Source organism: Pogona vitticeps, chromosome 2, assembly GCF_051106095.1.
Source record: "Pogona vitticeps strain Pit_001003342236 chromosome 2, PviZW2.1, whole genome shotgun sequence".
Lineage (NCBI taxonomy): Eukaryota > Metazoa > Chordata > Lepidosauria > Squamata > Agamidae > Pogona > Pogona vitticeps.
In genome coordinates, this window is record NC_135784.1 from 30,093,098 (window position 1) to 30,159,577 (window position 66,480).

At 42.0% G+C, this 66,480-nt stretch overlaps 2 protein-coding genes and 1 long non-coding RNA gene across 6 annotated transcripts; 1 reads left to right on the forward strand and 2 right to left on the reverse strand.

The window, feature by feature from the left end:
• Positions 1 to 7,452: 7,452 nt before the first annotated feature.
• On the reverse strand, positions 7,453 to 19,000 carry LOC110091634 (uncharacterized). 3 transcript variants are annotated; one of them, XR_013542733.1, is made up of 3 exons: positions 18,912 to 19,000; positions 14,425 to 17,114; positions 7,453 to 9,352 (listed from the first exon to the last, which is right to left on the reverse strand). It is a non-coding gene; the product is annotated as an uncharacterized LOC110091634 (long non-coding RNA). The 3 variants fall into 3 exon arrangements; XR_013542734.1 differs by lacking the exon at positions 18,912 to 19,000 and having other exon boundaries at positions 14,425 to 14,736; positions 16,208 to 18,905; XR_013542732.1 differs by lacking the exon at positions 18,912 to 19,000 and having other exon boundaries at positions 14,425 to 18,905.
• Positions 19,001 to 22,961: 3,961 nt separating this feature from the next.
• On the forward strand, positions 22,962 to 34,983 carry LOC110091632 (C-type lectin domain family 2 member B-like). Its single transcript, XM_078384044.1, has 3 exons — positions 22,962 to 28,010; positions 29,484 to 29,719; positions 32,387 to 34,983. Exons 1-3 carry the CDS (start codon positions 27,897 to 27,899, stop codon positions 32,583 to 32,585), a joined length of 549 nt encoding a protein of 182 aa, XP_078240170.1. The 5' UTR covers positions 22,962 to 27,896; the 3' UTR covers positions 32,586 to 34,983.
• A 2,599-nt stretch (positions 34,984 to 37,582) lies between these two features.
• Positions 37,583 to 58,890, reverse strand: LOC110091628 (killer cell lectin-like receptor subfamily B member 1B allele C). Of its 2 annotated transcripts, none has more exons than XM_072989133.2 (6): positions 57,294 to 58,890; positions 49,927 to 50,028; positions 48,659 to 48,835; positions 47,903 to 48,057; positions 46,473 to 46,585; positions 37,583 to 38,978 (listed from the first exon to the last, which is right to left on the reverse strand). In XM_072989133.2, exons 1-6 carry the CDS (start codon positions 57,409 to 57,411, stop codon positions 38,855 to 38,857), a joined length of 789 nt encoding a protein of 262 aa, XP_072845234.2. In that variant the 5' UTR covers positions 57,412 to 58,890; the 3' UTR covers positions 37,583 to 38,854. The 2 variants fall into 2 exon arrangements, with proteins under 2 accessions (XP_072845234.2, XP_072845233.2); XM_072989132.2 differs by having other exon boundaries at positions 49,927 to 50,037.
• Between the last annotated feature and the right edge of the window lie 7,590 nt (positions 58,891 to 66,480).

A 66,480-nucleotide genomic window follows, 5' to 3' on the forward strand; every position in this document is an offset into this window, starting at 1 on the left:
GCCTAGGGCAGAATTACAGGACCCGGTTTTGCTAGCATTAGGGACTAATCATTCTGAATCCCTCTCTGGCTCGTGTAAAGGCAGTTCTAAGGAACGCTTTTACCACATGGTGGCAGCGGTGGGATTTGAGCCTTACGTGCCGTGTTTACAGTATAGTGGCAGATGGGATTTGATTTACAAGCCATGGTGGCTGTGTTTGGATACAAATCCATGTGCTGTGTTTATGCCATGCTGACAGCTTAAATAGTTGCAGCTTGGATTGCGCTTTGCTCAAGGGCTGAATTAGCGCTTGTAATTGTTTTATGAAGGCAGATGTGTGAGTAAGCAGATACACACTGCTAAATAAAGGACAAGAGAAACTTCTCTGGCGTGAGCTTCAGAGCAAAGCAGGGAAGGTTGTAAATTATTGTGACTGGAGAAGACTCCTATGCAGAAAGCTCAGGCTAAAGTGATGCAAGGAGAGATTCTGCCAGTGGCTTAAGAGTTCTAAGGAACAAGCATTGTGCTGTTTAAAAAGTGCCAGCTCGTTTCACTCAGGTGACAGAGTGGCAAAATTGTTTTGAGTGTAGCAGGAGTCTATAAGGAGCAGCCAGGATAATAAAAGTAATTTAAAAGTAATTAAATAAAGTTTAAAAAGGAAAATTTCCTACCCCAAGCCAGAGCCAAAAGGATTTCCTGGAGGGAAAGTAGGATCAGTCAAAGTTGACAGTTTAATTGTTTTATTGCTCCTCCCGTGCTTCAGCCAAGGCTGCAGGGAGAGAAAAAAAAAAGAGGAAAAATGGCTTTTAGCAGTCGGTTTTCACTGCCTGAACTATCAGTGGATAAGGAGATTTTGTCAGCAATGGAGCATAGTTCCTTACTGCAGAGTGGAGCAAGATCAACAACTATTAGTAGATCGCTACAGATACCCAAAGAATTTCATATGAGGAGTGCTGTCACAAGATTTACTGAAGAAGATGCCCAAAGGTTAATGGAAGCAAATCTAGAAGTTGTTAAACCAAAAGTGAAGCCAAGAAGGACACAGCAGTACACTGGGGCGGAACAAGTTCCAACTCAGCAGGATCTGCTAACAGAGAAAATTCTTGCTAATGACCAGAGGTCGTCAGGAGCAGCAATGGCAGAGGCCAGCAGCAGTCCAGTAGATGCAAAGGAGCTAAGTTTCAGGTTGCAAGAACAGCTTACCCTGATGATGGCAGACTTCATGGAGAGCCAGAAACAATGGGTGAAAGCACTCACAACCAGTGAGCTCCAAGCAAAAAAATACCATGAATTAAAACTACAGATTTTACAGAGCAAAACTGCTGAGAGAGAGCAGGCCAGAGGTTCCTTAGGGAACATGGATAGTGGAAACCTGACTTGTGAACAGGAAGATGATGGATTTATTTCCTTCAAGCAAAGTGAACCTACCACTAGAGTAAGGCCTATTCCAGAAGTGCCTAGAAGGCAGAACCAATATGAAGCCAAGAAAACAGTGGTTCCAGAACCAGGACAGTCAATAGCTGGAGAGCGAAGAAGCATGGGCCCTATCCAGACTAGGTCACCCTTGACTGGTTTTCAATGCGGAGGAGCCCATTTAAAAAGGGATTGTCCACGACTGGCGGGATCAGATAGTCAAGAGGTGAAGCCAGTTGGCAAAACCCCGTTACCTGCCCCACGGAGATTTCAGCAGACACCCTTACCAGCACCAAGGAGATTCGAGAAGGCGCCCATACCGGCTCAACGGAAATACAAATCAACAACCCCGAAGGTCAACTATCTCAGTGCCACACCACTAGAAATACCAGAAGAAATACCAACAGAACCACATGTAATTAATCAACTATGTAATGTGCCACCCCAGCGACAAGGAGGAGTCAAGCCAAATTTTTCTGAAAGCAGTGAAATGCAAGCAACGGAGCCAAGGATCGTGCCAAGAATAATGGGCTTACAAATAGCTCAAGTTTCAACGACAGTAAACCAACAGACATCCTCAGGGGAGAAATTTTCAGTCATAGATCCCAGTAGCATCCTACTGGAAGAACAGTTATATTGGTCACTGAAAAGTTTTTTGGAACCAGTAACCCTACATTTTTCTACGGGAGATTTGACCATAAATGCCTCTAGGGATACCGCTGCAGATATCTCATCAATTAACAAACAGTTTGTGGATCCAGAACTAATCTTGAATAACCTGAGATGTCCAGTGAAAACATATGGATCAGGAGAAGTAATCGAGCGATTCGTACCACTCGTGTATGTGCAAATTAGCTACAAGAATTGGAAAGGTGCAAAATATTTATTAGTGCATGAAGGTAAACCTGATTTTTTATTGGGAAACGATCTAGCATTTCTTAACCACCAAAACACTTTAAAATCAGCTTCCATACAAGCAGTGACACGTGCGCGAAGCAAAGCAATAGAGCAAGTCCCAACTGAAGATAACTCTGAGGAGCAATCAGATGGACATGTAACGCAACATCAACCCCTTTCAGATGAAACGGATAGTACAACTGAGATAAAAACTGAACCAGAGGATTTACTAGTACCAATGGGATCAGAGGAATTCAAACGAAAACAGATGGAAGACCCTACATTGGATTCTTTGAGGTCTCAAGCCGACAGTTACGCGGTACAACCGGTACAACAAAAAGTAACCTTTTTGTGGGGACAAAATGGACTATTGTACCGAGAATATTTTCCCAAATCAAATGATCAGGCGGAACCAGTACAACAACTAGTCATTCCAAGAGAGTACAGAGAAAGAATTCTGCAACTTGCCCATGATAGTCCAAGTAGCGGACATCTTGGAATTCAAAAAACTTTAAGCAGGATTTCGCAGCATTTTTATTGGCCCGGCATTTCCAAAAACGTCAAGGACTATGTTAATTCCTGCAATTATTGTCAGAGAACGGGGAAACAGACCGACAGTACAAAAGCTAATATGCAACTAACTGAAATTCCCGATCAAGTGTTCCAATTTCTTCAAATGGACGTACTCGGACCTTTTGTACCCACGAAGTCAAAGAAAAAATACATCATATCGTTCATCTGTCAAGCCAGCAGATGGATCGAGGCATACGCCATCAGCAATCTTTCGGCCCAAACTATTGCTAGAGTGGTAGTGGATTTATGCTCTAGAATAGGGATACCAACTCAAATTATTTGCGATCAAGCCGGTGCTTTTAAAAGCGAATTGATGAGCCGAATTTGTGAGATCAGCGGAATTAAATTAAACTTTAGCATTCCTTATCATCCAGAATCTCACGGAATGGTGGAAAGAGGACAACAAACCTTGTTGAGGATGATTAAAACCCTAGTCCAAGAATATGGGAACATTTGGGACGAACTATTACCTTTTGTTTTGTTTGCGTACAGAAGTGCACCTCATGTTTCTCTGGGAGGTTTTTCGCCGAGTGAGGTAGTGTTTGGGAAAAACCTACAAGGACCATTAGATCTACTACGATCAGACTGGGAAGGTGTGGTCAGAAGTAGCACGGTTCCAGTCGCGGATTTCGTCCGGAAACTACAAGAAAAACTTCTAGCAGTGCAAGAATTGGCAAGAGACAATTTGTTGAAATCCCAAATAAAACAAAAATACTATCATGACAAGAAGGCCCGTCACCGAGAGTTTGCAGTGGGTGATATGGTACTTGTACTAAACCCGCTCAGACCTTCAAAATTGGAAGTAGTTTGGGAAGGTCCAGGGGAAATCATACAAAAAGTGGGAAATGTGAATTATCTTGTGAAAATGTTAAATTCGTCCAAGAAACCAGTTATGTATCATGTAAATAGTTTAAAAATGTATAGAGACAGATCGGCGATGGTGTATCAGTGTCATGTGGCGTGTTTTCAACCAGAAAGCGAACCTGTTGATATGCTAACTGAATTAGAAAATGCGGGTACTTGGTCTGATAATATTGTTCTATCTGGTACCACAGACCAAAAAGAGAAACTTTATCAAGTTTTAGAAAAATACCAAACGGTTTTTTCAGACCAACCTGGTTATATAAATATGATTAGTCATGAAATTAATACTGAAGCCAGCCCTCCAATTCGGTCAAGTCCATACCGAGCAATTGGAAATCATGCCACTCAAATTGAAGAGGAGATTAAAAAAATGTTATCTTTGGGGGTGATTGAAGAATCATTTTCCCCATGGGCATCGCCAGTGGTTCTGGTCCCTAAAAAGAACGCACTAGGCGAGATCCTCGATGAGGTGAGATTTTGCGTAGATTACCGGAAATTAAATAGTGTCACAGTTACTGATCCATACCCATTACCTAGAATGGATGACTTAATAGAACGCCTTTCACAGGCCAAGTTCATCAGCATAATCGATCTCAAAAATGCATATTGGCAACTCGATCTGGCAGAGGAGTCTCGTGATAAGACCGCATTTATCACTCACGTGGGAACTTATAGATTCCGACGTTTACCATTTGGGTTAAAGAATGCAGGAGCTTCTTTTCAAAGAATGATTGATAAACTGTTACAGGGGTTACCATTCGCTAGTGCTTATCTCGATGACGTTGCAATTTTCAGTTCGGATTTTGACTCACACTTGGTTCATATTGAAACTGTTTTGGCAAGAATCCATCGAGCAGGGCTAACAGTCAAAGCGAGTAAATGTCAGTGGATGAAAGGAAAAGTTATGTATTTAGGTCACTTAATTGGGCAGGGAGAAATTCAACCCCTGCAAATGAAAATACAAGCTATAAATGATTGGCCTATACCTAAAACAAAGAAACAAGTGCGATCATTCTTAGGTTTAATTGGTTATTACCGAAAATTCATACCCAATTTTAGTCATTTGGCTACACCTTTGACGGAGCTAACTAAGAAAAGGCAGCCTGTCAAGGTAAAATGGACCCCTGAATGTCAAAATGCTTTTGATGCATTAAAGACCAAAGCCATCAATTCCCCTATTCTAAAATCACCTGATTTTAACAAGTCTTTTGTTTTACAAACAGACGCCTCAGAATTGGGTCTCGGAGCAGTATTATTACAACAAGGAGAAGATGGGAACCTGTATCCTATTTCCTACTTCTCCAGAAAACTCTTAGAACGAGAAAAACATTATGCCGTACCGGAAAAGGAGGCACTTTCTGTGGTCTGGGCATTAAATCTATTAAGACCTTATTTATGGGGGCGCAAATTCACTCTGCAAACTGATCACCGAGCTTTGGTTTGGTTACAAAAAATCAAATCTCACAACCAGAGATTGCTAAGATGGAGTCTATCCCTGCAAGATTTTGATTTTGAAATACAACATATTCCGGGAAAATTAAATATTGTTGCAGATAGTCTTTCACGAATGTACGCTGATAATGAAACTGAGTAATTAAGATAACTGTATATACACATGTGATATTGTAAATAGTCACTTGCATAATCAAATGTTAAGTTAGTAACAAAATAAGAACTCTAATAGTTCTGTATTTTGTATCTTTAAGGGGGGGCGTGTCATGAATTTGATTATGAAAATAGAATAGTGTTGTATTTCATAGGATTTAGTTCAGAGCTGCAACGAAAAAACTAGAAATCTGCTTATGCCCAGGTGCTAATTAGAGACAAAATGTACAAGGTCAGTTCTTCTCCAGCTAAAGAAAAAAAAAGAGTTAAGAAGAGCAAGTTGACCCTTATCTTATCTCAGCTCCGATGGACAAGGACATAACTGCTTAATTTAAGGAAGATGGGCAAAGGAAAAAAAAGAGGAAGGAGGAGGACGGAGAAGAGATGGAAGGGAGAGAGACGACACCGAGTGAAATGCAGCCGACAGAACTTTAATCAAAAGGATTGCGTAAGAATGCTTATTTAAGATATAGTTAGACATTTTATTGTTTTCATTTTATAGAGGAAATAACTGGTGGCTAAGGCTGGGGGTTATGACGTTAACTTAGCTTGTTGAAATGTTATCTTTTGTAATAAAATATAAAAAGACACATTGTCTGTAAGCTGTCTCCTTGTTTAGACCATGCTACAGTAGTAAATTGGATATTTTTGACTAAGATTGTTTGGATCTGGCCACATTACCATATTACCAAAAGAGGGTCCTATAGTAAAAAAAAGAGGAAGAGCAGATCTTCCAGATTGTTTATTTAAAATCGAGACAGACTTGGGTGAAGGAGTGAGAAGTCGCCTAGGGCAGAATTACAGGACCCGGTTTTGCTAGCATTAGGGACTAATCATTCTGAATCCCTCTCTGGCTCGTGTAAAGGCAGTTCTAAGGAACGCTTTTACCACAGAAGGGACCCTATGGATCATTGAGTCTAGACCCTGTCAAGGAGGCACAAGTAGGGAATCAGGCTCCCAACCTCTGGCTGTGTAGCCAGGTGTTTAAACCATCAGCTATAATAATAATAATAATAATAATAATAATAATAATAATAATAATAATAATAATAATAATAATAATAATAATAATAATAATAATAATAAACAAACAACTAACTAACGAACTAACTCAAAGGTTCCTTCTATCCAGGCCACAATTAAGTTGCCAATCAGAAATTCGTCAGGCCCTTTGTCAAAATCTTTGCCGAAGATACATTATGTCCACAGCATGATGGGGGCAGGGGCAGAAAGTGGCCCACTGAGAATTGCACTGATCTCATGCATGGACTGGTTTTCTGCCCCAGGAGATGCATGTTTGTATAAAAAGAGAAACATTGGTAAAGGCAGATTGTACTCAGGGAAGCTACCTCTTTTCAATTTGATCCAACCCAGGACAAGTAAAAAAGAATTAAATGCTGAACCTGTTGTGCCCATTCTTTTACATGTTTGAAGTTTTATTTGTACATAACTGAATATGTTCAGTGCACTTTACTTACCTTTATTTGCTTGGGTGACTGAACAGGTGGTGAAGTTTTTCAGTATAGCCATTCCCACAAAGAATATCATTTGACTTCTAATATAGATTTAATGGCTCATAGACATGCACTTTTAGTATACCTTAGTGTCCTGCAGGGTCAGAAGACCAGCAGTCATAAGATAGAATCCATGTGACGGAGTGAGCTCCTGTCGCTTGTCCAAGCTCCTGCCAACCTAGCGGTTCGAAAGCATGTAAAAATGCAAGTAAATAGGCACTACCTCAGTTGGAAGGTAACAGTGTTCCGCGTCTAATCGCGCTGGCCACGTGACCACGGAAACTGTCTTCGGACAAACGCTGGCTCTATGGCTTGGAAACGGGGATGAGCACCGCGCCCTAGAGTCAAACATGACTGGACTAAATGTCAAGGGGAAGCTTTACCTAGTGTGTACTTTATTAAATATAAAGATGATAAGGTCACTACAGTATGCCTATATTGTGAGAATTTTTTATTTCCCCTTTTTTAGTTAGCAGAGCTAAAAGCTAAAAACAAAAGCAACAGTAGCAATGGCAGCAGAAAAATGTGTGTGAGAAGTAGCCCAAGTTCTCAGCCGCCCTCCACAGTGACTAGTACTTTGCATATTAAAAATCACTCTAAAAGCATCTTAAGTAGAAAGCGAAACTTTATTTACAATTGCAATTGTCAGTTACATTCAGAAGTATAAAAGAAAGGAAAAATAAATTGCAGTGTCCACTGTATGTGGGAGACGGAGTTCACCATGCTCAGAGAGGTCAGAAGCAGAGAAATATGTTTGCTTTGGTCAGAAAAGATGCATCAACAATAAAAGCAAACAAACAGAAAGAGAGGGGCCAGCCCATACGTTATAAATATATTTTAAAATATTTAAGAAAGTGCTATAATATTAAAACATTGCTTTTAAAAAATATATATACCTTATTGCTTTAAATGTGTTTCGGTGCTGCTAATTGGGATTTTTGTATGTTATTTGTTTGATTCTTTTGTACTTGCACATTCATTGTTGTTGGTGTTAAATACTGTCTTCTAATAAAGTAAGCTGCATGAGGTCCTTTCAATGGAGGCAGACAATTGCCGTGCTGGCTGGCTGGATGTGTCTTTTCCTGTTCCACAGGCCTTTCTTTAAACTGGCAGGTTGCTCAAAGAATATGAAGGGCAGAAAAAGCTTATACCAATTTGGGGTTCCAGGATTTAGTGTTAGGTAACAATGGGTGAGATCCAATTGCAAAACTTTGTGTGGTTAAATCTGAATTGGGTGCCTGAAATAATTGACTTAAATTAATTTAAAGCTTCCAGGTCTCCCTCTGGCTCCCTTTTGCCCTGTAAGAGGCTTTGAGAGCTTCAGAACTCTTTTTGTGTGCGTTTGTGTTAAAAATCAAAAATTGGTGCCAGATCGCTGTCAGCAATCACGATCGCAACCTGAACTTCTCGGGGTGTGTGTATGTGTCTTCATATATAACCAAGTTTTTAAAAACAGCTTTTGGTGAATCTATTGCACTAGTCCATCAAGTTAATACTTCTAGGATTTTTTTAAATAGCTCTTCGATCAGGACCACTTCATTTAATGGCAAACTCACATGTACAGTGGTGCCCCGCATAATGAGTGATTCGTTTAACTATGAATCCGCATTGCGATGTGTTTTTTGTGTGATTGTTTTTGTGATCGCATAGCAATGTTTTTAGAACAGCTGATCGGCAGTTCCAAAATGGCCACCGGGTAAATAAAATGGCCGCCCGCTGTGTTTTCGCTCCCATTCCTCCTTTACCAGGCAGCGAAAATGGCAGCCGCATGGAGGATTTTCGCATAACGGTGAGTTTTTTGCTCATAGGAACGCATTAAACGTGTTTTAATGCATGCCTATGGGCTTTGTTCCGCATAGCGATGAATCCATATAGCGACGATTTTTCCGGAATGGATTATCGTCGCTATGCGGGGCACCACTGTATAACAAAACCAGGATCAAAAACAAACAAACAAACAAAAAAGCCACAGAGAAACAAGGAGGAAATAGCAGCACAAGAGGAAACCCAAGATTTGGACAAGTGAAGCCAAGCCCAACCCACAGCAGCCTAATGAAGTCAAGAGCGTCCAGACATGGAACACATAGTTTTTGTTGGAAAAATAAGAAAGGGAGATAGGCACAAGAAAGGAAATACTATGTTTGACATTCTTATTATAGCTTATCAATGGAAATGATGGCTGAGTACCAGGGCAAGCTAACACACCTGAAGGGCCACAGGTTGGAGGAAGCCAGCTTACAGTGTTCTGTGACAAGCTGTCACTCTTCAGTGAGATCTCTCTGTTGTTTCTACTACGTGGGCAAGGTTGTCCATTTGAATTCCATTGAGCATGCATGCAGGAGATCCATTTTCACACCCTGGAACTCTTTCAAAGCGATCTCCTCCTCTTCTGTTTCTTTTAATTAAACAAATTGTCACAGGTACAGCAACAAGTACAGCCACCACAACCAGGATAACTAAGGCAGAGCAAATCCAAATCCAGGCTTTGTCATCGGTGTCTTTTGAACCTACAACGGAAAAGTACAGAAAAGTTCAGCTTTGATCCCCCAAACTGTCACAAGAAAACTTTCTGAGCTTCATGAAGTTATTCCAGGCCCAATGTGTGTGGGGGTAAGGTGAATCCTTTCTTGGCAGTACTATAGACACACAAATATTACATAGCAAATATTCCAAAATCCTTCAATGTACTTCTTCTCTTTGCTATATAATAATAAATTGCTATATGTAATAATAAATTGCTATATATGTTTATGTACATAATAAATATGTACATAAATTGCTATATGTACATATTTATTACGTACATAATAAAATATTTTCTCCTTTGTTTTAGTTTTATTTCATTTATGTACAGGTTTTAATTCATACATTCAGTTAGGTTAGAGATACCTGGCCAGAGGCCACCGTGCCTCCTGGGAAAAGAGCCAGCCTGTGTGGCCTTGGGCTAGCCGCACAGCTCTGGGGTACCCCCCTCCCCCAGAAAAAGGAAATGCAGTGGTGCCTTGCAAGACGATTGCCTCACGGGACAAAAAACCCGCAAGACGACTGGTTTTTGCGATCGCTATGGTGCTTCGCAAGACGGTTTCTTCTATGACCATGCTTTGCAAGACATTTCTTTTGAGAGCAATGCCTCGCAAGACGAATTAATTTCATTCATCTTGCGTGGTTCCCATAGGGAACTACGCAAGACGTTATATTTTTTGCACATGATCAGTGCACTCTTTTCGCCACTCTATCATGTCTAATTTTGCAATCCGTTTGTGCAATCTTTGGACATTCACAGATGAAGTATGACACGGTTTCATCTCTTTCTTGGCAGAGTAAATATATGTTGTTAGCACTAGTTCCCTGGATCTTAGCTTTCCTCACGTTGGTTTGGAGTGCTTGTTCTTGTGCAGCAAAAATAAAGCCTTCGGTTTCTTTCTTAAGCGTCCCGAGTTTTAGCTATGCCCATGTTGAATTATGACCATGCTTTCCATCAATATTTCTCAGGTGTTGTCCATGTAGCCGTTTATTTTTCCAGTTGTATAATTTATTTTCAAATTGTTATCTCTTATATTGAGCCTTTGTTTTTGTTGTTTTCAAAATATTCTCCACTTTGACTGATTTCAGTAGTTATTTATTTTGCTTTTACTGATATAATTATTTAGGCTTCTTTTTTTCTTCCTCTACTACCTCCTGTATTTGTAGTAATCCACAGCCTCCCATTTTTTGTGGTAAATATAATCTGTCGACATCATATTTTGGATGTAGTGCGTGATGCATGTTGATTAGTTTCTTTGTTTTTCAATCCAATTTTTAAAATTAGTTTTGAATCCAATCTATTATTTCAGCTGGGAATCCAATTACTGGAACAGTCCCTGTGTTTAAGGTTTTGCTTGTGTTTCCCCATTTAATTCTGATTTTAAGATTTTCCGTAGTTTTTGGATATATTCCCTTCATGTCAGTTCTTCAACTGTTGTGTGCACGATGCTAAATACTTCTAGTTTTCCAAGGTATTTATAATTTTTATCATTTGAGAGTGATTTTATAATATTGCCATTTTTTTATTTTTCTTCCATCTAGCTTTTGGATCTTGCCATGGTGTATAGACAGAGCTGCATATTTGCCATTTTCAGATTTCATTTGGATATCTTCACTAATTTGCACTCTATTTAATACTGATTCTATCTCTGTGGAACTTTTTGCATATAGTTTTAAGTCATCCATGTGTAACAGATGATTGATTTTTGCTCATGGTTCTGAAACATGGTAGCCCAATCCAGTCTTATTAAATTATTGACATGAGAATTAGTGAGATGGTAAGACGTTGAATCCCCTTGAAATAGTCCTCATTTGATGCTAACTTCCCAATTTCTTCACCATGGGCCACAAAGATGTTTCCATGTTTTTCTTGAGGAACTTCTGAATGGTTTTCCAAATCCCAAACATTTTTAGGCAGGTGTTAATCCAGCTGTGTGGCAATGAGTCAAATGCCTTTTTCATAGTCTATCCAGGCCATGCTAAGGTTTGTTTTTTCGTATTTTTGCATTCTTCAAGACAGTGATGCCTCAACTTACTAATGTCCTGACTTACGATCATTTCAAGTTACGACCAGCTCTGGCTGCAAAACTGTTCTTCAACTTGCGGCCGGAGCTTCTAGTTATGAACAGAAAAAGGCAGGGGAAAAAAGGTGGGAAATTCAAATTGCTAACTGTTGGTGTCGAAGAGGCTGCTTCCTTGTAGCTCTTTCACCCCAGCAGTTAGAGACTGTGCGGTAGGAGGAGGCTTTGGACTGTCTGGTAAGGTAAGGTGTTGCTTTCTGCTTTTAAAGACTGTTCTGGGTGGGTTTTGCAGCGTGGTTTTGGGCTGGGTGGGCTATGTTTCTGTGCTGTGATGGGTCTTGGGGGGTTTGTTTGTTTTTTGGTTTCCCCCCTATTTCTGATGGGTCTTGGGGGTTTGGTTGTTTTATGGGTCCCCCCATTTCCAGTGGGTCTTGGGGGGTTTCCTTGCTTTTTGGAGTTTTTTCCCCATTTCCAATGGGTCTTGAGGGTTTTGTTTCCCCCCATTTCTGATGGGTCTTGGGGGAGTTTCCTTGCTTTTTGGCTCCCCCCCATTTCCGATGAGTCTTGCATGATCTGCTTGCTTTTTGATGTTTTCTTTGCATTTGCAATCAGTCTTGCATGCTTGATTGCTTTTTTGCTTTGTTTTCTTTGAATTTGCAACGGGTCTTTCTTGCACGCTTGATTGCTTTTTTTCTTTGTTTTCTTTGCATTTGCAATGGGTCTTGCACACTTGATTGGTTTTCTTCCCCCCCTTTGGCCGGAAGGGATTAATCACATTTCTGATGGGTCTTGCAGTGATTTTTTTTTATGTGTGATTTTTTTCTTTGGCCAGAACGGAATAATTGCATTTCAATGGGAAATGTGTTTCAACTTATGACCATTTTGAGTTACGACCAGAGTTCCGGAACCAATTAAGTTTGTAAGTCGAGGCACCACTGTATCATTTTATCAATAAGCAGCTGATCTTTTGTGCCTCTTGACTTTTTAAAGCTCCCTTTCTGTTGGGTATAGGGAGTTTTCAGTTAAGTCATTATATATTGATCTTGCCAGTACTCCTGTGAGGAGCTTGAACATTTTGGAAGGCATGTAATTAGTCAATAATTACTGGATTCATTACCCTTTTGATGATCTTTTATTATCAGAAATGTGCAGCCTGTTGTCATCCAATCTTCAGTTGTAAACATTTGAAGTAAATGATTAAATTGCACTGCTATGTTGATGGATACTTGTTAAATGCTCTAACCAAAATCCATGCAGCTCATTTGACCCAGGTGCATTCCAGTTTTTCACAGACTTTACTTGCCTCTTAATTGTTCAAGTTTTTATCTCAATATCATCCATGTTTTCCTTGAGTTTCTTTACAAATATCTTTATTCCGTAAAGTGTCTTTGTTATGTTAGGCTTTCCCATATTTCTTTCCAAAATGTTAGAGCATCGTCTTTAAATGGGCCTTATTTATTTTGCTCTGCATTATCTCTTAGTGATGTATAGAACAATTGGTGGTTATTTTGAAATTGCATGTTTTCTCTATATTTTTTGAAGTGTCCATCATATCTTTCTTCCTTAGTGTCAACTATTATTTTCCTTTCTAGGGCATATATTTTGCATAGTCTGGCTTTTTCATTTTTAAGTTTTGAGTCTTTCAAGTGTTTTAAGTTGCTAATGTCTGCACATAACTTGTTTATTTTCTTTTCAGATGAATTTTCCATTTTGGAGTGCCAGGAGTTTTTTGGATTTTTTGCAGCTTGTAATCAATTTTCACAGTTAGGATGGTAGCTGTGCTGTACATGAGCTGGTTTGTTTCCTTAATATTTTGGTTGGGATTGTTCTTATGACAACATTTGCATCAATCAGTAGATCTTTTACTGGTTTACTTTTTAACTGGTGCAAATTGGGAAGTCTTTTTCTTTCTGTGTTCTGGCTAATATGGTAATAAACCTTCTCAGGTACATTAATGGTTGTTCAGTTATGTTGCTATTTGGTTGTTTCCTTTTTCAAATATCCATCATTCTTTTTTGAAAACCGCGGGCTTTTGTGTTTGCCTCATGTGGAGAGCTGTTCATAAGAGGTGATGCTCCAGAGGATTCTTCCAACAGACCCATATGGGGCTAAAACCAGAATGCAGTTCCTTGACCACCAAGGAAGAGCAACAGGTAGAAAGACAGATTTTTGTATCACCCTTCGACTCAAGAACCCAGTGATACAGACCAGAGTACAGTGGTGCCCCACATACCGACGATAATCCGTTCCTGATAAATCGTTGCTATCCGGAAACGTTATACGGGGCAAAAAACCCCATAGGAACGCATTAAACTCTGTTTAATGCGTTCCTATGGGGACAAAACTCACCGCTAAGCGGAAATCCTCAATCCAGCCGCCATTTTCGCCGCCTCGGCAAGCAAGGAATTGGCACGAAAATGCTGCGGGCAGCCATTTTCTTCTTCCGGCGGCCGTTTTGGAACTGCCAATCAGTTGTTGGAAAACATCGCAATGCAAAGATCGGTAAGCGAAACGCTTACCGATCATCACAATGCAATGTTTACCCTATTAAAACATCGCAATGCAATCGGTTTTTCGATTGCAAAATCCGCATCGCTATGCGGATTCGTCGTTAAACGGTGCACTCATTATGCGAGGCACCACTGTACATGCCCTGCAAGAGGAGTCTTAGCCAGTTAGGAAAAAACCTAAACCAGCAATATACAGGAAATCACAGGTTCAAATTCAGATTAGATGCTCACACAACAAACAGGGAGAAATGCAGATCTGGATGACTGAGCCAATCAAGAAGGTTGGCACATGAGCCAACATTTTGGCTCCTGCATTGGTCAACTAGCCCTTTGGGGCACTTGCCATTCCTACAGCATTCCACCAACCTTTGGTGCCCTGTCAAGCGGCTTCTTTCGTATCCTATTTCCCCTGATACACCCCTTCCATCTTTCCATCACTATCTGATTGCTTCATATGGCCTGCTAGCAGTATCCTTTTCCCACATATGTCAAGTGCGGATGAATTGAGAGAACAGGAAATCTTACCAAAAACCGCAATGAAGAATTGCTGCATGCAAGATGAGTTAAGGGAACGAACAAATTTATAATAACCAGTTATGACTTCTTTAGCATTCTTGACAGCAAAGTCATTGTGTGATAGAGAGAAGTAAGAGGCATGTTCACTGTTCCAACAGCTAATATGCCCATTCCTTATGCACAGGACATATTCCCAATCAGAGGTAGACTCATTCTTTTTGTATAAATCAAGGATGCTGTTGTGGTTTGTTATATTTGCTGCAAGGATCATAGATGAATCTTCAGATAAGGAGAAGTTAGTAGAAGGACAATTTCTCAGACCTAGAAGTGAAGGGAAAAGGTGTTTACAGAGGCATACCATTGTGTATCACAATACACAGGTACTCAGTGTAAATCTCAGCAGTGAATTGCAGCAAGTTAAAAAGCATGTGTCCCTTGATGTCTGAATGTGTAGCTATTATCTCAATTCATGTGGTTGAACATAATTAATAACCTTCCAGCCAGGATCAAATGCATGCTGGAAATGAATCAATACAGTGGTGCCCTGCATGACGACAATAATCCGTCTTGGGAAAATCGCTGTTTAGCGAAATCGTTGTCATGCGAAAGCCCTTTCCCCATTGGAATGTACCGAAACCCGGTTTAATGCATTCCAATAGGGAAAATACCTTGTCGTCCAGTGAAGATCGCCCATAGGGGAAGCCATTTTGCGAGCACCGATCAGCTGTAAAAATGACTGCCCTGCGAAGCACTGGTCCAGAAAACACAGGGTAGCCATTTTGCGAAGCAAAAAAAATCGTCTTGCGAACAAACAGTTTGCGAAGCACGGACCTAATCGTTGTTAAGTGAAAATCACCCATAGGAATGACTTTTGCGAATCGCCATCATTCAGCAGGGTCATTGTTTAGCGAGGTACCACTGTATTTGGTGTCAGAACATATAAATCTCCTAGCTGAAGTCAAACTCCTTAATACTTTTTGGCCTAAGATAGAATAATGCAACATTAAGCTGCATTTACAAACTGGTACTTTTACAAACAGCTAACGTATTTTACATTTTTTCTCTCTACTGCCCATCATCCAAGAGCTTCTGAGCAGCATTCAGTTTGTTCACCAGCTCTCTACAATGTGAAGAATTACAAAAGCCAGAATGAGGAATAAACGTGGAAGTTTTTAGCCCAGGCACAAGCGTTGGAGACTTCAACTCCCAGGGGCTCCCACCAAGACGGACAATAACAATAGCAAGGACCTCTGAATACTCTGTTTCCCAAAACAGAGTGATCTGGAGAGTCCACCGTTCCCCATGTCAAAGTTTTAGCAATGAGTTCCTATGCACACCTATTGAACTGTTCATATATATTAAACCCCTTGTCCTTCCAGGAGCAGGAAAAGGACTTCTATATGTAGGCATGCCTCCTAGGATTTTAGCAGGATGTTGCCCTTTTCCTTCAAGTAAAACTATCACTGAAAGTACAATTAAGAGATTTTAAAGTCTTTTGATTTTAACACGTTTTAAATACCGGTTCAACTCCTTTAATAGTTGTCACGTTTTGCATTTTAATTGCATTTCTTTAAAACTATTTCCTGGGCCATCCTTGGGTCTTAGCTCCGGAAGATAAATGTAACAGAATGAATGACTCAGTGAAATCCAGTGTCACTGAGACCTGGGGGGGGGGGGGGGAGAAGGCATTAGTTGCTTTGTTTAAGGGTAGCAAGACATTTGAGCCGGTCCTGCTCGCCCGGAACGCGACCGTCCGCCCCCTCTTCCCCGAAACCAAAAAACCGCTGCCTACCGTCACAGCCAGAAAGAGAAAGACGGGACGCAAACAGCACCAGCAACCAGTCCCGGAAAGCCATTTTCCCACGCTGTGAACTACTGAACTTTTTAGGGATTTGTTTCCCCCCCCCCTCCTTTCCTTCTCCTCCCACTGGCGGGCGCGTCATAGTGACGCCGTAGTAGTTCTTCCCGCTTGATTTAAGGAGGGAAGGACGAATAGTTCAGTGGCATATCTGGTGCCACAGGTTCGAATCCAGGGAAGGGTGTTGCTACACTACATCTGTTGATTTCACAAGGCGGCATATATTCCTTTCACCCCGATTTCTCCCCCTTAATAGTAGCTGCCCTCCCCCCCCCCCGCCTGCTGCCCACACCAGAGTCTAGCTCGGTCCCTTTCAGACAACCCTTTGGACCAAAGGTGCAAAAATGCAGGGTTTCCACGACCGGACTCGGGATCGGGCAAACTTTTTATTTCGGACCCCGACCATATTTTTGCCCGAGGCGGCCGAAGGACAATGGCGTTGACAGGAAACCTGATAACTCTCAGCACACCTCAAGTTGAAGTTTTCAGTTCGTAGTGCCTGCCTTGGGACGTTACCGTTCTTTTACTTAGGAGTGAGTAGTTCACGGAGGGACGGGCGGTTTACTCCCAAATCAACCCCAACAGCTAGCCAGGACTATGTGCCGCCTAGAGTGGTCGTATAGACCAGATTGGGGGGGGGGGAGGAAATATAAATCAAATCAATCAATCAATCAATAAATTTTCTGTCTGCAAGATCCACAAACTCGTAAAAGCTCGTGGCTTTAGAGATCCGTAGATGTTGTTTCTCGTCCGTGTCTTCCTCTATCCAGACACTAAACCGGTGGTGGCTTTAATAGGCGGCCCCTCTGGTCCCTGGATAAGGCGAACGGATCACGTTAAACTACAAGAGATGATCAGAGTTAAAAGAGTTGGAAGCCGCAAGACTGAAACCTTGGACCCAGTCAGTTCCCTTACCCACGTCCACTCTCCCCAGGAACATTTAAAACAAAACAAAACACACACACACCAAAACAGCCCTATCACCACTTTTACTGTTTCCTTGCAGTTTAAAACAAACAAACAGAAGGGAAGACTTGTGAAGCGGCAGAAACGGATATACTATACTCTCGGAAGTGCTGACAGACTGTCCAGTACAAAAGGCAACTGAACGATGGGATTTATTATATAAATGGCTTGAGTCAGTAGATAGAGCTTGATTAGCATAGAATTAAAACTAAGATGACATTGCAAGGAGGAATCCAGAAGGGCGATCAAACTGTAGAAAGGCGAAAAGCGGGCTTGGTATTGTAACGCGAACACTTAGGATTTTATGCATGTATTTATTTATTTATTTATTTATTTATTTAATTTTATTTTATTTATACCCCGCCTATCTGGTCATTTCGACCACATTTCATGTTCTCCCACTCCCCCCTCCACACACACACTTCCCTTACCTTCTGTATTCCTTACCCTATTGCCAGCATATAAAAAAAATAAAAACAAACAAGAAACAAACAAACTGACGAAGAGCCTGAGGCTCTCTGGGACAGCGGGTGTAAAGAACGGAAATCCTAGAAACAGCAAAACTACCAATCTAATTGTGTTAACTTTTCCGGTTCGGCTATCCATGAGCCCAACCTCTTGCCACACGAACGGAGATCAGATTCCGCAGATGTTTCCATGAAGAACTGTTACGAAAAAGACACACATACCCCAGAGACACTGATGCCTTCGAAAAAGCCATTTTTAACCAAAAACCCGCTTATCCCAATGCAAGACCAGATCAATTCTAATATCTTTGAGAAAAACATAACAAATCAGACTAGGGGAAAAATACGTAGATTCATTGCTTAATTCTGCCTAAAGTAGTGGACGTGTCCAGAAAAGCTCACATTAAAATGTAGCCGTTCGTCTTTAAGGTGCCACAACGTTGTTGTCTTCTTTATTTTTGGTTTTGTTTTGATTTGACCTGACATGCTAGCACCTACTCACAGGACTACCTCCTGCTTAACTCTATTATGAATAAAAGAAAGCAGGAAGCTTTGAGGACAACTAGGAAGAAAAACGTGTTTTCAGCCTCCTTTCACCCACTCTGACTACACAAAAAAATCATCCTGGACAATTGTAGCGCGCGTAATCTTTAAAGGAAAAAAAATGCAGACCGTGAAGTTCCCATAAGAGAGCAAAGGCTGGAAGAAAAAGCGCGCGAAAATATTTCCTCATCCTCTTGACAGGCGGCTGCTTTTAAAAAAACCCCATTCTTTCAAACTTCCTCCAAAACATGTCTCATCAGATCGTCGTCTGTACAGTTAGAAACAATCATCAGAGTGTAACTGAACAGAGCCATTGAAGTTTTTGTTCAATGGCATTTACTGCCTTGTAAATCTGCTGGGATTGTATCTGAGGTCATAAACCTCCTTGAAATTTATTTCTGAGAAGCCATGTCCGGGCGTAGCAGTCTGTTGCAAGAAAAGCACAGGATCTTGTGGCATCTTAAAGGCTTTTTTTTTGGCGTAAGCTGTCTTGGGTTGCAGCAAGTGGATATGAAAAAGCAGCTTGCAATCCGCTCAAATCTTATGCCACATAAAACGTATGGGTCGTTCCAGATTCCTCAAGATTCTTTGAATGAACAAGCAGAAATCCGGGATGCGATTTATGAATGACAAACAGAAAATAAAGAAAATATCTTCCTTACCTTTGAGTGGGAAACCGCAATTTTTAGAAAGCTGGAACACACCCGTTAAAACTGGGGTGAGATGAGGAAGCCCGCTAGTTAGTTAGCACAAAAAGCGCACCAGCTTATTGGCGGTTCATTGGATAAGAGGGGAAGGTTCTTTCCTGATTCGCTTGCTGGTGTGGAGCCCCCTCTGTCTTTGCCGGCTCTCTGATAAGAGGCAGTGCAGTGTGGCGTAGTGGTTAGAGGTTGCGACCGGGGCTTGGAAGAGCTAAGCTCCCCTCGCTGCTGAGCCACAAAACTGTGCCCAGTCGCTATCGCCAAACCTTGGCAGCCGTTTGGAGAGGATCCAATATAAATATTATGTGGATCCATGATCCACTTTTTTTTTGTTTCACTGCAAAGCCATGTGCCAAAGGGTCATGTGGATCACCTGGCCTGTGACTTCCTGCTGATTTGTGGACGATCCCAACATAAAAATCATGTTAATCCACAGAGGGTCTACACCTCGGATCTGTGATTTTGCACCACTGTAAAGCCATGTGCTCACGCACTGGTTCTTAACCTTTGTTACTCAGATGTTTTTGGACTGCAACTCCCAGAAGCCTTCACCATCAGCTCTGCTGGCTGGGGTTTCTGGGAGTTGCAGTTCAAAAACACCTGTGACTGCACTTTTCAAACACTTAAAAAGCCTATCACACGAGGAGGGGCAGGATCTGTCCTTGATTATCCCCAAGGGCAGGACACACAGCGATGGGCTCAAGTTACAGGAAGTCAAATTTCGGTTGGATATCAGACAAACTTTCTAACAGTTGGAGCACTACAACAATCGAACCAATTGCCTCCAGAGGCGGAGAATGCTCCAGCACTGGAGAAATTCAAGAGAATTTTAGACAAACCACCTGGCAGATCTCCTTTGATTTGTATTCCTGCATTGAGCAGGGGGTTGGACTAGATGGCCTTATGGGCCCCTTTCAATATCATGGTTCTATGATTCTGTGATTTCTGTGTTGTACTCCAAGGTTACCAGTGGGATCTATAACTTGAGGGTGGTTTCAGGAGGATTTGAAGCAAAAATTGTGTGGATCCATGTAGTTCCATGCCTTTGATCGATATTGTTGCACCATTATATCTGTCTTGTAGTGTGTGGGTACATATGGGGCCTACAATTTTTATATGGGGATTTGGAGAGGGACCAAGATTTTAAAAAATCATGGGGATCTGTGAGGATTTGTGCCTCGGATCCATGATTTTGCACCACTGCAAGGTCATGTGCCGAAGCACCCATGATTTCTGTGGCGTAGTCCGTGCTCACACATGGGATCTGTGATTTGGCAGAAGTTTGATAAGCATCACACCTAAAAACCATAAGAAATCACAAGGATCCATTTTTAATTTCAAGGACGTGCCTTTTACTTTCTCCCCTTTTGGCGATTAGCTCACTCACCCATAAATCTCCAGCAACGTGAGGACATATGACAGTGAAAGCAACGCGCTGGTAAATGTTTTCCTCTGTCAGTTTTCACATACTGTGCGGGGTTAAAATGCCAGTTTCTAATGTTCTGAAGAAACCAGATCAGAAATGCATCATCGAAATGCGAGCAGAGCAAAAGCAAGGTTGCATCAATGTCTTAAAAGCGCTGCCTTCCTTTGGCAGAGAAGTTCCTGGAAGTAGTCATGTGAGTTACCGAGTTTAGAGGCACGTTGTGTTTGGGAGGGGCAGCGGTGTAATCCGGATGCTGTTTCCTTTTGATTGCCTTTACCAACGCAGGACCCCTGCCTCGACTTGCTCCAGTGAGACCCGATGCCGCATCTCATCTTGGAGAAACTGTCGCCTCGGGCTCACTTCTGCAACTACCGGGCGGGGGACTTCTTATTCCGCGGCTGCCGCCTTCTTTTAAACCCATCGATAGCAAGTCCTGCCGTGCGCAGAGGAAAACACCCCTGTATTTGCAACTCAGTTGCCCCGTTATTCCGGAAAGAGGAAGAAAAAGAAGGTGAATACCGTGTTGCCCCTACAAGGAAGGGTTTGGGTGGGTGGGGGATAAGGCTGCTTTTAAGCTAAAGTTCTGCAAAAGAAGAAGAAACTCAAGCTTCTTTTTTTGTACCTAGCTCTAAAAGAAATAAGGAATTCGGTATAATCCTATGGTTAAGCATTCAAGCTCACACTAAAGTAAGTATGGCATCAATGGGGATTGAGTGAAGCAAGTCGTCCATTAGTTGCACTGATTCAATCGGTATGCTCTAACTGTGACTCGCTGTGTTAAAAGGGGAAGTCACAGCCTGCTTCTGAATGCCCTTTGCTAGAGGATGTAGATTGGTTCTTCTTTGTTTTGACCAGACAGCTACAGTATCTGAAGAAACAGTTGGAGATCCAAGTCATTAGTTTGATCCTGTCTATAGAAAACTTGTATTCTTATATTGTATTCTCTGAACCCTTGAATGCTCCCCACAAATGCTTAGTAATTATTATTAAAAAGCACTCTGGTATCTCTCTGGGTCAGATGCTGCATCAAAATGGACTGTATGGATACTTGAAAAGTCCCCCCCCCCCAATAATTATTGGTTTGGGGACAAATAATAATAGGGGGTTTATTATACAATCCTGTGAATATTCATCCCCAGGTAAGTCCTGTTGCATTAAAAGTTACCTTTTCCAGGTATGTGTCAATAGGTTTGCAGCTCCAGTGTAGTAGTTCAGAGTGTGATCAGATGGCAAGAAAGGATTGTGTGCGGTCATGCTGGAAACAGGCACTTTGCTGGGAGCGATTTTCATTAAAATGACTCTTTTTCCCCATGCAGGAATTGCTTCAGCATAATCATAGAATCATGAAGTTGGAAGGGGCCTGTAAGGCCATCAAGTCCAACCCCCTGCTCAGTGCAAGAATACAAGTCAAAGGATATCTGCCAGGCGGTTGTCTAAATTTCTCTTGAATGCCTCCAGTGTTGGAGCGCTCACTGCCTCCTGAGATTACTGGTTCCACTGTCCTAGTGCCCTAGTAGGATTTTTTTTCCTGATACATATTCAGCCTAAATCTGGCTTCCTTTAACTTGAGCCCATTGTTGCATGTCCCACACTCTGGGACGACTGAGAACAGATCTTGCCCCTCCTCTGTATGGCAGCCTTTCAAATATTTAAAAAGTGCTATCATACCACCCTTCTATCTTCTTTTCTCAAGGCAAAAGATGCCCAATTCTTTCAACCTTTCCTCATAAGGCTTGGTTTCCAGCCCCCTGATCCTCCTTGCTGCCCTCCCCTGAACCTGTTCCAATTTGTCAGCATCCTCCTTGGAAGCAGTTAGCCCTCTGTGCTTCGGCACAGAGCAGAGCGGAATGTGTAATCATGTGGGAAATCATTCAGACCAGACTGTGCCACAAACAGAGCAAAATGTGACCTGTTTCCCCCTTACTGATCTCACCCTTACTGTGCAGCTTTATACCATCTTCCCTGACAATGGGCCTTGTTGAAATCAATGTAATTTGCTTACATATAAGATTGTGGTTAGGATATGGTTCTCAACATGCTGTTCCTTCCTGTAGATAAAAAAAATGGGAAAGATTTATTTGGGGAATGTTTATAATTGTGATCAGTATTAGTACCAGGTGGCAGGACCAGGTAGGCTCCTCTCTGCCAGGAACCTGAAAAACGATCTGTGAACCGGTTTGTTTTTCAGTGGGGTGTGTGTGTGATGGTTTGTGGTTCATGTGTGCCCATGAATCACAAACCACAGGTTTTCCAGTTGGTGCCCAACTCCAATCCATTCCCATTAGTGTGCCTTGTACCATGATTCTGTATCTTAGTAGCGTTATGGAATGATGCATTTCTAAAAGTGGACACATTTCCAGGTAAAAATATACAAGTGGGCCCCCAACCCACTGGACCATATGTGTTTCAATATATACAGGAGAGCATATTCTGGAGGCTGACTTGCGACATATTTGAACAGAAGGGGGATGGCATCTGAACTACCTTCTGGGACAAGACCATCTTCGATTTCATTTGAGGAGAGCCCTACCCATGGTAAGTGGTGGCTTCCAGGAGACGGGTAGCAGGGAACGCAAACGCTTCAGAGCCAGGAGCAATCAATGTATCCATCTCGGGTCTCTCACCTTCTTTTCTTTTTTGTTTTATATTTTCCCAACATCCATTCTGTTGGTCCCAAACAATTTTTGAGAATTTTTCCATTCTACTGTATTTTTCCATGTATAAGACTATACTTTTCTCTAAAAACCTTAGACTAAAAATGAGGGCTGTCTTATACACGGAAGTAAGCTGAGGAGAGAAAAACCAAGTGGAGGGGAAAGCAAAGATCAAAGTGATCCTGCAGTGCTTTGATCCCTTTCCCTCTACACTTGCTAAGCCCCACTTAGATTTCTTAATTTTGGGTTAGAAAAGTGAGGGGGGCGTCTTATACATGGGGGCGTCTTATACACGGAAAGTATGGTATATTGTTTGGTAAAGTTTTTTCAAAGTGTGCATGAGTGTTTGTACATAGTTTGGTAGACATTTCTCCACATACTTGCATTTTCCTTTGCACTTTTGCCTAATATGCACATTTGCCTATTTATTATTATAATTCATTTTGGTCCTTTTCAGTGATATACACAGAGTTGCATACACTTTTTCATAATACACATCATTTTGGTAAACTTTTTTTAAAATTTGGAAAGATCCATGTCAAACCTTGGAGAATTGCATATTTCAAAGAGCAACTGATTTTCTTTGCATTTGCATTAGTCTGAATGTGTGAAACACTGAGGCCCTGGACGCGCAAGGGAAATGTGATGTAGTTATCCACTAGTTATGTTTGGTATTTTTTTTCCTGGTCACATGATGCAGAGTCAAGACTAAGACATTCTCACAGTCAGTGGTGTAAATGTGGAACATTTCCCCATCTCCAGGAGGGTTGTGTTATTTTGTACCTTTATTGTACTGGTGCATTCCCTACCGAGACTATGCACGGCCTGCCCCATGTCTTGTCAGAATCAAAGCTAGGAAGGTGGATGCCATTACTGCAGCATACACATTATTTAAAATATATATATCTGTGCCCAATACATCAATATGTTGGTAAACATATGTCACTGGGGGGGGGGCACAGCCATTACATCACTGGCGAGTAATTATTATTTTTTCCTGTGGGAAGATATATTGAAACATAGTATGCCACTGTCACTGGGGTGTTTGTGTGCGATCGCCCGTCCTGCTGCGCGGATATCCTGCCCTTTGTGTGCAATGCGTTTCTGAAAGAGCAGCCAGAACAACCGAGGGACACTTTCCTAAACAGAAACCCCTTCCCGATCAATGTTCCCTCTAATTTCCAACCCTCATGTATTAGTCTGCCTCCCCCACCACCACTGTATCGGGTTCCATTGCAAAAGGAACGAAAGGGGCTGGAAACGATAGCTCTGAGTACATAGGGGAGGAGAAAAGCTATTTGGAGAGGAGAAAAGTTAAGCCACTCACTCATTCACGCACCCTAGAGGGAGACTTGTTTCTGATACATTGATGTATCGCTAAATATTAATTTTATAAACAGGTGCCATGGTATTGTTGTTGTTTAGTCATTAAGTTGTGTCCGATTCTTTGTGATCCCATGGACCAGAGCATGCCAGGCCCTCCTGTCTTCCACTGCCTCCCGAAGTTGGGTCAAATTCATGTTGATACCTTCGGTGACACTGTCCAGCCATCTCGTCTCTGTCATTCCCTTCTCCTCTTGCCCTCACACTTTCCCAACATCAGGGTCGTTTCCAGGGAGTCTTCTCTTCTCATGAGATGGCCAAATTAATGGAGCCTCAGCTTCAGGGTTGATTTCCTTCAAAATGGATAGGTTTGTTCTCTTTGCAGTCCAGGGGACTCTCAAGAGTCTCCTCCAGCACCACAATTCAAAAGCATCAATTCTTCGGTGGTCAGCCTTCTTTATCGTCCACCTCTCACTTCCATACATCACTACTGGAAAAAACATAGATTTGATTATGTGGACTTTTGTCGGCAAGGTATGTCTGTGCTTTTAAAGATGCTGTCTAGGTTTGTCATTGCTTTCCTCCCAAGAAGCAGGCATCTTTTAATTTTGTGGCTGCTGTCACCATCTGCAGTGATTATGGAGCCCAAGAAAGTATAATCAATCACTGCCTCCCCTTCTATTTGCCAGGAGGTGATGGGACCAGTGGCCATGATCTTGGTTATTTTTATCTTGAGCTTCAGACCATTTTTTGCGCTCTCCTCTTTCACCCTCATTAAGAGGTTTAATTCCTCCTCACTAACTGCCATCAGAGTGGTATCATCTGCATATCTGAGGTTGTTGATATTTCTTCCGGCAGTCTTAATTCCAGTTTGGGATTCCTCCAGTCCAGTCTTCCGCATGATGTATTCTGCATATAAGTTAAATAAGCCAGGGGACAATATACAGCTGTGTCATACTCCTTTCCCAATTTTGAACCAATCAGTGTTTCCATATCCAGTTCTAACTGTTGCGTCCTGTCCAGCATATAGATTTCTCAGGAGATGGATAAGGTGGTCAGGCACTCCCATTTCTTTAAGGACTTGCCATAGTTTTCTGTGGTCTACACAGTCAAAGGCTTTTGCATAGTCAATGAAACAGAAGTAGATGTTTTTATGGAGCTCTCTGGCTTTCTCCATAATCCTGCGCATGTTAGCAATTTGGTCTCTAGTTCCTCAGCCTCTTCGAAATCCAGCTTGTACTTCTGGGAGTTCTCGGTCCACATACGGCTGAAGCCTACCTTGTAGGATTTTGAGCATAACCTTGCTAATGTGGGAAATGAGTGCAATTGTACAGTAGTTGGAGCATTCTTTGGCACTACCCTTCTTTGGGACTGGGATGTAGACTGATCTTTTCCAGTCCTCTGGCCACTGCTGAGTTTTCCAAACTTGCTGTTATATTGAGTGTAGCACCTTAACAGCGTTATCTTTAAAGATTTTAAATAGGCCTTTCTCCCAAGTGAGACACATTTAAGTGTCTGCAGGTCAGGTGGAATTCCCAGAACGGAAAACTATGGGATTTGTAGTTCAAGAAGTCAAGAATAATTCCATGGCTAGTTGCAAGTGCCTACCCCTGCCCTATTTGCTTCAAGTGTGTGGTTGGGTTCTTTGGGTTGCCTCCTGTTGGGTTCTTTCTCCATCCCACCCATCCTTCACACTTACCAGGCTTTGCTGGGGAGGAAGGCAGGAGAACGGAGAGTCATCCAATTTCTGCAAATCTCTGGGCATTGTATTAGAATCAGTGGAGATTTCGTGGGTCAGCTCCTCTACAAGCTCTACTTATTCAAATGGGTCTTCTCTGTGACTTACAACAGGATTTTGGCCAAGAAGTGCCATGATCCAACAAGGAGTAAAAAGCAGCCCTCCCAAGCACCTGTGCACTCTAACCACTACTCCATGCTGCCTTCTCCACCTTGCTGCATGGGAGGCTTCTCATTGGAAGAGTGATGGGTGATGAAGCTGTTAATAGCACAGACTCCCCCAAGATAGAGTTGCAAATGTGTTCGTTTTCCTTTATGTTCTAGTTCACCGTCAATGCTGGAAATTTGCTGTGGATAAAAAGAAATTTATTTACTGTGGTGGCTTCATCATAGTCCTGGTTGTCATTGTCGTTGTAACTGGTAAGTTGTCCAGATTCTGTGACGCCGTCTTAAAGGAGCGAATCAGGAAATGTGGCACCCTTCTCTCCGGTGTTGTGGTTACCATGTTGGACTTATTATATTATTTATTTATTATTGGATTTTTATCCCGCTCTTCTAGACAGAAGTCGACTGAACTTTGCGAGTTGTCACCCATCCCAAAAAAGGAGAAACTTTGCTAAGCCATGGGATAATATAAAAATGAACCTAAAAGAGCCAAGTGCATTTAACTAACAAATCACAGAAAGAAAGACTATGCAACTGGGGCTTCTCCTGGGTTCTCCTCTATGCTCATTCAAAAGACTGGGTCTATTTGGGAGATAACTGTGGCTGAAGTTGTGCTCACCAGGAAAACCTGGTCAAGTCCTTAGCGACTCCTGTTGTAGCACACAATAATAAGCTTTACAGTGGTTGAACATAGTACCCACTCTGTTTCTCGTCTGCTCTGGTTTATTTACTATTTACTAGATACAGTGGTGCCTCACTTATCCATTCCAGGAAAATCGCTGTTAAGCGAAAACATCTTAAAGCGAAATGTAAAAGCCCATTGAAATGCATTGAAAACTGTTCAGTGCGTTCCATTGAGCTGAAAACTCACCGTCCAGCGAAGATCCTCTATACGGCGGCCATTTTTGGTGCCTGTATAGCAAGGAATCCGTCCCTAAACACAGCAGGGAGCCATTTTAAGCACCCGGCGGCCATTTTGAAAAACCGATGATGAGCTGTTTTTGATCGTTGTAAAGCGAAAATTGGTTCCCGAAGCAGGGAACCAATCATCGCTAAGCGAAATTCCCCCATTTAGACCATCCTTTTGCGATCGCAAAAACGTCATCGTAAAGCGGATTTGTCATAATACGGGGCAATCATTAAGCGGGGCACGATGTACAGTGCAGTTTCAGGCGGTATAGGACAACTGCTTTTTCCCCCACCTACATTCTGTACCCCCTTGGTATTCCCCCAACAGCCCTGTATGTCTGGTCCTGCCTTCCTCTCTTCCCATTTTATTTCTTCCTAGGATTGTCACACCCAGTCCCTGAAACACTCAACAGCAACAGGGTGCACACCCAGCCACACCACAGCATATTCCACTGTGTTTATCCACACGTCCTATTAAAACATGGGGAAAGTGCTACAAACTTGGGCGTGTGAGACAAATGAGCTAATCTGCAGCAATTGCTTGTTCCCTGGTTTATTGCAATGGTGCCGTTTCACGTCCCACGTCATCCTTGCCTTATTCTCACTACTTCTCAAGGTGGCATGGGGGGGAACCTGGCTGGACAATAACCCTCTGTTCTTTCCTCAGTTTTTCTCACAAAACATTTTGGACCAAGCTGTGCGTTCAGCTCCCCTTGTCCCCCTTTATGGATTATGTTTGAAGGGAAGTGCTATTACTTTTCCAAAGAAGGGAAAAACTGGACTTCCAGCCAGACTTTCTGTTCATCGTATGGTGCTTCCCTGGCTAGGATTACAACAGATGAGAAGGTGAGAGGTATAATTACTTCATTTGTCATTCACCGCTTCTCTGTGATTATGGTGTTGCTAAAGGATTTTCTGTTTAATCTGCATTTAATCTGTTTTAAACTGTTTTAACACTGTTTATTAGCTGCCTTGAGCACTATTTCTTTTAGTAAAAAGACAGATTAAAACTAATAAGTACAGTGGTGCTTGCAAGACGAATGCCTCGCGGGATGAAAAAACCACAAGACAAATGGTTTTTTCGATCGCTATGGTGCCTCGCAGGATGGCTTCTATGGCCGTGCTTCGCAAGATGATTTTTCTTTCTGAGACCGATGCCTCGCAAGACAAAAAAATTTCATTCATCTTGCGAGGTTCCCATAGGAATGCATTGCAATGCATTCCTATGGGAAGCTGCTTTTCGCAAGACGATTTTTTCGCAAGGCAGTGCTTCTCGCGGAACGAATTACATTTGTCTTGCAAGGCACCACTGTATAATAAATGTAAATACATATATAAAATGGTGTTCTTTTACTGACATCATACCCAGCTCTTATTAGGCAGCACAAGGAAATGGAAATATATGGCTGTGGCTATGTGTGACACAAGGCATGTCATATGTAATGAATGGGAGATCCTAGCAATTGTGGGTTCAAGTAATAAGTGTGGTGGTGGAAGCCACCATCTCTCTAGTTAGCTGGTTTGGAGTTTTGTTTTTTTTTTTCAAAGGTATGGGTTCATGGTGCGGACATGAATCTTATAGACTGTCATTTTCAGCCAGAAACAGGGAACATAGACCAATTTTATTCTTGCAGTGTGGTTTCTGAAAAGAGGGTCTGGGATAGATCCTATGAGAAGTCTAGACAGGATTCCCTCCCTTTGGTGATTCTTGATCATTTTTTTCTGGGAGAGATACTAAGCTGTGTAGGATTTTTAGAGTCCTCCACAGAATGGTATCTTTCCTCCTCAGGATTCACTACGAAAGGCAAATTGCATAGAATTTGACCATATCTGAGGCAGAGAAATGGGTGGAAATTGGTGAGGGGACGAAAAAGGAGATGGGGGTCTCTTTTCTATGAGAGGGTGGAGGATTTCTCTCACGTAGAGAAACATTTTGGTAGGAAGGCTCAACATGTCATGCTTGCTTATTCTCAAAACAAAAACAAAACAAAAATCACCAAGAATGAGAAATTTTGTAAGTGCTCATCATATCCTTTTTTCTGGTTCTTAATTTTGCCATCTTGGACAGTATTAATTATAATAATTGCACTATGCTAGTTATTTTTTTTTACATTGTTTAATGTGTTTTCATTTTTGTAAGCCGCCCCAAGTAGACGTTGTCTAGAGGGGTGGGGTAAAAAATGAATGAATGAATGAATGAATGAATGAATGAATGAATGAATGAATAAATAAATAAATAAATAAATGAATAAATGAATAAATAAATAAATAAATAAATAAATAAATAAATAAATAAATAAATAAATAAATAAATAAATAAATATCTCCAGTACATGGCCTATCAATGTTGCTCCTTGGTTCATGTACATTTTAGTGAATGCTCGCTGCTTCTGGTTTATAACGTATAAATGTTGCAGTACACATCTTTCTTATACTGGACTATTCTGGTCTTCAAAGGACTTTATCATGTGGCTAAAAGGCAAGACTCCCTACTGGATTGGACTCAGGAGAGACAGAGACCAGTCTTGGAAATGGATAAATGGAGAAAATGCAACGTGAGTGCTCCTTCCCTTTTGATCAGCAGTGTTGTGTAAGGAACTGGGCTGTAGTTATCCCTGCCGACAGGATCAAAACCAGAATGTTCGAACATTGGCAGGGTCCATGACATTATTTGCCATTCCCTTCATACTTCCTAATTCCCTTTAAGTTTGCCAGCTGTCCTGACAATATTTTATATTGTTTTGTTTGTTTTTGGCTATGTCCTACTCCAGTTGAAATGTAAGGGGCACATGGAGGAATTGATCTCCCAAGCTCTACAGCCAGCCCCCCCCCCCAAATTATTTTGAGTAGTGAAATCCTCTACAAAATGGAACTAAACACACAGAGAGAACTTTCTTGTGGTGTTATTATTTATTATTGCCTTTATCTTTAATTGTTAGTTAAAACCAAAGCAAGGATAGGGAATACTGACATATGTAAAAAATTTTGGTACAGTGTTTATATCCATCCTTTCCCCCAAAGCTATACAAATGGCCTTCCCTCCCTCTATAACTTAATGCGTAAGTAGAACATGGTCCAGATGATATAACACACATGGGATATGCAAAATGACATGCATTCAGTCTCTATCATCTTCAGCTGAAAATCATTTCAGAGAATAAATCTGGAGAATATATCTGCTTAAGAGCTAATGCTGGTTGGAACAAAATAATTAACAAGAAGCCAACACTGATTTGTCAAGAACAAATCCTGCCAAACTAATTTGATCTTGTTCTTTGATCAGGTAACCCCCCCCCCCCCCGATAGACAGAGGGAATGCTGTAGATGAAATATATCTTGACTTCAGCAAAGCTTTTGACCACATGCCCCATGATATCCTGATTAGCAAGCTAACTAGGTGTGGACTGGATAGATCAAGGGTCAGGTGGATACAGTACACAGTTGGCTATAGAATTGTACTCAGAGGGTGATGATTAATGGATCCTCCTCTAACTGGGAGGAGGTAACAAGTGGGGTAGCACTCAGTCCTGGGCCTGGTGCTCTTCAATATTTTTATTAATTATTTGGATGAGGGAATGCTTGTCTAATTTGCAGATTATACCAAATTGGGCGGAATAGGTAATACCCTAGAACTGGGGTCTCCAACTCTCGGTCTGCGGCCTGGTACCAGGCTGTGGCTTTGGCAGGATTGGGCCACAGAGGCAGATCTCTCACCCCCTGGCACACATGCCTCTGCACACACGCAAGAACACCCCCACATGCATGCATGGGTGCCTCCCACCTGCACATGGACCCCACCCCCCAACCAGTCCGAGGTTCGGAAAAGGTTGGGAACCACTGCCGTAGAAGACAGAAACAAAATTCAAAATTGACCTTGATAGGATGGAGCACTGGGTCGAAAGCAACAGAACAAAATTCAACAGGGATAAGTGCAAAGTACTGCACCTCGGAAAAAGAAACCAATTGCACAGTTACAAGATGCAGGATACCTGACTCAGCAAAACTGCAAGCAAGAAGGATCTTGGAATTGTCATAGATCACAAGCTAAAAATGAGCCAACAGTGTGATGAGGCTACCAAAAAGGCAAATGCTATTTTAGGCTGCATTAATAGAAGTATAGTTTGCAAATCCCGCAAGGTGCCAGTCCCGCTCTATTCAGCACTGGTTAGGCCTCACCTTGAGTATTGTGTCCAGTTCTGGACACCACACTTCAAGAAGGATGCTAAAAAAATTGAAACAAGTTCAGAGTAAGGTGACAAGGATAATCAGGGGGCTGACCAAGCCTTATGAGGAAAGGCTGAAAGAATTGGGCATGTTTAGCCGTGAGAAAAGAAGACTAAAGTGTGATATGATAGCATTTTTCAAATACAGTGGACCCTCGACTTACAGACGGCTCGATTTACAGACTTTTCGAGTTACAGACTTCTCTGGCTGTAAAATTTAGATTCGACTTGCAGCCAGAGAATCGACTTACAGAGCAGAAAAAAACCAAAATGGAATAAAAATAGAATAAAAATCACTGGTTATGGGATTAATCGGTTTTCAGTGCATTGTAGGTCAATGGAGATTCGACTTACAGACTTTTCGACTTGCAGCCACCATTCCAATACGGATTAATTCCTTAAGTAGAGGGTCCACTGTACTTGAAAGGTTATCATACAGAGGAGGGGCAGGATCTGTTCTCAGTCATCCCAGAGTGCAGGACATGCAACAATGGGCTCAAGTTACAGGAAGCCAGATTTCGGTTGAATATCAGGAAAAACTTCCTAACTATTAGAGAAGTAGGACAGTGGTGATTGCTCCAACACAGGAGTTGGTGATTGCTCCAACACCGGAGACATTCAAGAAAAACCTAGATAATCACCTGGCAGATATCCTTTGTATTCCTGCACTGAGCAGGGGGTTGGATGTGATGGTTTTGTAGGCCCCTTCCAACTTCACTTTTTGATGATTCTATCATTTAGGGCTAGGTGGAGTTACAGTCTGATATAGAGGGCAGCTTCAACAGTTCAGAGTCAGGAGCAGCTTGGAAAAGTTACTTTCCCAAGTATCTTCAAGTATCCTGCAGCCAGCTGAACAAAGCTGCTATTTGAAGCTCTGATAAAATGGATTGGCAGGAAAGAGAACGCAGTGAAATGATCTGAATGGCCCTTGGTTCTTCAACTGCGACTCCGCTGCAGGTAAGAAAAAAAAACACCTTCTTTGTGTTGTTTATGTTGTAGACTGGAAGTCATCGGGAACGGTGGCGACTGTGCTTATCTGACGGATGACTTCAAAGCCAGCTCATCCAGGTGTAACACCGAACACTCCTGGATCTGCCAGAGACGTGTTGGAGCTGCAGGTCCAGCTATTGAGTGGAAAACAGATGGGGCACAGCTCAGTAGACCGCGCAATCCTGTGGATGGCATCGGAGCTCACTGACATTGGCACCACTTAGTTGTAGTTGAGAGGCTTGCAAGCCTTCAGATTCCTCAGCCTCTCCCATGTGACCTTTAATCCGCACCCAACCTTTTCTCTTTCTGCCTTCCGTGGTGGTGAAGCTGTTTTCCTTGGGGTCAGAAAAGATCACATCCCACTTTGCAAGACCTGAACTTGACCTTACAGAATGCCTTTCGGCTGCCATTATATCAGTAAGTGTAAGGTAAAGTTAAAGGTTCCCCTTGACAATTTGTCCAGTCGTGTCCGACTCTTGGGTGGTGGTGTTCATCTCTGTTTCCAACCCATAGAGCTAGCGTTTGTCCGAAGACAATCTTCCGTGGTCACGTGGTCAGTGCGACTAGACATGGAACGCCGTTACCTTCCCACGGTGGTGGTACCTATTTATCTACTCACATTTTGCATGCTTTTGAACTGCTAGGTTGGCGGGAGCTGAGACAAGTGACGGGCACTCACTCTGTTGCATGGATTCGATCTTGCGACTGCAGGTCTTCTGACCTTGCAGCACAGAGACTTCTGCGGTTTAATCCGCAGTGCCACCACATGTAAGTGTGCACGGTAAAATTAAATTATTACATAATAGTTATCTGCACTGACACTTTCCCAGATTCTGTTTAAAACGGAAACAGCTTCAACCTTATAGTTTTCTATGCACTTTCCATTTTAAAATTGCCCCTTGAAAAACTAATAGTGGTAATAGTAAACATTGTTCTTATTACACATTTAAGCACTGCAGAGGAAAGTCCTGCATTAAGATCCAAACATTAAAATGGATCCAAAATTTACTGTCTGACAGAATATTCCAGAGAAGGATGCTGGGTAACTAATAGCAGGCTGCTGAGTCAGGGTGGCTGATGCAATCAGTTGCTATAAGGGTGAAGCAATGAAGTCATCTCTCTCCTGATTGCATGGTAAACGTATAAATGGACCATACTGTACCACATGTGACCTCTTTTTCCTTCCTTCTGACTAGCATTTTGTGAGTAAGAGAACAGAGCTGAGTGCTGCTGTTCTGTGCAGTGGTTAAACTGCTGTACTGCAGCCAAAACTGTGCTCACGACCTGGGGTTCAATCCCAGGTAGCCGGCTCAAGGTTGACTCAGCCTTCTATCCTTCCGAGGTCGGCAAAATGAATACCCAGATCACTGGGGGGGGGGGGCAATGTGTAGCCTGCATAACTAACTTGTAAACCGCCCAGAGAGTGCTTGAAGCACTGTGGGGCAGTATATAAGCAGCACACTTTGCTTTGCTTTCACTATGTTAGATTTTCTGTATATTTGTAAATTTAAGGTGGTGGAACAAATATCCTGGTATCTGAATTCTTCTTGAACCAATCTACTGTAGTGACTCTAGTGGTTTTACACCAACACACAACTCTGACAGAAAGGCATTCGGTTGTGTTCTTCAGTCAGATCTTCGAAAGTTGCTTTTTAATAAGTAATTAGAGTTACAGTAATGTGCAGTGTCATCCACTACTTTAAGAGTAGCTAACTACTCTTTGGGGGCCCTTAACTATCTTTTTCTCCCTTATCTGTGGGGTCAGTATCCACTAATGCACATCCATGGTCTGAAAATATTAAAAATATTAAAAGAATAATCCTAGAAATACATATTTCTAAAGGTGAAGTTGCCAAAATTGTCTACTAGAAGTAGAGAAATATTTTTCTACACTGTCATTGCCAGAACTGGCCAGTAGACACCATGCTATGTATAGTGTTTGCTATTAAAATAGCATTCTCTATAATCCTAGTTTTTCAGCATCCGGAGTGGTGGCGGCGGTCTTGGAACTGATCCTGAATGACTATTGGGGGGGGGGGGTTCCTACTACATTTAATGACCTCCCTTTTTACAGTAACATTTTTATGTTCTGTTTTCAGTGCTCATAGGCATAGTGTATAAAAGTGGCCTCATTCATTTTTAAAATAAAATTTAAAAAAGAAATAGTTCTGAGATTTGGGAAAATAATGAACACACTGCCTTGTACCTCTGCTGTCTTCAAAGCTCAAAAACATAGGAATGATGTGTGTGTGTGTTTTTAAAAAAAGGAACATCACTTTTTTTAAAAAAGAATCTTGATGAAACAGGCTAACATATAGTTTGGTTCCAGTAAAGGGGTGTTCCTAACCCCAACCCCCTGTCACAAAGCATCAAGCAAATATCCAAGTTCCAGTGACATTCTTCTACCAGTGGATATAAAACAAAAATGTTTGCCATTACTTAAGCTAATGATGATACTGCCTGTAGCTGTTACAGCATTAGAAGCATACAATCCTGTGTGTACAGTATGTTTGGCTAGATGGCAACCTGACTCTAGTGTTTAGGAGTGCAACATCGTAGTCGTTTAGTCGTTTAGTCGTGTCCGACTCTTCGTGACCCCATGGACCAGAGTACGCCAGGCCCTCCTATTCTCCACTGCCTCACGGAGTTGTGTCAAATTCATGTTGGTTGCCTCGCAGACACTGTCCAGCCATCTCATCCTCGGTCATCCCCTTCTCCTCCTGCCATCACACTTTCCCAACATCAGGGTCTTTTCCAGGCAGTCTTTTCTTCTCATGAGATGGCCAAAGTACTGGAGCCTCAGCTTCAGGATCTGTCCTTCCAGTGAGCACTCAGGGTTGATTTCCTTTAGAATTGATAGGTTTGTTCTCCTTGCATAAGATTGCATGTAGGGAAGTGTATTGTACCCAGAACCTGTGTTTGAATAGATTGTTACATACATTACTTGTTTTACTGTATGTAACAAACAAACAATATATTTAAACACAGGTTCAGGGTGCAAAATGCTACCCTGCATTCAACCTTATTCCAATTTTATGCTGCACTCCTAAACACAAGAGTCAGCTTGCCATCTGAATTGATAATTTTTGTGTTATCTATTTATATATGAATGAATGAATTTATGTGTGTGTGTATACACACACACACACACACATATATACATAGATATATAAATCCGCATTGTATGAGTCTGTTTATAAAAAATAAGATACGTTATACAACTCCTCAGAACGTTCACTTTATCATTTATATCTTCCATTTAATCCCTTGAAAGAGATCAGATTGATTTCCATGGGCCATATTAGGTGTATTTATATAGTACATTTCACAGTTCAGTAAGAACTTAAGCCTAGGTCTCCCCAGTGCTCTAACTATTACAGCATATGTTAATGAAGCATTCTTTCCCTTACAAATCTGTTGGAAGAACATAAACACCATAATAGCGCTAACCTGTGGCCTCTCTGGTCAAGCTTTTTATTCAGACAGAGGTCAACCCGATGCCTATGCGAAGCCCATTTCTAGAGACATGGATGCAACAGCATCCTCTTCCTTCAAACATCTGCAGCACATCAGCTTCCATTTGGAAAACCACATATAATTCTGATTTCTACTAGTAGTGTTTTGTCAAGTCATTTCCGACTTACGGTGACCCTTTCCACAGTTTTCTAGTTAGAAACTACTGAGAAGCGGTCGACCATTCCCTTCTTCTGGGGGCATTTCTTGGTAGGTGTGCCTTGCCCAAGGCTACACAGGCTGGCTCTTCTCCTGGGATGCCCAGTGGGGAATCAAACTCCCAACCTGGAGTTCCTCAGCTGCATACCTAGCTCACTGAGATATCTAGCCCACCTCAAATGGCAGGAAAAGAGAAAGCAAATGATACAAAAGAACTGAATAAGCATCCTGTCCAGGAAAGGCTGAAGGGAGAATGACAAGAGTTTTGCCAAAAATATAAACTGTAAGGAAGGAGTTCTCCCCTGCCCTGTTTCTGTTTCCTGAAAGGAGCAATACATAATGATTTCGCTCTTGAGCAGAGCCTGCTTAAGATATTTTGCTGACTGAGGCTTAGCAAGAAATGGTGCCTTCTGTCCCTCAGGCAAGGCACGGAATATCCTAGACTAGCCAAGTTATTTTGGTACAGTATTTGAGGCAGAAAATATCTTCTTTTCCCTGGTAGCAGGCGTCCTAATGAGCCAAATAATGAGCTGTTTGCATGTTTTCAAGATACCCCAAATCAGCTGCCCAAGGAAGCTGTCTAATCAGTCATGATAGGACCTGCCCCTGATGTGAAGGGGGCCATTTTTGGTAGTGGGGGGGGAAGGGGCTTTTGAAAATGTTTAATCAAACTCATGAATGAAATGTAATGGAGCACAGAGAAGCTACTGTTTGGGGCTACACCTTCCTGAATCTCAGTGGTGGTGCTGAACTGGGCAATTTGGGAAGCTGAGTTTTTAAAAATAATTTTACCCCAAGTTAGGTAAAGTAATATATGTTGGGATGCCAGGAACTGGCAAGGAACACCACAGACTTTCTGACCTGCTTCTGGGGTTCCTCGAGGCCTCTCTCTCATCACTGCAGGAAACAGAAGAGCATATCAGCAACAGTGAGAGAAATGTTTGGTAAGAGAATGAGAAAGTAGGGGGAATGTGGAAGTCAATGTGAAGGGCCAGGAAGATGAAGATTTTTGTGGGAAACGTAACTCAGGAAGATATAATAATTTCAGAACTGCAGAGATTGAAAAGGCCCTCTGGATCTTCGAGGCCAGCCCCTGTGAAAGAGGCACAGTGGGGAACTGAACTCCCAACTTCTGGCCCAATGTCTCAATCACCGAAGGTGGATGTCTTTGCATGGGGAAGAGGTTTTTAAAAGGATGCAGCGCTAATTTCCAATTAAAAAGACCCCACTAAAGTGAAACTCTCAACCTCCTCTTTGCTGTCTCTCTTTATAAAACTCCTTCTTCCATGACACGCTCAATCCAGAACCACTTGCATTCGTTCCTGTTCTTTGTGTCCTCCTGACTCCTCTTTCAAGTTTCCTTTCTTCCCCGGCACTCCCATCCTGCTGGTGGCTTCCTGAGAAGGCAGTAGCCGGAAGGACCCCCTCCCCACTCCCTCTGCCCCATCATGCGAAAGAGGTGCCACCTGTCCTGCCCAGCGCCTCCTCTCCACCCTTCTTGATTCATCGTACTCTTGAGGCTGGCTGTGGCTGCCTTCCCTCCTCTCTCTTTCTCCATTTGGACTGTTTTTGCTTCTTTTTGCCTCAACCCACCAGCAGTCGTCCTTGTCCTCAAGGTAGCCACACGCATGCATCGGGGGGGGGGGACTTCCATGGCTACCCTTTTAGCTTCTTCGGCCAACACAATAAGTCCTTCTGGGTTTAGTTTCCAAAAGTGAACATTCACAGTAAAACCCACGTGACTTGAATTCATTTTCGGAAACATTGGGGGAAACATCCATATATAGATCAGCAGTGTAACCAAGCCCTTAGTGAGATGGAATCGGGAGTGTTATCACGTTTTTGTCTCTCAAAGTGTACTTCTCCAAAAAAACACAAACCTTCTTATTTTCTTACGCAGAAATGTGATGATGCAATCGTTCTGAATTTTCAAAGGGCTAACCCGACATGCTGGCATTGCTCCTGTGTACTTACGCTCCACCCTGTTTCATGTGCTCAGTTGAAATAATTGTTTGTACAATGGTTTTTTTTTTATTTTTTAAAAACAAACAGGTCTTTAACAAATCTTCAAAAGTAAGCATCAAAGAGAATCAAATCAACAAAAGCGTTCTTCCCTCCTTGGTACTCTTTTACAATAAATACAGTGTTTCCTGCCTTCACTCTGTACTGACTTAAAGGCGTTGAGGGTCTCAACTGTTTCCCACTCTCAAATGTTTTGTTCCTCCTCTGCCCTGCCTTGGTTCAACACCCCTTTAGAGAGCAACTCCAGGATCTTTGGAGCTTAGGAAAGGAAAATGAAGGGGGGAGGTTGCCTTTACACCAAGGTCAGTGATTGCCCAAGCTCAGGTGTTCTTGGACTGCAAGTCCCAGAATCCCTAGCAAGCACAACTCATGGTGAAGGCTTCTGGGAATTACAGTCCAAGAACATCTGGGTTACCTAAGGTTGGGAACCACTAACCTAGATCATTCTTTGCACAGCTGTACTGAAATAAGACCCACATAAACAGTTTTGAGTATAGAGCCAGTGGTGTCCAACCTTGGCCCTCCAGATGTTCTTGGACTTCAACTCCCAGAAATCCTGGTCAGCAGAAGTGGTGGTGAAGGCTTCTGGGAGCTGTAGTCTAAGAACACCACTCACAACCTTGGATCAGTAACCCAGGGGTACTTGAACTGCAACTCCCACAAGCTTTCACCACGAGCTGTGCTGGCCAGGGTTTCTGGGAGTTGTAGTCCAAGTACCCCTGGGTTACCCAAGGTTAGGAACCACTAGACTATATGTTTGCTGCACAGCTTATTGTTACATATTTACACCAGAAAAGCCTCTTTCTCACAGATCCAGTTGGCTACTGCAGTGCAAGCGTCTGATATAACTTTGCTTCCTTTCAGCATTCCACAGCTGTTGATTTCAGCAGCTTCTGTCACTGGCAACCTACAGAAAAAAGGCGAATGTTAAAAGAGTGTTTGTCCAAGGTTAGCTAAATCCATTGGCTCACTTTAAATAGATCTAGTCTCTTACTTAGTTCATCCTTGCTGTAGTTGCTTGATGACACCTAGATATACATACACATTGAATGGGTGTATTCTAGGTGTATAGAAGTACTGTTTCTGAAATTTGTGTTTTCACATGGATCACTCTTTAGGCCATTATCCTGTTGTGTTTCTGCTGAGCAGTAAGTCCCAGCTGCGCAGAAATGCAAGATTGCATCACTTGCCATGACTCTCATGAACCAAAGCAGTCTCCCGCTTGCACAAAAGCAAAGCTTGTATAAGTGGTGCAATCCTGTAGTACATACTATGCTGGGGAAATGTTCCGCTCAGCTGAAGCTCAGCATAACATTGGCTGAAATCCTGTTAGCATAACTTACACCATGTAAGGCTCATGACATCAGCAACTGTGGTGATTTTTTAAAGAAATCAAACATTTCTGACTTCTGTCCCAAAGTTCCCAAGGCTTCCAAGAAATCCCTTTTATTAGTAGGAAGCCTTGGGGGCTGCAGGACAGGAGAGGAATGTCTTTACAGAAAATCACTGCTGCTAGGGTACTTTTAACAATGGCAGTGATTTTTTTTTTATAATTAAGGACCCCCTTCAACCCATCCTGTGGCCCCAATGCAATGAAAGGAATTTTACAGGCGCTTTGGGACAGAACTAAGGAATGCTTAATTTCTGAAAAATTGCTGCTTTATGACATTGTCAGTGCTACATGGCATCAATTATGCCAACAGAGTTTCTGCCACTGGTTTTTATGTTTACCTGCAGATACCCTGTTGTTACGTTGGGCCTGTAATAAAAGATTATCTGAATTTATTTTACTGCATATAGCTGTTGACCTTTGACAGGTCTCAAATCAACCTTTAGGAATTGTTCATTGCAATTCAGTAGATAAGTTATAACAGGATCAGAATTTAGTGAGCAACATGTACCAAAGTAACACAGCTGGGTTAATTGAGACAGCTGTGGGACAACCAAGTTAATTGGAGCAACCAAGAATAAAGCTAGCCAAGCTAGCAGACACAAACTGTTGGGTAGTTTGGGTAGTTGGTGGTTGTGTAGTTCAGAGCTGTTTATTTGGTTGTGAAAGAAATTTACGCTGCATCGCTGGATGAAGACTTGCTACATTGCAAGAGGAAGGTCCTGGAGGAAGACTATCTCCGTGGTGAGAGGAGAAGACTTCGTGGATGCTGGACTATTTATATTGGTAACAATCTTTGGATAATGAACCTGTAATTTATTATTGCAAACTGAAGAACTACTGTGAAAGAGCAGGACTGTGTAAAGAGCAAGAGAAGTTGTATTTGTACCTGTATATATGAACTTTAATGTAAATAATTCTACCAACACTACAACAGTGTCTGTTTGGTTTCATCTCTGAGCAGTTCATTTCACCATAGCGCCCCCTGGCGTAGTCTGGTAACGCCGCACCTCTGTCAAATTGGTTATGGGCCCAGACAGCGCACCAGACTGCATCCAGGTATAAATTTAAGAATTTATTGAAGAAACTGCTGACCAGAGAGAGAGAGCCAAGTAGTGTGGCTACAGTCTGTGGTAAAAAATGGCCAACGAAATGTCTATGGCTGGACTGTGCATAAAGAAGTTGAATGGGGAGAATTATTCAACTTGGCAGCAGAAGGTTCAATTGCTATTACAAAAGGAAGCATTATGGGACATAGTAGAAAATCCCCCAGCAGTACTAGATGAAGAAAAAAGAGCACTAAGTTTTAAAGCACTGGCGACCATTGGGTTAACTCTAGAGGACCGTCTTCTTATCCACCTGAGAGGCCAAAACTCAGCAAACAAGGCATGGGAGGATTTAAGAAGACTCTTCGTAAGAGATAACATTGGAAGCCAGATACAAATTGCTAGAAAACTTTTTCGAACTAGACTACAAGCTGGAGGGAGTATGCTTCAACATTTAGAGGTAATGAAGTCAATGCTGATGGACTTAAGAGAAAAGAACATCACATTTACAGAAATACAAGAAGCATTTATTATCCTGTCTTCATTAGATGAGTCATATGATCAGCTGGTGACCAATTTGGAAATTCTTCCTCAAGCAGAGCTAACAGTAATTAATACAACGAGCAAACTTTTGGAAGAAGAGCAAAAGAGGAAAGATAACAAACAACTCCGAGACTCCAAACTCACTAATCACCGTGATAAGCTGAAAGAAAGTGAGGAGGAGGGGGACACAGCTGCAAGCATTCATTCTGGAAAACGCTGTTTTTCCTGTGGCTCAAGAAAACATCTGATAAGAGATTGTAAATTTAAGAAAGAAAAAGAAAAACAAACAAGACGCAAGAGAGAAACACTAAACCTAACTGAGGAAATTTATAACTCTGAACAGGAAGAAGAGTGGATTGTTGATTCTGGAGCAACAGCCAGCATGTGTAAGAACAAAAAGCTAATATTTAACTACCAACCTGTATCCAACCAACAAGTATGCTTAGCAGATGGTATTAGTGCTAAAATACTGGGAAGAGGTAAAGTTAAATTGCCTTATATAGCTAAACCAATAGATGTTTTACATGTTCCAAAATTGAAGCATAATTTACTTTCTATGAGTTCATTAGCAAAGAATGGGTTTATCAGCACTTTCCATGAGGATAAATGTATAATAACTAGCAAGAACAATGAAAAATTGAATTGCTATGTTAGAAATAATTTATATAGACTAAACTGTACTAGGGCTAACAATGTCTATGAGAACAAATGTATACACAAATATTGTATTCATTTATGGCATCAAAGACTAGGACATGCAAACTACAAAACACTGAGAAAAACAATTGAAAACTCAGTAGGAGTTAATTTAAAGCAATGTAATGAATATGTAAATTGTCAAGCATGTCAATTAGCCAAGAGTAAGAAAGCTCCTATACTGAAACATAGTGATGTACAAGTGAAAAATATATTAGATTTGGTGTCAATTGATGTAATAGGACCCAAAAGTGCATCATTAGGAGGAGCTAGATACATTCGCTCTATCGAAGACCAAAAGTCCAGGTTTGGATACTGCTATCTCTTGAAAGATAAAAGTACAGTACATGTAGAGTTTGAGAAATGGCTCAAATTTGTAGAGCGCAAAACAGGGAAAAAAGGTTAAGATGGTACAAACTGACAATGGAACAGAGTTTACCAGTGCCAAATTTCAGGCAATATTAAGAAAAAATGGTATTACTCACAGGAGAGCCGCTCCCTATACACCTACTCAGAATGCCTTTATTGAAAGAAGGGGCCAAACTCTGCAGAACATGGCTGAGGTAATGATTAGGGGGAGTAAACTGTCTGAGAAATATTGGGGTTAAGCTATACTGTGCGCAAATTTTTATATTAATATTCTTTGGCACAGTGGAATAGACAACATACCTTACACAATTTGGACTGGGAAAAAACCAAATTTAAATTTTTTACACGTTTTTGGATCTCCTGCATGGGTTCACATCCCAAAAGAAATAAGGAGAAAGGGAGAAAAGAAAGCCAAATTGATGTATTTCCTAGGATACCAACAAAATAGGAGAGCATTTAGGTTTGGATTGCCAAATACCAACAAACTTGTGATAAGTAGCAGTGCTTCATTTAACGAGCACAGTAACTGGGACAAAATATGTAAACCCCCAGAAACAATAATTAAATTGTCTGAAAGGAATAAAGATAGTGGAGATGATAGTGACTCTCAAACAGAGCAGGAAATAAAAAGAGAAGTAGAAACTGAGGAAATGCAATCTGATAAAGAAATTCCATCCAACTCAGAAGAGAGGGAAACTCTCGAGGAGGACAGGGAATTACCTAGGAGGTCTAGCAGAGAGAGAAGAACTCCAGACAGGTACAAGCCTGAGACTTATTACTGTCTCAATGTGGCTGAACCAGAGACATATGATGATATATGCAATATGCCTGAGAAGGAACAAATAAAATGGAAAGAGGCAATGGAGAAAGAGTTAAATTCATTAAAACAACTGAAAGTTTATGAGGAGGTGAAACTGCCTGAAAAATCAAAAGTAATTGGATCCAGATGGGTATTTAAAAGGAAGGTGGATGCCAACGGTAATATGAGGTATAGAGCAAGGCTAGTGGCAAAGGGGTATGCTCAAACATCAAACAACTATGATCAAGTTTTTGCACCGGCTCTAAAACCAGAGACATTGAGATTTGTTTTACCCTATGCAGCCAAACATAATCTCATGACCAGGCATGTTGACATAGAGACAGCCTATTTATATGCTGACCTGAAACACACAATTTATATGGAAATACCACCAGGCATTGAAAATGAAGGTAAATGCTGGATATTAAAGAAGAGCTTATATGGTCTGAGGCAAAGTGGCCATGAATGGAACCAACATTTAACCAAAACTTTAAAAGATAATGGTTTTGTGCAAGGAAAGGCAGATCCTTGTTTATTCATAAATGAGAAAACACAAGCTATAATATTAGTATTTGTTGACAATTTAGCCATATTTACCAAGGATAAGAAAGAAGCTGAAGAAACAATTCAAATGTTAAAGAGACACTACAAATTAAGAGATTTAGGAGAAATAAGTAACTACTTAGGAGTAGAAATAGAAAGAAGTGAGAGAGGATTTAAAATAGCTCAAAAGAGCAAAATATTAAAACTCCTAAAACAATATAAGATGGAAGATTGTAAAGGTGCAGCAACTCCTATGAACATTGAGTTTGAGAAAGAACATATTGATGGTCCTGAATGTGATATTGAAATATATAGATCACTGATAGGCAGCTTACTATATTTGAGTAGATGGTCAAGGTCAGATATATCTATAGCTGTGAACTTATTATCAAGGAATGTGAGCAAACCTAATGAAAGACACTGGCAATCAGCAAAAAGAGTACTAAGGTATTTAAAGGAGGCACAAAATAAAAAGCTAAATTTAGAACCAGAGGGAGAACTTTCTATTACTGCTTATGCCGATGCTAATTATGGGAGTGATTTAATAACCAGAAGATCAACATCGGGCGTAACAGTGCATTTGGGAGGAAGTTTGATAAGTTGGAAGACAGCTAGACAGAAATTTATATCATTGTCTTCTGCTGAATCTCAATATGCAGCATTATCTGAATTATGTACAGATTTAATTTTCTATAAACAATTGGCACAAGATCTAGGAGTAAATATAAAATCACAAATTAAAGTGTTTGAAGATAATCAAGCTGTCATACAGATGGCAAACTCACCAAATGTAAGGAGCAGATCAAAACACACGGATATCAGGTACCAAAATGTTAAGCAAAGTATAGAAAATGGGTTAATAGAACTAGTATACTGTGGAACAGAAAATAATAAAGCTGATTGTTTGACTAAAGTATTGGGGCCAACTAAACATGACAAAGCTTGTGAAATGTTGGGAATGATATAATATATATATGAATGTAAAAAGAACTCTGTATATGCTAGAAGCAATGTAAAATGTAAGTAAATATGTAACAGAATTGCTCTAAACAATTGGAGGAGATTGACAGGTCTCAAATCAACCTTTAGGAATTGTTCATTGCAATTCAGTAGATAAGTTATAACAGGATCAGAATTTAGTGAGCAACATGTACCAAAGTAACACAGCTGGGTTAATTGAGACAGCTGTGGGACAACCAAGTTAATTGGAGCAACCAAGAATAAAGCTAGCCAAGCTAGCAGACACAAACTGTTGGGTAGTTTGAGTAGTTGGTGGTTGTGTAGTTGAGAGCTGTTTATTTGGTTGTGAAAGAAATTTACGCTGCATCGCTGGATGAAGACTTGCTACATTGCAAAAGGAAGGTCCTGGAGGAAGACTATCTCCGTGGTGAGAGGAGAAGACTTCATGGATGCTGGACTATTTATATTGGTAACAATCTTTGGATAATGAACCTGTAATTTATTATTGCAAACTGAAGAACTACTGTGAAAGAGCAGGACTGTGTAAAGAGCAAGAGAAGTTGTATTTGTACCTGTATATATGAACTTTAATGTAAATAATTCTACCAACACTACAACAGTGTCTGTTTGGTTTCATCTCTGAGCAGTTCATTTCACCATAGCGCCCCCTGGCGTAGTCTGGTAACGCCGCACCTCTGTCAACCTTGACTGTTCACTAGTTGTAAACTGTGAAATACTTGGATGCACACGGAGATGGCTTGTGCTTCAGCAAGATGCCTCAATGAGCTGCCATAAATCCGGGGCTCAACTCCTCTTCTACCACTTCTGATCGGCTTATCCTACAGCGAGATACTCAGCAGCAGAGTCCTGAGCATCACATGGACACCTCTGTGCAAATTATTTTAACAGCCAAAGGTACACATGGTAAACTATCCCCTGTCTATCTGGGTTGGGGGGCTTGGCAGGAAGCGGATGCTTAGTAGGAAATTCTTCATGGGCTCCTCTTTTCTATACACTCCCACAACCACCGCGTACTTTACTGGACAGGACGCGCATTTAAAGATTCCGGTGAACTCATATGCACTGGAAGTACTAACTGATGGGGTGTAATTGGGCACACGTGACTGGCCCACATGACTAAATATTGCCCCAGCTTTTCATTAACCACACTTAGCGACAACAGGTTATGCAAAACGTATAGTCATTTTGTGCCATCAGGGCATGGCAACCCTTTTTCAGGGATTTCCAGGTAGAAAGTACTTGGAAGTTGTTTGCCCTTCCGTTCCTCTAGGGGGAAGGGACATGGTGGCGCTGCGGGCTAAACCGCAGAAGCCTCTGTGCTGCAGGGTCAGAAGACCAAGCAGTCGTAAGATCGAATTCACACGACGATCCCGCCAACCTAGCGGTTCGAAAGCATGCAAATGCAAGTAGATAAATAGGGACCACCTCGGTGGGAAGGTAACAGCGTTCCGTGTCTAAGTCGCACTGGCCATGTGACCACGGGAGATTGTCTTCGGACAAAAAAACCCACACTGGCTCTATGGCTTGAAAATGGGGATGAGCACCGCCCCCTAGAGTCAAACACGACTGGACAAACATTGTCAAGGGGAACCTTTACCTCCTCTAGGGGGAGCTGTGGGACTGTGCAGCTTGCCCAAGGCCACACAGGCTGGCTCTTCTTCTGGAAGGTGCAGTGGAGAATTGAACTCCCAGCTTTTGGCTCTTCATATACAGTACCTAAATCACTGACCCATCCAGCTTACATGAACACTGATAGGATTCTGGCCATTTAAAAATAATTAAATCTAAAATATACTTAAAGGAGTTTAGCTGGCATGATATAGTACAGTGGTCCCCAACCTTGGGCCTCCAGATGTTCTTGGACTTCAGCTCCCAGGAACCCTGGCCAGCAGTGGTGGTAGTGAAGACTTCTGGGAGTTGTAGTCCAAGAACAGCTGGAGGCCCAAGGTTGGGGACCACTGATATAGTAGACAGATTGTTAGATCAGGACTCAGACCAGCTTTCATGAACTGCAAGAGAATATACTGTACTCACAGTGTGTCATTAAACAGTGAACCTTCTACCCAGGCCCATTCCTGTGTATGGGGTACGACTGTCAGTCCAATCCACAGAAGCTGTGCCCCATCAGTGATCTGCTGTATGAAATCCTGTCAATGATATGGCAATAGGTCTGCAGATGTCAAAATGCATGCTCCTACATTTTCATGCATCTGGCACAACTAGGCAACTGCTCTGTATATGCAGAATTGATGCACATTTATTATGGCAAAAAATAAAGAAAATATAAAAAATGTTTTTTTTCTTACCTAAATTGAATTCCAATATAAAGTGCCTAGACTATGGGTTCACAATCTGTGGGTTGTGACCCCCCCAAGGGAGTTGCAAAGTGTTTTTTGTGGTGTTGCCACAGTTTTTAGAGGAGGAGGAGGAGGACACATTGCTTTCAACTCACCTCTCCCCAGTTCCCTTCTGTATGAACCCCACCTATTCCCTCTGTTGTACCTCCCCAAGCTCCCCTCACTCCCTACTGTGGGGCCCCTCCCCTCGGGGGCCCCTGGTTGTGGGTTTTCCTTCCCCAGCAGTGCCAGAGGCTCCTCCTCAGCTGGCTGGCAGGCTCAGGCAGAGGGCAAGGAGGAGCAGGAGGCAGGACCCGGCCACAGCTCCTGCAAGCCAAGCCAGACGTTACAGAGGTTGAGAGGTGAGGAGCCTAAAAAAACCAGACTCTACAAAGGCAAATATATTTCTCCTTCACCAGGCCCTGCCCCTCTTGAGTCCCTGAGGCATATCATGAATTTCTCTCTCTCTCTCTCTCTTTCTTTCTTTACCACCCCCTCAGTGTGAAGCACTATTCTGCGAGGTTTACAACAATCATTAAAACATACAGTACTAAATAATAGGGTTGTGGTTTTTTTTAAAGTTAAGACATTACTAAATTAAAAACAAATGCCACCCAGAACAATGGTGTGTGGAGACTAAAGTGAATTCTGAAATTCCCCATAGCTAGACTATGTGCATGCATGGGTATCACAGATTTTCCCCCCCCATTTCTTGTCATTCAGGAGTGTTTTTTCTGCTAGGGACCAATCACACACACAGACCTCCATTAAAAAAAATAAAGAGAACTAATTCCTGGACAAAGGAGATGATCAGGTGAGAAGTTGAAAGAACAAGATTTCTTTCACAAATTTTGAGGAATATTCATTTTTTTCCCCTTACTCCCATGACACAAGAGCAGAATCATTTGGGTGTGTTATACATATGTGTGTCAAGGGATGGATCCCTTCTTCCCATTGCACTCTCCAAGTGCCTCAGGTCATAGATTCCCTGGTCCAAACTGGATTTGGGGTGCAGGAGGTGCAGGGGTGGGGCAGTGGGCATGCCTTGACCTGTGTCACTACACAGTTTACTTTATTGAATTTCTCTTTCTACAGTGCAGAGAACAAAAAATCCTAGTCCGTGTTTACCAGCTCTTCTTTTTTCTGAATCACGGCAAGGTGAGAGACTTTCCCCGTACAGTCATCCTGACTGACATTCCAGGTTTGTTTTTCTTTGGAGATCCAGTAGCACTTGTTCTCATGACGCCACCAGTTTTCAGGGCAGAGTTTGCACTTTGAAGTTTCTGTTTAAAACAAACAAACAAAATAGATGAAGCTCATATTGGTTTACTTGCCTGAGGTCTAAATATTTCTCAACTGCAATAAATGACTTCTTGTATTCATACTGATACCAAATAACTCATAATCCAACTTGTGGAATTAGACAGAGACCGTTTTGTTCTCAAGTTTGAAATTGTCTATCAAAAGTGATGGACGTGGTTTCGTTCCAAGTTTTAAACAGCATTTCCTCCACTGGATTCTGTAAAACTTACTTCTGGTTTCTGGCTAAACCCGGGACGCATAGCTCAGGGAATTCGGAATCTGGCTGTAGAGCCAGAGACTGGAAATTTAACTCTGTACTAATCATTGCAGAACAGCCAGCCTAAAAGACCCAGACCCAGAAAGGGGGTTGTGTGCCAGGGAATGGAGCAAAAGGGTCTGGATTTTGCCCAATTGGTCCTCTGACCTCTTACCTTGAGATTGGGGTGTCCCGGTCTGTGATCAGAAGGTGGAAAAGGACAGAGGAGTAGAGGGAATAGCTGAGGAATGGACCAAGATGGAATGGCAGCCATTGTACCATGAGAGAGTCCATGGAACTCTTAATACAGTAAACACCAAAGTTACCTGATGGATCATTGTCATGCAATTTGCAGAGAAACTGTAGCAAAGCCTGAAAGTCATTGTGGCTGGTCTGTTGAGTCCCATGGTTGCATCCTTGGCTGCAGTTGGATTCTTGGACGGCATGTGGATCCTCCAGAGCATCCAGAGACTCTTTGGTCTCCCAAGCTTTCAATGGGATTCCTATTTTGGTGATGAACAAACCAAAGATACTATTATAGCTTAAGATTATTTAAAAAAAAAAAAGATGGCTAAAATTCTATGGTATTTTCATACCAGCATAATGTGATCAGCAGAAACGTTGATGGTAAATGGTTTCCCCAGTTGCCACAGAAACACACATACACACACACACACACACACACACACACACACAGACACACACACACTGTGTATGTGTGTGTGTAAAAAAACAGGTAAAACACTCCTTAAACATCTCACTTACCTTGAAATCCCTATTAAGGTGATTATAAGTCGGTTCCAACTTGACAGCACACAACCCACATACAAAGTTAGTGAAGGCATTTGCTGCTGTACACCAAGTTGCGTGATAACAAATAACTACACAAACAGCTTTGCTTGTGGCAATGAGCTATCAAGATGTACACCCCTTGCAGAATGCCACCAGACATAACTGAGAGGAGTTTGGCCCATGCTGTGGCATCTTCTGTAGAAATAGAGACAGTTTACTTAAAGCTAGCCCTTTTGTCTGGAATCACTCTCTCTTATCTGCAGAGAATCCGAGACCAAATTGTTGCCAAGCTCCTTCCCTCCCACCACCACCATTTTGGGGCCTATGTGTGTCGAGGGGGTGGGTTGTCCTTGTTTTCCCAGACTCAATCTGTAGCATTTTGTGTGCATGACTAAAACTCAGTTGTCAATGCAGTGAGACACCAAGAGGTGGTTCACGTGTTGTAGTAGGGCTGGGGAGAACTGGGTCCAAATCCTTACCCAGTCGCTGGGTGACATTGAACCAGTCACCATCTCTCAAGCTATCCTACTTCACAGGATTGTTATGAGGATCCAATGAGAGGGCTGTATAAGCAACCTGGTCTGTTGATCCTGCCCAGCATCCTGTTGGGATTTTACTTCAGAGTAAGAGGAATGACATAAGTTGTGGGGGCAAATTGTTGCTAATTAACAAGGAGATGGTTGGAGTACTGTTTTCTGAAGCACTGCTGATGACACTTGGAGGCTTCTTCTGTAAGGCTAAGGATGAGCCATAATGCTTCATGGACAACATTGTGTGATGTTAAACATGGACAACCACTCACCCCAAACACCAAGGGCTATTATGGCTCCCACGAGCAGGAGGATGATAGCACATCCAGATCCAAGAAGACACCGAAGCCGTCTGGGATGCCTCAGCAGGATATCTATAAGAGCTAATGATTCAGGGAAGAGTTTTAATTTAATAATAATAATTTTTAAAACCACACAAATTTGCACACAACGGAAACAGTTATAATGCAATAGACCATCAGAAGGTGAGAGGACTGCACAAAATGTGGCCTTTGATGGAGAAAATCCTAATGCCCATATTCTATGTAAGCCTGAATGATGAGGGCGACACACAGCTGTATTGACAAAACGATCTGTGACAACACTTGATCTGTTCGCCTGATAAGAAAAGAATGTTGGACCCTTGTAGGACTCTAGAGACCGAGTATTTGCAATCCTTTTGTGTAATCAAATGAAAATCTAATTTTGCAACCTAAAGCTTTTGTACAGAGCATATACTGTAGTCTTTCATACGGTCGTATTGTGATCACATCCTCTCCTTCTATCTTTGAAACTTGTTTTATGTTGCAAAACGTTGCCTTTCTATAGTCAAGAAAAATATGCAGTATGGTCCTGACTCTCTGTTCTCTTATAAATGCTGCAGGCCTGTATGACGAGAGATTGCAGCATCTTTTCAGAAAGGGGCATTTGGTCTGGAAAGATTTAGGCATATCAAATGGCTATTCTGTATAGCTCTGGTAATGAATAAAGGGCATGTCTTAAACAAACCCTGAACTAAAGCACAGTTTGTTGATGGTCTTTCATCTTAGAGGTAGCAGGGATGCGCCCCCTGACAGTTTTATCCTCAATGAATTTTCCTCATGCTCATTTACAGTAACCTAAGTTAATGGTTGCCCGTGCTTCATCTTGTGATTCCAAATTCCATAGTTGAACTACATGTTCTGTGAAGAAATACCTCCTTCTGACTCCCCTGGACCAAACTGAATGATGATGCTGGCAGGTCATGAAATGCAGAATTTCCCTCATAGGTAGAAGACATCACATGAACTTGCCTCTTGTTGAAAATTAGCTTGGTTTTGTTTCATGATTGGTTTTTACGAGGTAAATATGGGCTTCATTTGCAAGTTTGACTGAACTCTGAAGGAATTACCTACTTGGAAGGAAAATGTAACAATAGGAAAGTTACATTTTTCTTCACCTTTTGTTTTACATTGAATCTTTCATTCATGCCTTAGTTTCATGGGATGGCTCCTAGGTTCTCAGTTTATAAGACAGGAAAGAAGTCTTCCCACTTTACATTTTTTGCCACACTATATTTAACTTTGTATGCCTCTGTCCTGTTTCCAAAGGTGTAGCCCTGTTAGTCTGTTTCAACATGTTGACTACACTAAAAGAGAGAAAGAATGCCACCCAACATCATTGGAGATCAGCAGTGGCAACACAGACAACCAGTATCTGAATGCTTGGATCTTTCAGGATCTATTCTGTTATGGATCTCAAAGTCACTATTGTAGGAAAAAGAGAATTATAAAGAAAGACTGTAGTGAGAAACAAGTGGAAGTAGGCTACATAAACAAATACAAGTGTATCCTTAAGACCTTAAATAGGGATCAAGGCTTCTTGGCACACTACAAATGCTAACAATCCAGTTTTCTATAACATGTATACAAAATAGTTGTCTCCCTTGACACAGGGTGAGCTCTGCCCCAGAAACAACTCCTAACATTTCTGTAACAGCCAAATCTACCGGGCATACACATCATCACCTGGGCTACAACCTGCAATTTTGAGTATGTAACACCCACATGATCCCATTCCTTACTGATCCAGGAACATCTGTTGTCTGTATCCTTGCCTGGTCACTGTGCCACTGTGGGAACATGGATAAACTCATATAAACAGTATGAGCACGCCATGTGTCAGAGGAAGTGGATTTGGATTCACAAACACATCGAAACAAATCTGTTAGTCCTTAAAGTGGCACAATATTTTGTTTTTAGTTTCTCTCTACTTTTCCTTATTTTTCTCCCAACATCACCTCAATTTTGGTGTAATATCTCTTCTTACTTTTTTATTTTAACTGGGTGGGGGGGGGGGAGTCCCAAATATTGGAATGTTTCCTCAGTAAAGAGTCAATTCATTCCCTGCTCCATTTTGGTTCCTTTCTCCCCCCCCCCCGCCCAAGCTGTACAATTTCCTTTCTGAGATGCATTGGTGAGCCCCAACCGTGCACAGATGTAGTGATGCATCAAGGCATGATGACATAAACAGCTTTATTTTCCATTCCTATTCTAAGTATGCCCAACCTGGAATTTTCCTCATTCAAAGCAGCCACAGATTATCTATATTGACTCCCACTGAGCTTTCAAAGATCGGTCCCTAGTGGGAGGAGGCACAAAAAGAGCAGAAGCTGCTTTCTTGTGGTTATTTGAAATTACAGAGCTATTTCAGTATGACTAGGAGACATCACCTTGCCAACAAAAGTCCGAATAGTCAAAGCTATGGTTTTTCCTGTTGTGATGTATGGAAGTGAGAGCTGGACCATAAAGAAAGCTGACCGCCAAAGAATTGATGCCTTTGAACTGTGATGCTGGAGGAGGCTCTTGAGAGTCCCCTGGACTGCAAGGAGAACAAACCTATCAATTCTCAAGGAAATCAACCCTGAGTGCTCACTGGAAGGACAGATCCTAAAGCTGAGGCTCCAGTATTTTGGCTATCTCATGAGAAGAGAAGACTCCTTGGAAAAGACCCTGCTGTTAGGAAAGTGTGAGGGCAACAGGAGAAGGGGACGACCGAGGATGAGATGGCTGGACAGTGTCTGCGAAGCAACCAACATGAATTTGACCCAACTCCGGGAGGCAGTAGAAGATAGGAGGGCCTGGCGTGCTCTGGTCCATGGGGTCACAAAGAGTTGGACATGACTAAACGACTAAACTACTACTAGGAAGGGACCACATTTTCTTAAATGATGGCTTTGATATCAGAATAGAGCTCAAAGAGAACATGGAACATCCCCCATAGCCAAAGAGAGGAACATCTACTCAACAGCCATCCTAGACTTGGCAGGAGAACAAAATGAAGTGGGGATCAAAGCCTTCCTAATAATCTGCTGAAGAAGAATATCTCCACACTTTGGATGTGAAGGTTTCTTCCATAACTCTCACCACTAGCAGCCGTTCCCATGGGCTGTAGCAGAGGACAAATGTTGGGCTATAAGCATCAACACATGTACCAAATGACCTGCCCCACTTTGCAGAAGTGGTGGTTGTGATGAACCTGGAGAGACGGCCCAAGTGGTTTCTTCCCCTTTGTCTCTCCGAATCTTTAGTAGCAACCAGATTGCTACTAAACCCACAGGCAGATTGTCAATCTTAGGCTCATTTCCTTCCTTTGTCTTCCTTTGAAGACCCTTCCAGTTTGTTCTCTTCCTTTAGCTAGAGAGAGGCAGGCAGCAGATGGTCTCCCCAAGAGGATGGCCAGCAAAACCATAAGGATGGGAGTCAGCTTTGGGACAGGAAAAGTGTGGTAACCATTTCACTCCATTTTCCATAACACCTCAGGGCCGATTGAAATACAGTGGACCCTTGACTTTCAGACGGCTCGACTTACAGACTTTTCAAGTTACCAGCTTCTCTGGCCACAAAATTTAGGTTCGATTTGCAGCCTGAGAATCGACCTACAGACCAGGAAAAAAAATGTGACTTACAGACTTTTCAAATTACAGACTTCTCTGGCCACAAAATTTAGGTTTGATTTGCAGCCTGAGAATCGACCTACAGACCAGAAAACAACAACAACAACAAAATGGAACAAAAATGGAACAAAAACGGCCGGTTATGGGATTAATCGGTTTTCAATGCATTGTAGGTCAATGGAGACTCGACCTACAGAGTTTTCGACCTGCAGCCACCATTCCAATATGGATTCATTCTGTAAGTAGAGGGTCCACTTTAGTCTGATATCCCGTCTAGCTTTATTCAGCCTTCCAGTTCTCAATGTGCTTTGCCTGGTAGAGCAAATAGTCTTCTGGTAAACATATTAATTCTGTTCGTATAAGTACATAGTGAAACTACTGATTATGGATGTGAGCTGTTTCTTGGGAGCTGCTGTGTGAATATAGAGTCTGCAGGTGATACGAATCAGCTAGATTTGTTTGCAAAGATTCTTCTCAAGTGCCAAATTGTGGTTTAATTTCAACGTGTTTTGGCCAGTGCAGGATGTTCCTAGTAGATATGTGACTTCCTGGCAGGCCCCCCAAGAGCCCTGGGGCGTTTCACATTGTCTGGGAAGAAGGGTAAAACATATTTTAATGTAAAGAATGGCATGTAATTAAAAAAATATTCATAGAATGTATGGCAGTGAAATTTTATTTAGCTTTATTATTATCACTTACTGTATCTCAACACCGTTTGGTTTGTGAGTGATTTCCAGGAAATCAACAAGAGATTTTGCTTCCAAATCATTTATTGCTCACACTAAGAAAATGACTTCTCCCACCTGTGGGACTTATGACAAAATGTTTTTGGTGTGATTTCAGTTTAGTTCTACTTTTCAGAATTAATGCTTAGCTTTAAAGGGGTCCATTCATTCTGAGGGTTAAACTGCATTACATGTGTAACATTCCACTGAACATTATTTTATGTTTTTTTGGCCTATAAATATGCAGGAGAGAGTGGCTAATTAAATTTGGGCCCATTGCACATAGGAGAAGGAAAGTTTAAACTTCCATAATTTTTTAAAAATTCTCAAATCCCTTCCTCCAATGGATTCAGGTAAAAAAAATAACCAATCTGAATAATTTGGTACTTACTGAAGTGTATTTTTCCAAGACCTTTCACATATACCACTCACTCCTCCCAGGCTAATGTGCTTCTGGGTTGTCACCCCAAGGGAGGCCAGGAAGTAATAAACTAGAAACAGGCCCTTCTCGGTCATGGCCCCTTCGCTTTGGAATGGGCTCCTAGTAGACCTGCACCTGGCCTCCTGCCTCACTTTTCAAGAGGATGCTCAAAACCAGGTTGTTTATTGAAGCTTTTGCAAGCATCATCTCAGTGCCGTATGGGTTAACCATCTTTATGTTGTCCATTTGCCATTGATTTGTATTTGATTTATTGGATGGGGATTGCTTTATTTGTTGAGGTATGGGGTCAGTATTTAATATTTTATTTTAAAATTGATCTTATTCTGTGTTATTTTGAATAAGATAAATTAGATGTAAATGCAATGACATAGCAATGACAGACCAATGATTAAGAAGGGTGAGGTTAAACAGAGGCACAGATAAAAACAACTTTCTCCAGCAGAAAAAGGGAGAAGACTAGATCTTCCGTCTTGGGTCCTTTTTAAGAGAAAGGGGGAGTGAAAATATTTTAAATACATAAATAAAAATTTAGCTAAGAAAACAGTACTACAGGACTGCCCAGGTCAGCAAGAAGCGGTATTAACCTGGTCTTACCTGAGAGCCACTTAGGGCTGCTGGCAACCAGGTCTGCCACTCTGATAAAGCCAACAAAAGCCAGTGTTTACCAATTCTGGAATCTATGGCACAGGAAAATACATGGACTTTCTGGTTGTATTACTTTTGTGCCCAAAAGGGAAAACTTAAGCTACCTGTTCTTTAGTGCTGGAGTGTTCTCTTACTTCCTTTCCATCAAAGCCCAAACCCTAAGCCAAGATAATATGGAAACATCTGTGTACCTAAACATGCCCCCAATCCATTGCCACCCCTGATAGGGATCTGGGAGGAGCAGAACCACTTCTGCCTTGCTAACAGTCATGATCTGCTGGTAGGCTTCTAGTCACTGAACTGTGAGATAGTTACATTTCCTGTTGCCTAAGAATGAGAGCTTCTGATCCTCAAACTGGGATGCTGGAAGAGAGTACTGAGGTGGGGGGGGAGCAATGATTGATCTGTGTGAAAGGGCTCATGAATGTGGTTCTGGTCATCACAAGTTCTTGGTCTAACCATATGCCTTGTTCCTTCTAATTTTATGTATATTATATTTTATATCCAGTTGCCAGAGCCATCGTTCTGCCATTATCTCTCCAGTTGGTGGAATTTGATGTTTTAATAAAAAATGTCAAGTCTAGCTAACCCTGATATAACACATATATGAAAATACTTACACACTTGATGGAAAACCTAATTTATATTCTTCGGAATAGCTGCCAGCCAATTTCGTTAGGGGAGATTTTCGACTTCTGAGATGTGTCAGACAATCATGCATAAACATCCAACCACAAGTCTTCTAAAAGGAACTATGGAGGTGTTCACAATTAACAGTTAAGTGCTTAATTGTCACCCATGTGAAATATATATATATATATACCCAGAACTGTATATTTTTAGGTTTTGCTCCCACACTTATCGCAAAGTGCTTTAGATGATGAAGATAGACGTTTCCCCCTATGTTTGATTCTCATAGGACATCTGTGAGAAAGATTAGACTGAGAAAGAAGGATTGGTCCAGCATCACCCAATGATTCAGGGATATGTCTGGGTGAGGATTTGAATCCAGGCTTTTCTGCTTTTAGAGACAAATTATACTATATGACAGACACTTTCTGACACTACAGAAACAGCATCTACTGTATGTGCCTTTCTACCCACACTGTATAGTGTAACTTATGTATGCAGGCACTCTGTGTATGTACGTGCGCAAGTATGTCACACCCATTGGCCCTGATGGAAAACATGTGATGCTGATCTCATACAGAAGGTAAAAAAAAACATTTTAGGCAGCCAAACCATATCTTCCATGCATGCAGTAGATTGATTTCCATCCCTTTCCCTCTCCCTTTCTCTCTCTTTGTCTTCCTCCACCACTCTTTCAAATCAGGGCTATTGTTTCAGTTCCACCACCTCCTGAGCATGTTTCATGATGGCATGAGAGAGGGTCTTCTCAGTGGTTGCTCCCAAGCTTTGGAATGTGCTGCCCCAAGAAGCCAGGTTGGTTTCCCTTAGGGAACCAATCCATCGTATACTGAGTCTTCCCCCCTTCTTGCTCTCCCCCACCTTTCACAGTGCTATTGTCTTTTCCAGAGAATCCTGCCTGCTTATACTGTGCCCGAAGGAGCACAGCTTCAGTTTCTATATATTTGCTTCCAGAGATAATATAGGCTTGAGTCGCTCTGTGACCCACTTGTTTGTCTTTCTGGTGGTCCAGGGTATCCACAAATTTCTCCTCCAGCACTATATTTCAAGCAAAACAATTTTTTTCCTGTCAGCTTTCTTAACTTTCCAGCTTTCACACCCATACATGCACTCATATATAATGCTATCTAGTATTCATTCCCAAATATACTGACCTGTTGAAATCACCAAGACTATCGTTGTCAGGACTGCAAGATGATAAATAAGTTAGAAATCTTTGAATCCCACCATTACCTCATGATTTACCTTGCAATTTAGATTCATCCTTAGGTGCTTCTGGCTTTCCCCTTGGCCTGAAATTGTAGTAGCATGGGGCATCTTCTACTTTGCAAAGGGCTCGAGCTAGATGTGCTTCCCTCTTCATGACTAACACAATGCAACAAGGAAAGGGTCTGCAAGTGAAACAACTTGATAGCTTCTCAAGTAGGCAACTGTCATTTCACAGGAAGTGGTGCCTCTGAAATATTAACTGGCCACCAACACCTTTGCTGGTATCTTTTGTCTTCTCAGGGCTGCATTTTAGAAAAAAAAAATAACACCACCAACAAATATCACTTTCTGTTCAAACTCAGGGCATTAGACCTACGTGGAAGGTAACAGCCTACATTTTGATAGTGGCTAACATGTATGTGTTGCCTCTCCCATCCTCCCTTTCCTATTTGCATTGTCCAAATCTGGTGGATGTTCCTAATCCCAGGATGGAGAACTATGCTTGTCAGAGAAGTGTTAAAGATAAAGAGCCTCTCAAAGGGGTGAGGGATGAAAGGGCAATGGTTAAGTCAACACTTTGGACTACATAAGAGGTCCAAAACAAGGCTTTTAAAAGGCAAACACTCAGAGATCTAGGCTGGGTGGACTAATCACTACATTTTGGTGTTTTTGAGATAGGACTTTTTAATCTGAATAAAAAAGAAATTTGTGACAACCTCGAGGCAAAGAATATCCTCCAGTTTGATCATCTGGCTCATTTGCTCATTAACTTATGTTTACCTTTAGAACTGTAGAGCGAGGGGTTGGCAGAATGCCATGGGTCACAGAGTCCAACCCCTTGGATGAAGCAGGAAATCTAAAAACTAAAGTAACCCTTACAGATAGTCATTCAATCTCTGTTTTAAAAACCCAATCACCATCTGAGGAAATCAAGTCCATTGTTGCACAGCTCTTAGTCTCTAAGAGTTCTTCCAAACATCTAGTCAAAATACCCTTTTTTGTAATTTGAATCTTTTATTTTAGGTTCTCCACGCTGGAGCTGGAGAAACAAGCCTGCTCAATCTTCCATGTGACAATCCTTCAAAAAGATTTGAAGATGGCTGTCACATCGCCTCATTCTTCTCTTCTCCAGGCTAAACTTATGCAGCTCCTTCAATCATTTCTCACAGACTTGGCTTTCAGTCCCTTTATCCTCTTGTTTGTCCTCCTCTGAACTTATTCCAACTTTCTGACACCATGTACCTGGTGAGGCCTATGGAATCTACCTTGGCAATATGATCTGTTCTAAGCCCAGAACAATTTCACACCCATAAATGACCGGGAAGGAATATTCCTAAATGGTATGATAAGGAATGCTCTCTTTAAAAAACCAACTTAGAGGAATATACATGCAGTATAGGAAAAAGAATCTTGCTGTTCTCCCTCAGGAGTACTATATAGTCAAAAACCAATATAAAACCCTGATTGCCCATTAAAAAAAAACAATCAATTCAAAAACAATGGAACATCTTCCTAGACTCTGTGTTAAACAAAGATTCTAAGCTATTCTGGGCCTTGTTCTCTGGGGAGCTAGGCACCCCCCTCCCCCGATCAGGATCAGCTTGCTGTGGTATCCCAGCAAATATATGGGAACGGTACTTCACCCAAATATTTGAGGAAACTAAACCCTCACAAACTCTTAACATCATATCCCTAGATCTAAACAAATTGCCAAACTGGGACCCAGTAACCAAAAATGAAACAAGGCCATTAATAGTCTGTCTAAAATCAGGGAAGGCACCAGGATCCAATCTAATACCAGCAGAGTCTTTAAAGACCAATGTAGACTGGTCGCCCCCCCCCCCCCTTTTATCTCATCTATTCACATTCATTAATAACCTGGGCAAATTCCACACTCCTGGTTAGAGGCAATAGTGATACCAATCTATATGAAAGGGAACAAAGACGAACCTTCAAATTACAGAGCAATTAGCCTTCTGTCAATAGTGGGCAAGCTTTATGCCAGATATCATAATAATAGACTAATCACATGGATTTAGGAGGAGGGTACCTTAGGGAATGAACAGGCTGGATTTAGGAAGAACCGCTCCACTTTTGACCACTGTTCTGAATCACCTTGCAGAGAAATATATGGGCTGTCATGGGAATGGCCTGCTTGCAGCTTTTATAGATTTAAAGTCTGCCTTTGACTCAATACATAGAGGAAATTTATGGGAAAAACTCCACTCATCCTCAATTGATAAGAGGCTATTATATATCAACCCAGAGTGCTCACTGGAAGGACAGATCCTGAAGCTGAGGCTCCAATACTGTGGCCATCCCATGAGAAGAGAAGACTCCCTGGAAAAGACCCTGATGTTGGGAAAGTGTGAAGGCAAGAGGAGAAGGGGACGACAGAGGACGAGATGGTTGGACAGTGTCATCGAAGCAACCAACATGAATTTGACCCAACTCTGGGAGGCAGTGAAAGACAGAAGGGCCTGGCGTGCTCTGGTCCGTGGGGTCACGAAGAGTCGGACATGACTTAACGACTAAACAACAACATATCTTATCAGAAGCCTCTATCAACAGACTACAATTAGGGTAAGATGCGGAGTCGATGGTAATCTATCAAACTCCATTCAGGCAGAGAGAGGGGTTTGCCAAGGCTGTATTCTGGTGCCTAAATTATTTAATTTGTACCTACCATAAATGATCTGCTTAAAAGCTGCTCAGCACCTGAATTTCTTCCCCCTAAAATTGGCTAAAATCAATGTGCCCCTATTACTATACTCAGATGACGCGATTATCATGTCACTAATTGAAGTTGGTCTTAAACAAATTCTACGTGCATTTATGAGTAATTGCAGGAACAACCTACTAACAATTAATTTAAATAAAACCAAAATAATGGTTTTCTGTAGGCATATTAAAGAATGGGTTATTGATAGTCAGTGTATAGAGCAAGTTAAAACATTTAAATACTTGGGAATTGTTTTCTCATGTACCCTCCAGTGCAGGTGGCTAATAAAACAAGCAAAGTTCTTAGACGATACCACTATGTCCAGGGTGGGAAGTTCTTCCCCGCTGCTCTACAGATAGTAAAGTATGCAATTCTTGTGCAGCTCCTGTATGGTTTTGCAATTTGGATAAATGATTGCAATCACTCACTTGAAAGTGTTCTATCAAATTTGCTGTGACTCCTATTCACTATGCCAAGACATGTCTCTTCAGCTGCCTTGCGTTTAGAGGCTGGCCTCCAATCGATGGAATGTCAAGCTTGGTTGTATGCATTCCAATTCTGGTTGAAGGTGGTATATGCTCCCACAACTAGTGGGTATTTACACTATTTACAAAAAGGTGTCTTTGCCAGCTCATGGCATAAGGGATTTACTGACAAATTATATCTTTTAGGCTTCTCTGTGGACTTCTTTCTGAGTCAGCCTTATGACAGTACTAAGTCAATGCTTGTACAACGCATTAAAGATATAGACTCCAGTCTTCACTAGGTTGTGCAGAGAGGGCCTGTTCACCAATGTACTTTGGTTTAAACTTTAACTTTCCCAACTCAGCAAATTACCTATACCAAATCACAGTACCAAGGTATCGTTTTGTCTTCTCAAGGGCTAAGTTTAATTGCTTTCCCTCAGCCTTGTTAAAAGGGCACTTCAATAACATTCCCTTATGGAGAAAGGATATGCCCCTGCGGGGAAGAAATGGTTGAGTCCTTGGCACGTACCATTCTAGAATGTAGCTTGCAGAGGTCCGAACGTATCCATTATCTCTACCCAATAATGTGTAATGTACTAGTATATCTTCCACAGACTACCTGAAGTTTCTGCTGTAGGGAGAAAACCAATGAATAACACAGTCGGCGGCTAAGTTTTTATTCCCAGTTTTAAGAATTCCTAAAATGTTATATTAAGACAACCACCTGACTCAAGTTTTATGCCGTTGATATGTTCTAACAACTTACTCTGTATATTTTATATTATGTTTTTATTTTTAAATGTTCAGGTCTATGACTGTATAATAAAACTTAAAAAGTAGTTTGAAATAAACAGATTTACCTGGTGAGGTCTGTTCAAAGCAGAGCAGAATGGCGCAACTGCTTCCCTTAACCTACACAGTATATCTATTGTAGTTTAGAGCTGAATTTATTGTTTCCTCACCACATAACCGAAGTGACTCATGTTTCCCTTGGGGCCTAACAGGATTACTGTCAAGCCAATTATCACTTTTTTCTGTCTAAATGTTGACCTTTCCAATTTTTTCTACTGAAATTTGTTTTCTTCATTCTGGCTCAGTTCTCTAATCTTTTAAAGTCACCTTGAATCATGATTCTGTCTTCTGAAATTTTAGCTTTATCTCTTAATTTGGTTCCCTCTGTAAATTTGATGAGTATTCCCTCTACAATGTTATTCAGGTCTAGTGGATTGAGATACTGAAAAAACGTCAGGTGCCAGACAGAATCCTGTGGCACGCAGCTTAGCACTTCTCTCCAGGAAGAAAAAGAACTACTAATTAACCATCTTCAGGTATGCTTTCTCAGCCAGCTAAAAACCCATCTAACAGGATTATGGTCTCAAGGGGACTTTGCTCAAAGCCTTGCTAAATCAGGATGCACTACATCCACAGCATTCTCCTCCTCTACTAGGCTTGTAACTCTACGAACACTGAACATCGTTTTCCTTTTGGGAGAAGATGGAGGCAACGCAGGTGTTGAGTAGCACCTAAGTATTTAAACTGTATTGAAATTCATATTAGATGATGAAAATGAAGAGTACCCCACATGCAGAAAGACTGGCAGAGTGGCATAAATGGCAAGTGACTCAAACTGAGGCTTTTCTTTGTTTGTTTGTTTGTTTTAAAGATTTTAGAGGTAATGCACAGAATCTTAACAGTTTGTCTGTGAGGTCAGATACATTTTCCCCCTGAAAGGGTTTCATGTATACATTTTTTTCCTGCTGTAGGGAAAAAACTGGACCAGACAGATGTGGGGACTCAGATAACACTCTACCTCTGGGCTTCTCTCTTCAGAAGTGTTTCCATTTCTCCCACTCACTTTCAGAATGCCTCAGTTCCGTGCTTAGTGGCGTGCAGTTCCACAGCTTGCACAAGAAAAAATGCCCATACCCGTCTTTGGGGGAGAAAACAACTACATGACACCTCAGAATCATGGCTTCTGTCTCTCAGTCTAGATTGGAGGAACTGAAGAGTGGGGTGTGTGAAGATGTCTTTCCACCAACCATAGATTTTCAAAGCAGATTTGTATACCATCAAATCTCACTCTCTCTCTCTCTCTCTCTCTCTCTCTCTCTCTCTCTCACACACACACACACACACACACACACACACACACACACACACACACACACACACACACACACACACACACACACACACACACACACACACACACACACACACACACACACACACACACACACACACACACACACACACAGTGATTCCTCCACGGAAGCCATTCATTCTTTTCTATTATACAGCAATCCCTCATTTCTGCCCTTATCCACCTACAAAGTTATTTCACTGGAAAGTGAAAAGGAATTTCTGCTCAGAGGCAACAGCCAGTGTTATTATGCTCTCAGTGATGCAAGAGCTGGGTTGTTTTAGGGCAGGAAGCCAGACCACACCTGAAGGGACTGTATTTAGCCTTTTCCTACCTTTAAAGGGAAAGGGGGGGGGGAAATGAACAAAAATTAGAGATTCCCCTGCTTGCCCTCTCCTGTATCAACCTCTGTGAGAGAGTGGAAGAAAGATACAGTTGTAATCAAATTATTCAACCCCCATTGCAAATCAGGTTTGTTATCAAAATTTACAGACTTTTAGCTGTTTGCAGTGAACAAATCAAACAAAAGCAATTGAATTAGCTCAACATAATGAATGCTTCAAGTGGTTTCCCCAAATTCAACTGAAAATGCAACTTTTAATCAATTCTGGAGTCTCAGAATTATTTCACAACGGCACAAATATGCAAGCCGGGTGTTGTCTCAAGCACACCTGATGTAGCAAATCCAGGGCTTTGTTAGTAGCACCCGGTGTGCTTGAGCAGGAACACATGAAATCCCTGAACTGGCAAAAGCTTTGGGGAGGGTCACGTTTGACTGCATGTCAGAAATATGGGTAAGTCCAAAAAATCGTCCAAAAAGTTAAGAGAAGATATAATCGCCCTTCACAAGCAAGGAACGGGGTACAAAAAGATAGTGCAGGCACTGGATGGTCTTAGAGGCACCATTGGAAGCATAGTTTGCAAATTCCAAGTTAAAGGAACGGTGGTTATACTGCCTGGATGGGGCAGGAAAAGGGAAGCTATCAACGGTTGCAACCAGATTTCTGAGAAGGCAGCTTGAGGGAAAACCCTCAAATGACTGCAAAGGCCCTGCAACAGGACTTAGTGGCAACAAGTACTGAGGTTTCAGTTTTCACATGAAGGCGCATACTAAACGCAGAAAGGTTCTATTCCAGAACTCCAAGATATACACCAGTACTGAAAAAGCACAAGAAAAGTCAGCTCCAATATGCTCAAAATCATATAAAGAAGCCACAGACTGGCTTCTTTGGGGGTTCTGTTCTGTGGAGCGGTGAAACAAAGCTGGAACTTTTTGGCCCAATGGATCAGTGGCATGTCTGGAGGAAGAAGAATGAAGTGTGCGGTGAAAAGAACACTCTACCTTCAGTTAAGCGTGGTGGCGGTTCGGTGATGCTCTGGGGTTGCTTTGCATCCTCGGACACTGGAAACCTGCAGTGCGTGGAAGGCAAGATGGATTCCTTGAAGTATCAGGAACTCCTAGGAGAAAACGTCATGCCGTCTGTGAGGAAGCGGAAGCTTGGGCGTCATTGGACCTTCCAACAGGACAGTGATTCCAAGTGTACCTCAAATTCTATCAAGGCTTGGTTGCAGAAGAAGTCCTGAAAGATTCTACCTATAGAAAAATCTCTGATGGGATTTGAAGAAGGCTGTTGCAGCATGCAAACCTAAGAATATTACTGAACTGGAGGACATTGGTCATGAGAAATGGGCTAAGACACCTCAGGAACATTGCCAAAAGCAGGTATTTGGCTATGCACTTTGTTTGTAGCAGGTCCTAACAGCAAAAGGGTCCTCTACTAAGTACTAAAGAATACTTGCCATGAAACAGGTGAATACTATTGAGACTGCAGAATTCATTAAAAGTTGCATTTTGAGTTGAATTTGGGGAAACCACTTGATCATTTGTTGTCTTGAGCTGTTTTTGTTTGATTTGTTCATTGCAAACTGCTGAAAGTCTATAACTTTTGACAATAAATCGTATTTGCAATTTGCACTTTAAAAGGAGGAACAGGATGTACAGAGAGAGAGAGAGAAAGAGAGAGAGAGAGAGAGAGACTAAGCACAACCAGCCATTTGCTTTGACACATGCTGGAAATGAACCAAAATGGGAGAGATTGGACTCTCACAAAAAAAAGCAGTTGCCTCTGGCAGGGACCCAAAAAGATGCAGGTGCACATGGATCAGGTTGGGCTCATTCATGATTGCTCATCCTTCATGTGGTCACCAGAAAAAGGAGCAAACCAGTCCATCCCAAAGGGGAACCAAACCCCCATGGCTCAAAGCCTCATCTGATTCACACTCTGAATGCTGCGCTGATAGCTGAGCAGGCCTCAGGTTGTCTAAAACTTTACACGCCAAGAATAAACATATAATTCATTGGAAAGAAAAAGGCACAACTTTATTGGTTCCAGCAGCAGTCCCTGGCCTAGCACTGGGGAATTTAAACCAGTGTATCTAGCGGCCCAAACGTCCACCCAGTAGTCACCACTAGAGATATGGATGACTCACCATTTTGGCGAGTCGTCCTGCTAAAGAATATATATATAATGTTGCGGAAGAAATACTGATGCATTGGTAAACTTCTGTCAACGGATGTAAAGCCCAAGCACTCCACCTACTGTCCAGCAAGCAGCACAACAGTGGACTGGTGGTGGGGGTGGCGGGGGTGCCAGGTCCATGGAGTGCAATGGTTCCAGAGGCACCTATGCAACAGAAGGAATTCTACCCATCAGAAAACATTACCCAACATACTAATAAAAGGTATCATTTAATTTTTTTTTTTAAAAAAATAAAGTTGTGCGGCTTCAAGGTCCCATAAAACAAGAGAGAAAATAAATTGGTACCATGATGTAGCCAGTGTGAGAAGGGTGGCAGGGTAGACAACATCCCTGCCAGAGCACCGTCCCTCATCTATAGAGCGTGTGGTGAGCCCAAGCCCAAGATCCCCGAGACTGAGAGGAAAACAACCCCTTCCACAGAGGAGCGAGAGGCAAGCAACAAAGGAAAACCACTAGTGACAATGGTGGAGGAAGTAGAAAGGTCTAGGACAGGGGTCTCCAAACTACGGCCCATGGGCCACATCCGGCCCACCTTGCTGTTTTATCTGGCCTGTTCCCTTGAGCCCATGTGCACGCGGAGGATGCGGAAGGGTGTGAGCAAGTGGGTGGGTGTCTGTGCATGTGGGGGTGCAAGTAGGGGGGCGTCCATGCATGCATACGTGCAGGGTGTGTGTTGGTATCTGTGAGGAGGGGTGCGTGCATGCAAGCAGGCAGGTGTCCATACGTGCAGGTAGGGTAGGGCGGCTGTGTGTGCAGGGGATGGGCATGTGGGAAGGCATGAAGGTGTCCAGGTGGAGGGGGTATGTCCAGCCATGTGTATGTGCACATGTGCGCACCTTCCTTCAGCCCTCAAAAATGTGGAAAATATACAATGTGACCCTCATGCGCAAAAGTTTGGAGAAGCCTGGTCTAGGAGAACAGATGGCAGGTCCAGGACAGGGAATGAGTGACAGAAAACTAGAGACAAGAGGCCAGAAAGGGATAGAGCCATGAAGTCAGTTTGAAAAGGCAGGAAAGAAAGAAGAAGGAGGAGGGAAGGAGGAAAAGAGTGAAGGGAGAGGAAGCAAAAGATGGGTGGAAATGGGGGAAGCCAGATCATGTAAATGTGGTGAGATCCTTCCCTTGGGATGGGAAGGGATCGGCTTAGAAGATCCATGGACAAAGAAATGGGGATGGTTCGTGGTGCCCAGAGAAGAGGCTGAGAGGAGACAGCAAGTGGGAGTTCCAGCAAAGCCTTCTTATTGAAGTGAGGGGACTCTCCAGCACCACAATTCAAAAGCATCGATTCTTTGGCGGTTAGCCTTCCTTATCTTCCCCTTCTATTTGCCAGGAGGTGATGGGGCCAGTGGCC

Bases quoted from the DNA above. Each gene is read 5' to 3' on its own strand.
- LOC110091628 (XM_072989132.2), bottom strand. From the start codon at position 57,411: ATGAAGAGGGAAGCACATCTAGCTCGAGCCCTTTGCAAAGTAGAAGAT. The intron at 46,586-47,902 runs GTAAACACGGAC...TATCATTGACAG, and splicing joins TTCAGAAAAAAGAAGAGCTG to GATTTCATACAGCAGATCAC. The intron at 38,979-46,472 runs GTGAGTACAGTA...TTTTTTCTGTAG, and splicing joins TCACTGTTTAATGACACACT to GTTGCCAGTGACAGAAGCTG.
- LOC110091632 (XM_078384044.1), top strand. From the start codon at position 27,897: ATGTTTGAAGGGAAGTGCTATTACTTTTCCAAAGAAGGGAAAAACTGG. The intron at 28,011-29,483 runs GTGAGAGGTATA...AATAAATAAATA, and splicing joins GGATTACAACAGATGAGAAG to AATATCTCCAGTACATGGCC. The intron at 29,720-32,386 runs GTGAGTGCTCCT...TTTATGTTGTAG, and splicing joins ATAAATGGAGAAAATGCAAC to ACTGGAAGTCATCGGGAACG.